At 42.4% G+C, this 72089-nt stretch overlaps 1 long non-coding RNA gene across 1 annotated transcript; it reads left to right on the top strand.

The window, feature by feature from the left end:
- The first annotated feature begins 34337 nt into the window (after positions 1 to 34337).
- Positions 34338 to 61275, top strand: LOC137568854 (uncharacterized). Its single transcript, XR_011030987.1, has 2 exons — positions 34338 to 34384; positions 61001 to 61275. It is a non-coding gene; the product is annotated as an uncharacterized lncRNA (long non-coding RNA).
- Positions 61276 to 72089: the final 10814 nt, after the last annotated feature.

Here is a 72089-nt window from a genome sequence, read left to right as displayed (position 1 = left end):
CCAGAGTATTCCCTCTACTAAGGAGAGTATCACTTTAGGAGTGCTTTAATGTCTTCACTATGTGGTGATGTTTTTGTCACTAGTTTAACATTTCCTACTGTTTGCCTAACAATACCTATTTCACTGTCTGATGTGAAAACCTAACCCCACCCCTCTATGAGATCTCCTTTCCTGATGCCTAACCGTAATATCCCCATTAAACCAATAGCTAACCCAAACCAATACCGCTAAATAATAAAGACTCCTCCTCCTTCCGTATTCTAAACATAAGTATCAATGCCTATTGCCTTTGCGACAGTATATCTATGCACCACAGTTCCCATTCATTTATCTAAGTCTTCGTGACAATGATCACCGGCATCAATCCGATGCCTGCAGTCATTTTAACAAACGAAAGCCCAGTTCACATTAGCGTTTCGAGCCAATTGGATCCAGTAAAAGTTGAACTCGATGGACGTGTGTCTTTTTTCAACCAAAATAACTATGTAACTATGTAACAAAAATGACAATTAAAAAAATACATAAATAGTTACCTTAGAGACTGAACTTTTTTAACCACTTAAGCTCACAGGGTTGTTTATTTTTTGCATCTGAGCAACTTTCACCTCCCATTCATTTGTCAATAACTTTATCACTACTCATCACAATGCATTGATCTATATCTTGTTTTTTTCCACCACCAATTAGGCTTTCTTTGGATGATACATTTTGCTAAGAATTAATTTATTCTAAATCCATTTTAATAGGAATATTAAGAAAGAAATGGAAAAAAATCATTATTTCTCAGTTTTTGGCCATTATAGTTTGAAATTAATACATGCTACGGTAATTAAAACCCATGTATTTTATTTGCCTATTTGTCCCGCTTATTACACCATTTAAATGATGTCCCTATCACAATGTATGGCGCTGATATTTTATTTGGAAATAAAGGTGCATTTTTTCAATTTGCGTCCATCACTATTTACAAGCCCATAATTTAAATAATTATATTAGTATACTCCTTTGACATGCATATTAAAAAAGTTCAGACCCTTAGGTAACTATTTATGTTTTGCTTTGTTTTTTTTGTGGGTAATTTTTGGTGTGGGAGGTAAAAGGCAATTTTTTAATGTAAAATCATGTATTTATTTAATGAAAAATGGATGTGGGTGTAGTTTTACTATTTGGTCACAAGATGGCCACAGTCAAAAAGTCCTGGAAGCGTACAATCACGGTTCCAGGATGCATTAGGAGGATGGGAAACGCAGAAAACTTGCAGCCTCTGATAAGAGGCTGTCGGTTTTTCTGCGGGGGGCTTGGATCAATGAATGGATATCTAATCCCATTCATTGATCGCTGGGCTAGCGGCCGGCGGTGGGAGCGCATGCGGAAGCACGCGTGGGAGCGCGCACGGCCCGTGGGAGTGCGTGCAGCCTAACTGGACGAGAATGTTCATCCAGATAGGCCTAAGTGGTTAATATCTATGTCAAGAGGGTATACTACTGTTATTTTTGAAAATATGAGCTTGCAAATAGTGATGGACACAAAACTGAAAAAATGCACCTTTATTTCCAAATAAAGTATTGACTCCAAACATTATGATGGGGACATAATTTAAACGGTGTAATAACTGGGACAAATGGTCAAATAAAATACATGATTTTTAATTATGGTAGCATGTATTATTTTAAAACTATAATGGCCAAAAACGGAAAAATATTTTTTTCCCCATTTTATTCCCATTAAAATGCATTTAGAATAAAATGTACCACCCAAAGAAAGCCTTATTGGTGGTGAAAAAAACAAGATATAGATCATTTCACTGAGATAAGTAGTGATTAGGTTATTGGCAAATGAATGGAAGGAGCACTAAAAGGTGACAATTGCTCTAGTCCATAAGGGGAAAAACCCCTCAGTGTTTAAGGAGGAACTGTTACCAAAATAACAATGAATAAAATTGCTTAATTTTTTACAATATTAATTTATAAATAATTTTGTCAGTGTTTGCCCATCATAAAACCTGTCCTCTACCTGATTTTCTTTCCGACATTTATTACAGGCAGCAACATCTTTAGCATTGGCAACTGATCTCTGCAGAATGTTGGTTTACTGAGAGTTCGAAACCAAAACCAAAATAAAGTTGGTCTCCCAAAATGCTTGGGGCAGAAGAAGGGGGGGGGGGGGGGGGGGTCGGGTGTCAGCAAAGAAAACAGCATAGGTAAAGCCTCAGTGTGAGGGCAGGGCTACATACCAATATACAGCAATATATGCCTATTATGCCTATAAGAAGTGTTTCTGATGCTGAAACCAGGATATTTAATGTAAAAGTGAGTATCCTCTATAATAATGAGCCTGTGTCACTGCGTCCAGCAGTTATGCAGCATCCCTGTGTCCCTGTTATTTCGCTTGTGCGCAGTAACGGACAGCTGGAGGGACCAGAGAGCGAGGTGGATGGGTGGGCGAGCAGTTGTGTGCGCGCATGCGCAGTGACTGGTGGCGGTAAGAAAAGACCTAGATCCCGTTCTTAAAGAGAATCCGTACTCTAATATTCTTACAATAAAAAGCATACCATTCTATTCATTATTTTCTCCTGTGCCCCTCTGTGCTGTTTCTGCCACTCTCTGCTGCATTCCTGGCTTGTAATTAACAGTTTTAGGCAGTGTTTACAAACAAACTAACCAGCTTCTAATAGGCTCAGCTAAGCATAGTGTATGAGTCATTCAGAGTATGCAGGGGGCCTGCAGAGGGTGTGTATCGCTTCTACCAATCACAAGCAGCCCTGCACATTCCACACAATCAAGCCTTAGCCCGACAAACAGGACAGAGGAAAGATACATTGATTTATTACAGAGACAGTGCAGTTAGGAAAGACTGCAGTAAGCCAGAGCCAGGGCCGGGCCGAGGCATAGGCTGGAGAGGCTCCAGCCTCAGGGCGCAGTGTAGGAGGGGGCGCAGAATTCATTCAGCTGTCATTCCTATTTGTGTTTGAAGCAGAAAGAAATAAGAAAAGGGGATACATGGCAGTGACTGCAAGCCAGATAACTAGATATTTAGGTGTTGGGGAGGTTGTGGGCCCTGTGGCGCCTCTTAGTCTAATAGCAATCAGTGTGTGACGGCTGGGGTGGGAGGGATGGAGGGGCGCACTTTGGTGTCTCAGCCTTGGGTGCTGGAGGACCTTGTCCCGGCTCTGGCCAGAGCAGATTAGAACAGGCATAGGAACTTATAGGATAGAAGAACTAAGGCTGAAAAATTTGTTACAAAGTCTCTTTAAACGGGCTTGGGTCTACTAGTTCTGAATCATTTACTGCATGCTACTTTATGTCATAATAGTTCCGCTTTAAACCCAACTAATACATAACAGTAGTTGTCTTTGTTAAGACAATTGGTGCCCAGCCCACTGCCTCTCCTCTGATGAAATTTCTTGAAATCATGAATTGGTTTCAACTTTGGTTGTGATAGGTAGGAAGCAAAGATTGGTTCGTTGATGGTGTAGTGAACAATGTTTCTTCTGATCAGAATTATCTGATCGCTCGTACGATTTTTCACTAGAAATTGGATCTTTAGTGGCCACCTTAGCCATAAATCACACAATTTATATATTTGGTGCTGTCAGCTCTGTAGTTAGAGAAACAGAAAAACATACTTGCCTGTTCAAATTCTGATAGTCAGATCTTGCCTGTACAAATAGGAAATAATTTTGTTGTTAAATTTGCACTCTTCCTCAAACTTTTTTTTTAGCTTTAAATAGCGTGAGAAGTCAGAACCCTGAAGGGACTCAAATCTATTAAGCTAACTTATTTTATGTGTTGATCCATTCAATCATCACTGGCAAGTTTACCATGGACCAATGTGTGCGAATATGGTCATTTTTAATTCCGTCATAATTTTCACAAAACGCCACATTTTCACATTGATAAGAATACCCCCCCCCCCCCAAAAAAAAAAGAAAAGAAATAAAAATGCATCAAGTAGGTAAGTAAATACATGAAAATGTATGGGTACATGCAAGCAAAAACACACTTTCATCAAATAAGATAATACATTTTCTCACAGAGAGGTATACATACAAAATGTAGGGACAGTCATGCGAAAACACATTTTCCCCAAATACACTGAAGTCAATGGCCATGAGAAAACACATGTCTTAACGTTCTCATTTTTGCAAAAATTGGTATTTTGCGCAAATCCATTACAATTCCATGAAAATATGGAGTTAGGCAAAAATGGCTAGACTTGTGAAACGCGTTGCAAAATTGGAGTTACGAATAAAGACATTTTTGCTGATAACTAACCATTGTTAGTCTACTTGGGGAGGTAAGTCCACCACTACCTCATTTTTAAATGTTTTTTAAATCTTGTATCCTATTTTGGCACCTACTTTGAAATATCTATCATCAACAGTTACTGGCTTTGATTGGATAACTTTCTTTCTCTTCATGGGTCAGCAGACATACTGTATTTGCTTGTTGGAAGAAATTTCTGTTCACTGCTAGTCTGCACTACGACATGTTCCAGTGGCACAGCTTTGACCGTCTTCACTTAGGGGTGTACTCACTTTTGTAGCCAATGGTTTAGACATTAATGGCTTTGTGTTGAGTTATTTTTAAGGGACAGCAAATTTATCATTATGCAAGCTGTGCACTGACATTTTTACTTCAAAGAAAAGATTTTACAACTCCATGAAAAGATATAAAGTATTTACAAAAATGTGTGAGGTGCGCTCACTCTTGTGTGAGATACTGTAAAATACTTTGGAAACTATTTGCACAGTGACTGGCTACACAGATTGCATGGCTCTGGGTTGCAGGCTACAAACCAGCAACATAAACAAACATTTCTGTCCCACAGCTGCACCGCATGAGGAGCTTTGAACTAGGTTGCATGATAAGAACTAATACCAAATTTAATGCAAGTAGGTCATTCAGGAGTTATTGTGTCTGGAACCGTTCTCTATCTGCTATTGCCACTAACTACATCTACAAGACTGTCAGGTCTTTAAAAACTTTCAGATTCCCATTACGGCATCAACAGCAATTTCAAATCAAGTCCTCCACAAAACCTCTTAGCAAGAACGCTCACCTACTTGTATCACTGATAAATTAATTTTCTTTAGCCACCTCACTTAGACTACTTAGTCTGGCTCCACTATGGCTGGGAGCCCTAATTAGATGCTACACTAGCAAATGCGGTATCAGTAATGATGTCAGATGGACGAAGGTCACATGACAATAGGCTGTTTGAAGGGAAACACTGCAATGCTTGTGCTATGGCTGCTTTATAGCTGCTTTGAAAAATGTCTGTTTGGGAGCCAAGTGTTACTAAAGCATAGCCTGTTACATCAGATTTTTAGCACTTCTTAAATTTGTATTATGTTTGTGCTGGGCTTAAGTTCGGAAACCAGAAGTGTGATTATCATCCAAAGCTGCACTGCAATATTTGGTTACTGAATGAAGAAACAATCCAGCCTAATTGGTTATTTTATTTTGATACAATGGCAAAGTAATAGTTGCTGACAAATTTAGCATCAGAAATCATGCGATCTGCAGCAGTTTAGTTAGAAAAAGCCTTTTTTTTTCAATCCTGAAATATAGATTCAATAATGTCACAGCTACAGATTTGTGTATTTCTTAACAAAACAAAAAAAAGAACCAACCACACAAAACACATTCCTACATATTTCACATCTCCTTCACCATCAAAATATGACAAATAGGGGGAAAGAGGCGCCCTGGGTTGTATAAAAGCATCTAAAAACAGTTTAAAATGAAAAGGATAACGAGGTGTCCTACTTCAATGACGAAATCTTTGTAACATACGAAAGATTTTTATTTAGCACAGAGGCTCCCTATGCCGACTGGTATTTATCTTTTGGCACTGTCGTTGGCCTGAGGAAGCGGGCTTAGACCCGCGAAACGCGTTGCCTGTGCTAAATAAAAATCTTTTGTATGTTACAAAGATTTCGTCATTGAGGTAAGACACCTCGTTATCCTTTTCATTTTAAACTGTTTTTAAATGCTTTTATACAACCCAGGGCGCCTCTTTCTCCCTATTTGTGCTTAGTACACCCCCCAACATAACCTGTTAGAGGGGTGGTGACAGTATACCCGTGGTTGCCACCACGGTGGACACTTGTCTCCGGTTCTCCAAGAGAGCGACCACCTCCGGGTCCCCCCCGAGACCGCCCCGAGTGGAGTCGGGTTTATGGTCTCCACCTGCTTCCTGCGGTTGGTTGCCCCTTGCAACCCTCCTTTGTGAGTAGCATTCTTATTCTCACCAATTTTCTCCATCCTTACATTGACGTATTGCACTACTGGGCTCCCGCCTTTTTGTCTTTTGTGCCTTTTTCTACAGGGTGCCCCGACACCCCCAGCACAATATCAAAATAGGACGTTGTTTATGAACAATTTTTTTGTAAGTAATTGGGGGGGGGGGGGGGGGGAGGGGGCGCTTTGTCTGTGTGTATAGGAGGTCTGGTCAGGGTTGTTTCCTTTCCAGTAAAGCCTCAAGTAAAAATTAAATATATGTAATTTTGATAATACCGACTGGTTTCTTTCCTGTATTTTAGTGGCTGCCAATCCTGACATGGCTGATCCTGTGATCCTGAACGGCCTTTGCCCTACTGGCTACCACTCAAGGTGACCATACATGATTCAACCAAATCAATCAATTTTACCATTTTTATTCTATTCAACTTATTGATTGTATGGAAGAAAAATATATACTGGTTTATAGAACTGAATGTTTTATTTATTCCTTATTCCTGGAAAAATAAAGTAAAAAATAGTTAAGCCATGGCGCTTGTTCATTTAGCTATTGGCGATATCTGGAGTTTGGCTGTATAATAGCCTAGCACCAAGAACTGATGTCCGGCCCTCGGTTAAATATTAGCCAAGCCTGGGGCACCCTCACTGAATACTGAGCTGATATTTGGAGCTCAGCTATATGATAACTTAACCCCAACACCCCTGCCACATTCAGTATAGCAGGCACCCAGCTCCCAAATTAACTTTGCACAAGGTGCCCTGTTTAACTGGACTTGAAATAGTGGAGGGAGGACAGTGAGGCTGCTTAGATGCAACTTACTGACAACTTTACTGTTACATACTATGTAGTAATTGTTTTGGGATTCAGATCTGAAGGTGGCTGACTCACCCTGAAAGCTGAAGGTAGTACAAAATGAGTACAAACATCTGCTGGCCAGTTCCCCTCCACCCATATTGCAGCACCCTTCTCCTTGGGGGCCCTGGGGCTAAGTGACCCATTCCAGGGGTGAAATGAAGAGTTAAATACAGATCAGTAGCAGGAAGCATTATACATTACCTGCTCCTGGTGGCAGGACAGGTCCTCCTTATTTCTCTTCAGTTGAGTGTAGCTGCACACTTTGTAGCCAATCACCATGTGGCTCACTGGAGCCACATGGTGATTGGCTGCCAGGCATGTGGCTCACAGGAGCTGCATGGGGATTAGCTGCCAGGCATTTGGACACACTGAACTGAAGAGGAGTGAGGATAACCTATCCCGCAGCCAGAAACAGGTAATGTAAGTTAATGTGCATATAACATTCTGCATTTAACAGTTTTTTTGCTCTCAGGAGAAGGCCCCTTAGGCGCCCCCTCCCCCCCAAACATCTGCATTTCTAATTAGTTTGCGACTGTATTTGGGACAACACGCACAGGAATTTCTGAGCTATACAGATCAGGTTTCAGCAGCAGGCACCGTGACCTCACACCACTTTAGCCTATTCCTCTGCTGCCGGCAATAGCAAGATTAAGAGACAGGAGACCTAGGTATAGTATATAACTTATGCTACTTGTATGCATATAAATAAAAGGATTATAAGGCAGGGTCATATAGATGTACATTTAGTAAGCACATAATACAGTGGTTTTCAAAGTGTTTATGTTTACAATTCAACACCACTTTAAATAAATAAGTCAAGTCATCAGTTATCACATTTTATTTTAACCAGCCGGGCGGTATGGACGAGCTCAGCTCGTCCAGGACCGCCGGAGGCTGCCGCTCAGGCCCTGCTGGGTCGATTTGCATGAAATAAAAAGCAGCACACGCAGCCGGCACTTTGTCAGCCGCGTGTGCTACCTGATTGCCGCCGCAGCGTGCAACGGCGAAAGAGGGTCCCCCCAGCCGCCCGAGCCCAGCGTAGCCGGAACAAACAGTTCCGGACAGCGCTAACGGCTGGATCGGAGGCGGCTGACGTCCATGACGCCACTCCGCTTGTCGCCATGGCGACGAGGTAAGCAAAACAAGGAAGGCTGCTCATTGCAGCCTTCCTTGTTACTTCTGGTCGCCGGAGGCGATCAGAAGAACGCATCCGGAGCGCCCTCTAGTGGGCTTTCATGCAGCCAACTTTCAGTTGGCTGCATGAAATAGTTTTTTTTTAATTAAAAAAAAAACCCTCCCGCAGCCGCCCTGGCGATCTTAATAGAATGCCAGGGGTTAATGGCATTGTGATAGTATTTCATTTAAAAAAAAAAAAAAAGAAAATTAAAAAATATCTAAACATTGACATATTTATGGGCTTCATTACATCTAGGGAATTAGCTTTCTCAGGAGGATGTAAACAATAGCAGTCTACATGTTTCTGCCATGCCAGGTTTGCTCTATAGACATCAATCAATATTACCTCTGTCAACAGCCTATTAAAAAATGAGTGGCTTTATAATAATAGATACAATATTCTAGGCCTAAACTGGCAAAAAGTATAGTACTTGTAGTACTGTTGTGCAGTAGAGGTCACAGATGTTGTGATATGGGAGCATTCGTGTTAGCAGCAGTAATAAGTACCTTAAAACGCACACACACACTGCTATATAACAAAATAGTAATACTTTGTAACTATCATATACACTTACTTAATGATTATCCGTGTTTTTGCTGTCTTTAATAGTAGAAAGCTTGGTGTGATTAGAATTTTTTAATTTGACATTTTCCCCAATAATTGCCATGTAATAATGTTTTTACTATTCTAATTAAATCTGTTGCACCAGAGATGTTGACGTTACATAGCTGTTCTAGTTTATCCACAGTGTCATGGTGGGAAGTGCTTCATCATATTGGTTGATTTAAATTCAATTAATGTAGCTTGTCACACAGCTTTTAAATGACTAGAATCTTAATTTTGTTTACACTTCATAATTTGGGATTAAGCAGTTTTCCGGTTTTGTGGACTGTTTAATAAGATTTTTCTTACAGCACAACTAGACCAAAAACGTTTTCAATTATTAAATAAATAAGGAAAGTGTTAGAAACACTGGCAGTTTTGCATTGTGCATTGTTCTCTGTAGTCCTATTTGTGATAGGAATAAAGGAAAGACACGAACATCATAGGTAGGGTTTGTTGGGTAATGCATGGGGATTTATTTTCAATGATTTTATTTTTATCTCTATATCATGATCATGTTAAGACCAATATACAGCACCACTGAGATACGATGGTCTGTTTCTAGGCAAATAAAACAGTATTTTCCTGCATCATAAAATGGTCTCTGCCGTGATAATATGAGCTGGTGTAAATGGATCAACATTACTTCCCCATTACTTGCCAAATTAAACGGGACAGGGATGAAGAGGAGTGACATGGACCTGAGTGTGTGTGTGTGTGGGGGGGGGGGTCTTGCCCTTTCTTAAATGGAAATGCCTGGCAAGGTAATACAGAGTTGGGTAGGGGGTGTCATCATGTGCTGCATTCCTGGAAGGGCATGGAAGGAATACATGCTAGAACAGGACATTATATACATATGGCTAATTTTAAAAATTGATGAGAAGTTTTGAGAGGGTTGTTTTTTTTACTATAAAAATATTTAGCTTTTCAGTGGGGATGTATTTATGACTACCAGTACCATCGGGGGCTATAGGTTTAGGGAAATTCCCCTTTACTTATTTACCAGGATGGGGATGGGCCATCTGCTTTCTCCTTTACCAGTGCAGTCAGGTACCAGTAATATAGATCAAAGTTATTTCCACCAAGTCAAGGAAGAGTCAAATGTCCTTCAACATAGAATACTGATGCTTTGGGAAGGGGGGAGAGGGGGTTCTGATTTTTGTATCCTCCTTTGCAAAGCTCCTCCTCTCCAAGTACTGATAATCATGCAGGCTGTGGGAATCAGCAGGGGGGAAATTTGCAGTTGAGAAGAAAGCTTCAGATTAGAAATATGATGAATAATCAAACTAAAGATTATCCAGGGAGAGCTGATTGTAATATTTTCTCTTCTTTCTTTCTTTTCTTTTTTTGTTTTTTTTACTGAAGAGCTGCTTTAGGAAACCAGTATTGTGCTATACTAAAATATTTTTTGCAGGATTTGACTAAAAACCTAAGTGGTTCTGCTCCTCCCAACACTTAATCTCCAGATATCATCCATCCTGGAACCTTCACTCCTCCCAAGAGACCCTCTTGTTATTCAGCTTGGTCACCTTATCTCACTCTCGCATCCTGGACTTCTCATGGAACCTGTTCATTCAGCTATTGGCGATATCTGGAGTTTGGCTGTATAATAGCCTAGCATCAAGAACTGATGTCCGGCCCTCGGTTAAATAATAGCCAAGCCTGGGGAACCCTCACTGAATACTGAGCTGATATTTGGAGCTCATCTATATGATAACTTAACCTCAACACCCCTTCCATCCATCCCAGAATCTTCACTTCTCCAAAGAGCCCCTCTTGTTGTCAAACTTTAGTCACCCCATCTCACTCTCGCATCGAAGACTTCTCATGAGTGTCACCTCTCCTTTGGAACTCTCTACCACACCCACGCCATCATGCTCCAACCCTGGAAATTTTCAAACATACCCTCAAGACACACCTTTTCAGACAAGCTTATAATTAAAAGATCACTGACTCATATTAACCCCTTTGTCTACTCCATCAGTGTCTACCCCACTACCCTCTAGATTTTAAGCTCGCAAGGACAGGGACCCCCCCTCTGTTTATGTCCAGTTTATCAAATGAATATCTATCAGTATTGGTGATGTTATTAAAATGACACATCAGTTGTACAATATTTATCAATACTTGTGTCACTGGTTGTCCTGATAGTTCAGTATGTTGGACTGCTCATGTATCCATGTTCCCCATTGTTATATGTTTTGCACATTGTACAGCACTTTATACAATTCTGCATATATGTTGAGGCTCTATAATTAAAATTATAATAACAAAGAGCTGATGGCTGTATGCATGAAATCAATAAAACCCTTCTACATTTTTGTATAAATGTTTAGCTTCAGACATGTAAATTGATGTATGGTTTTCTGTGTTATTCTGTTACCAAAGCTCACTCCATCCACAAGCATACCTGTTGCTCAGTGTCATCATCTTGAAGAGTAGCTTAGTGAGGTCAACAAGGTCAGAAACAGAAGAAAGGAATTTGGTTTTATGGAAGACCTTTCACACCAAGGGTATCAGACATTATTTAGTTAATAAATCCAGTGTGTAACTGGTATGCGGGTTATCTTCTAACCATCCACCCTTGCCTTCTTCACATAGTCCAGTCAACACATGGCACTTCTGATGGACTGATCTAGCATGGCTGAAATTCTCTCCGAAAAAAGAGGAAAGGGTATTCTAACTAAAACTACACATATATAAAACTAAAAATAAGGAAATAGCACAATGATTTGTAAAACTTCTATAAGGTAAGGTATCAAAATAAACGGTGTAGTTTCTCTTCACATTTTCACTTCACATTTCAAAAATACAAAAGTAAAAATAATAAATAAGATCCACAGGTCTGATGTGGATCCTGAATAGCCTGTCTTTGGCAGATTCAGAAAAACCAAGATATAGAGTACCAAAGAGCTGCCTGAGATTTTCCTAATTACAAAAGCTTGAGAATGAGGTAGTGCGCTCACGATCACACTATAAAGTATTGGAGTATACAACTTCCCAATTACAAATATTACATATAAAAGAGTCATATCAGCAGAGGTTAGTGTTAGGAGTAGGTAGGGGGTGTTAGTAAGGAGTAGTGGAGGGTAAGTATAAGAGATAGGTTAGGGAAGGTATTAATAGAATATCGGTTATATTACTGTTATTATTACTGATATTCCTATTGGTAATGTAGAATAGTAGAATATAGGTAATATTACCAATATTCTACTATCTGTAATACCCTGCACCAAAATTTCCCAATGGCTTTTTTGTATATATGCCTCCAGGAGGCCCCCAACTAGTTGCAACAATCTCTGTCTCTAATCATCATTTAAAGCACATTAGACACATGAATTGCAATAGAACATTTAAGCCATGGGACACTTACTGCCAGATCACCACTAGAACAGACTGAGGGCTATACCTGATCTGGGAGCGGAGCTCAATCTGGTTTATAAGCCTGTCCTGGAATTAGCAATGTAGCGTGCATTTGAATTCTGAACTGGTTATGGCTAGGCTGGCTTCTATTCTAGGGGGTGATTAGGCATCCCCTGCTATTTTCCGGAATGTTTATCCGAAATGCCGTTTCTACTATTAAGGATGCTAGTGGTAGTGGCATTCCTCAGGAATGCCCTCCCACAACACATCTGTCACTCGCCAACCTTTGTTGCCTTTAAACGCTCTCTAAAAACACACTTGTTCCGACAAGCATATGCGCTACCTTAGGCCACTTCCCTTTGTCCTAAGACCAAATTGCACTCCTACTAGGTGTCCTAAAACACACAGCCTCTATATATTTGCTGCATACTACCCCTCCTCTTGTTTCCCCCCATTCCGTTTAGATTGTAAGCCCGCAAGGGCAGGATTCTCTCCCCCTTTTGTGTTTTGGTAACCATTATACATTTTATTCATCATGTTAATTTTATCACTGTCATTACCAATTCTATAATTTGCTTTTGTATCATTCTTTGTATTTTGTCACTAATTATGTATCTTGTATTTTGGTGTATAGCATTGGCTGTATTATGTACCCCATGTTTGTTTCCTACTTTGTACAGCGCCACGGAATATGTTGGCGCTTTATAAATCAATAATAATAATAATAGTGGTAGGACCATGGGTAATACACAGGAAGCTTGTTAGTGACCATGGGGCTGTTTCCCAAAGTTTTTCTGTTAACTCACCTTACTTATTAACTCCCAATGTATCTCTCCTTAAACAACTTAACTCGTAATTTATCTCTCCTTATCTAACTTAACTCATAATTTATCTCTCCTTATCTAACTTAACTCATGATTTATCTCTCCTTAAGTAAGTTAACTCATGATTTATCTCATCTGATCTTTTTTTTCTCATGAATTATTTCTCTTTATTTCTTTATCTCAAGCATTAGCTATCCTTGCAGTTATAGGCTTCAGCCTATGAGAGCCATTTGCTCTTCTGTGTCCCAGGGGGACAGCCATGTTACACGGCGTGACACCATCGGCAATAGGTTAATATTTTCTAATCAGTATGATTTGCGCTTTAAGTAATTCCAGTGTATACAATTGTCAATTTCTGTCGTTTTCCCCCTGATCTGTAGATAGAGGCCCCAAAAACCAATAAATACACTTTAGAAAAATGAATGATAACATGTAATGCCTTACATTTTGATAATACATCACCAATGCACAGCATATATTTTAAACCAGAATGTGTTTACAAACCTGTGTGTTTTTATTTAAGACAGCTAATAAACAATGACGCCTCATGTGTTTGGCAGTGTGCATAGCTAGCTGCTTAATTAAGATGTGTGTAAATCGTTGTTCAGGAATCTCAGTGAACCAACTTGTGCCACCTGCAGAGACTTTAATAAGTGTAATTGGTTCTTAATAAGACGTTGGTGTTTGACTGCTGCATGACAAGTGCGGTTTGCCTAAATGCTAGACAGTAAACTTTCACTTATTTTAACACTTATTTTGTTATAAAATCACAGCAAAATGCTTAGAATTATAACAGTAAATTTTATGAGCTTTTATTTCAATGACTCTACACTCTTTATATAAAAAATAAATAAATAGCAGCATTAACCCCAGAATCACTCAGCACACCCTGGCCCATATGCAATTAAAGGGGAACTGAAGTAAGATGTATATGGAGGCTGCCATATTTATTTCCTTTTAATCAATACCAGTTGCCTGGCAGCCTCCATATACCGCTCTTTTCAGTTCCCCTTTAACTTTTTCTCCTGACTTATCTCTTAGGTGATCATTTTTCATCTTCTCTTTAACTGGTTCCGGACCGACGCAGTACAAATCTATGTCCAGCAGATGGTGCTGCGGCCCTGACTGGACATAGATTCAACATCGCAATGAATCACGCGTCCCCGCTGTTACCGCCATTACTGCCGATCTTGCAGCTCTGCACTTCCCGCAATTCACCTGCTCTGCCTTCTATAAGACGAGATGGCAGAGCTCTGTAAACAGGTCAGGAGCCTCTTTCATTGGCTCCTGACCGTGTGATCACGGAGAGCCAATCACATTGGCTCCCATTGATAGACATTGTCAGGAGTCAATGAAAGCGGCTGTTGGCACTTTGCCATTATAAAGATGGCAGTGAGAGAGCCTATGATGATGGGGCAGCGTCGTGACCGGCGAGAGCGATGGGTATGTGCGGCAATTTGTCAGGAGGGGGCGTTTTACCGTACCAGCAGTCACTGGTCCTTAAGGAGGTAGAGACTGCTGGTATGAAAGAAGCTAAAATAACTTTTCAGCATTTTATAACTGAAAAAGTGCCAAAAAAATAGATAATAATAATAATTGCAGTATTTTTATAACGCCTTTCTCCTGTCGGACTCAAAGCGCTTGCGATGCAGCCACTAGAGCGCACTCAGTAGGCAGTAGCAGTGCTAAGGAGCCTTGCCCAAGAAACTCCTTACTGAAATAGGTGCTCGTTTACTGAACAGGCAGAGCCAAGATTTGAACCCAGGTCGCCTGTGTCAGAGCCAGAGCCCTTAACCTTTACACTATCCAGCCAGAAGTACTGTCAAAATTGTAATATTTTCGTGCTTGTTGTTGCCTTACAAGATATTTTATTGACAAGTTGTGAAAATATCACCTAGGAGAAAACTTCACAGTTGTGCGTTGCAGTAAGGTGTAAAGTCCGCTTTGTAACGAGGCTTTCCAAACTGCAAGGCATCACCTATGCGATATTCACAGTCCGGCCAGCTTATTGCCTTATAATGGCATGCAGCTTCTAAAAGCATTGCATGCAGTGCATTACCACAAAATGTGCACATTAACTGTGACAGTAAAGCAGGGGTGCCCACACTTTTTCGGCTCGCGAGCTACTTTAAAATTTGCCGAGGCCAGGAGATCTACCAACGTCCCAAATGCTAAGCACGCGTTAGCCAGGTATATGTGCCTGCAGCATAGGTTACGTGCCCTCAGTATAGGTTAGCCTGGTATATGGGCCCTCAGTGAAGGTTAGCCTGGTATATGGGCCCTCAGTGTAGGTTAGCCAGGTATATGGGCCCTCAGTATAGGTTAGCCAGGTATATGGGCCCCCAGTGTAGGTTAGCCAGGTATATGGGCCCCCAGTGTAGGTTAGCCAGGTATATGGGCCCCCAGTGTAGGTTAGCCTGGTATATGGGCCCTCCGTGTAGATTAGCCAGGCATATGGGCCCCCAGTGTAGGTTAGCCTGGTATATGGGCCCTCAGTGTAGGTTAGCCAGGTATATGGGCCCTCAGTGTAGGTTAGCCAGGTATATGGGCCCCCAGTGTAAGTTAGCCAGGTATATGGGCCCTCAGTGTAGGTTAGCCAGGTACATGGGCCCTCAGTGTAAGTTAGCCAGGTATTGGTGCCCCCAGTGTAGCTTAGCCAGGTATATGGGCCCCCAGTGTAGGTTAGCCAGGTATTGGTGCCCCCAGTGTAGCTTAGCCAGGTATTGGTGCCCTCAGTGTAGCTTAGCCAGGTATTGGTGCCCCCAGTGTAGCTTAGCCAGGTATTGGTGCCCCCAGTGTAGCTTAGCCAGGTATTGGTGCCCCCAGTGTAGCTTAGTCAGGTATTGGTGCCCTCAGTGTAGCTTAGCCAGGTATTGGTGCCCTCAGTGTAGCTTAGCCAGGTATAGGTGCCCTCAGTGTAGCTTAGCCAGGTATTGGTGCCCCCAGTGTAGCTTAGCCAGGTATATGGGCCCCCAGTGTAGGTTAGCCAGGTATTGGTGCCCCCAGTGTAGCTTAACCAGGTATTGGTGCCCCCAGTGTAGCTTAGCCAGGTATTGGTGCCCTCAGTGTAGGTTAGCCTGGTATTGGTGCCCTCAGTGTAGCTTAGCCAGGTATTGGTGCCCCCAGTGTAGCTTAGCCAGGTATTAGTGCCCTCAGTGTAGGTTAGCCTGGTATTGGTGCCCTCAGTGTAGCTTAGCCAGGTATTGGTGCCCCCAGTGTAGCTTAGCCAGGTATTGGTGCCCTCAGTGTAGCTTAGCCAGGTATTGGTGCCCTCAGTGTAGGTTAGCCTGGTATTGGTGCCCTCAGTGTAGTTAGCCAGGTATTGGTGCCCCCAGTGTAGCTTAGCCAGGTATTGGTGCCCTCAGTGTAGGTTAGCCTGGTATTGGTGCCCTCAGTGTAGCTTAGCCAGGTATTGGTGCCCCCAGTGTAGCTTAGACAGGTATAGGTACCTGCAGCGTAGGTTAGCCAGGGTCCTCTGGACTCCTGGAACCTCCGGCAGGCAGGCCGCTGGCCAATATGAATGGCGGGGAGAAGACGGCAAGACGCGGCGAGGAGAGAGGCGGCGCGGCCGCTACGTCATGGCTGGGGCAGCGCCGGGCATGTTACCAGCACGCACGTTGCAGGCTGCCCGGCGCCGCCCCCAGCCATGACGTAGCGGCCGCGCCGCCTCTCTCCTCCCTCTCTGCTCGCCGCGTCTTCTCTCCCCGTCTCCCGTGCATTCTTATTGGCCAGCAGCTAAACATGATGAGCTGCTGGCCGCAAAATTTAATGAGACGCGGCCAAGAGGCCGCGATCTACCGAGGAGGCGGTCGCGATCTACCGGTAGATCGCGATCGACCTATTGGGCAGCCCTGCAGTAAAGCATACTTTTCATTGACTGCATGCTTCCCTGTACATGATGCAACACGTCGTTAACGTGTAATGTGACTTTACTGTTCCATTGTGTTGTGTTGCTGCTGTTACAGGGAATGCAACGCAATGCCCACTGTAAACGTCACCTAAGTTCCAGTAGATACTGATATATGAAGCCTTTTATTTGGATGCCTGAGACACACGAGTTAAATAGGCACCACCATAGGCGGCTGTGTTAATATCAACTATCGGGGCTCTCATGGGTAATTTGAGTGCGGTGAATTAAATAATAGGCTTGGGGCTGTCCCCTAAGCAAATTGCAGATCCCATTTTACTGTCAGAGGAAGGCCCCGTTTACACTTAAAGAGAATCTGTATTGTTAAAATCGCACAAAAGTAAACATACCAGTGCGTTAGGGGACATCTCCTATTCCCCTCTGTCACAATTTCGCCGCTCCCCGCCGCATTAAAAGTGGTTAAAAACAGTTTTAAAAAGTTTGTTTATAAACAAACAAAATGGCCACCAAAACAGGAAGTAGGTTGATGTACAGTATGCCCACACATAGAAAATACATCCATACACAAGCAGGCTGTATACAGCCTTCCTTTTGAATCTCAAGAGATCATTTGTGTGTTTCTTTCCCCCTGCATCTCTCATGCACTGAAGTTTCAGGCTGCTCTTTTCTTCCTGCAAACAGCTTTGCCCTTGTCTGTAATTCCTCACTATGTGAAAGCCCAGCCAGCTCAGAGGACGATTTATCCAGCTTGTAAAAGATAAGAGAGAAGAGAGAAGCTGCTATAATCATTATAACACACAGGCAGTGTGCATAGAGGGGCTTGGAAGGGGGAGTTCATAGCAGAACCACAACACTGAAGAACTTGGCAGCCTTCCAGACACAGGCTGACAAGTCTGACAAGAGAGAGATAAGTTGATTTATTACAGAGACTGTGATAGTACAAAGTGCTGCAGTAAGCCAGAACACATTAGAATAGCTTTTGGAACTTGTAGGATGATAAAAAACAGGATGCAATTTTTGTTACGGAGTCTCTTTAATCAGTTGGTATGCGTTAGTGTGTGTTAGAATGCGTTAGTACGCGTTGGTACGCATTTTTTCCATAGCAGTGCATTGGGAAGAAGATTTCAGTTAAAACGCATTAAGTGTGAAAGGTGCCATAGGAAAACTTGTGCATTACTTTGAAAATCAGTTTTCTTTCAGTTATAACTGAGAGCCACTGATTAAAGTGGATCCGAGATGAACTTTTACTCATTGCACAATTGTGTTCCTTTCCTATTGTTTATAGGGCATTCCTCAAGCCAAATACTTTTTTTGTTTTTGTTTCAATACTCTAATTCCCTATAAACTAAACAAGCCATGCCCATGGGTTTTCAGAGAGCCAAGGCACTTTCAGACAGTAGCAAGGGCTCATGGGAGTTCAGTCTGGGCAGGAGGAGGTGGAGGTGTTACTAGCCAGAGATTTCAGAGGCAGAGGGGAGGAGGGAGGAGGAGGGGGGATTCGTTTTTTTTGCTCAAGATGCAGATAAGCCTGCCTCTGTGTAATGTTTACAAACAACATGGCTGCTGTCATTGTATCACAGGAAAAAATAATCTTTAATTTTCTATTAAAGCTGTTTGCAGCTAGATTTGCTGTGTAAACTATCTAAACTTTATATAAGATATATACACGTTACTTGTTATAGTTAGTTTTTCATCTCGGATCCGCTTTAAGTGTAAAAGGGGCCTTAGGGTCTGGCATTGGGATTTAGGGTTAGGCATCAACAGGGGAGTCTAAGGGCCTGTTTCCACTACACGCAGATTGGATGCAGAATGGATGCAGAAAAACTAACTCCAATGAATGCCTATGGGAAAATCTGCATCAGAAAAATTGCGTTTAGTGGAAACAGGTCCATAAACATTCATTGGAGTCAGTTTTTCTGCATCCAATTTGCGTGTAGTACAAACGGGCCCTTAGGGTAAGGCATCGGTGGGGGGATCTTAGAGTTAGGCATCGGCAGGGGGTATTAAGGTTAGGCATTCATAGGGGTTCTTTGGGCTAGGAATCAGCCGGGGGGGGGGGGGGGGATCTCAGGGTTAGGCATCACCAGGGGGTTTCAGGGTTAGGCATCAGCTAGGGGGGTTTGGTTACAGTTAGGCATTGAGAGGGAGGCTTGTGTGAGAGTAAGGTTATGTTAGGCCAGGAATGGGCAAACTTTGCGCAGTCTGAGCTGCATTCTGCGGACCGCAGGCTACATTCTTTACGCTCCTCTCCTCCCCCCTCCCTGCAGAGTCATGGGTGGGCGATAACTGGGTATAACTTAAAGCACTCCTGATCACCGATTCCAGCGTTGTGTTTCCATGCCAACAGGGTGTCACATGACACACCGTCAGGACGTGCCAGCGTATTACACACTGGCAGCCAGCATGTAATATGCTGGTATGTCCGGATGGCTTGTCATGTGACACGCTGTTGCCATGGAGATGTAAAGTTGTAATCGGCGATCAGGTGAGTTATAAGTTACCCCCAAGTTACCGACTGCTCGTGATTCTGCAGGCGGGGGGGGGGAAGCAAACCAGCCGCCTGTCAGCGGGCCGGAAATGCAGCACATGTGGGCCAGATGCAGCCCAGCGGGCTGTAGTTTGCCCAGCTCTGCGTTAGGCCATAGTAAATTATCAGTTAATTAAGATTTTAAGATCGGTAAATTAAAATTACTGGTATTTTACTGTCAGAATAGAGTGGTAATTTTACCGATATTCCACTAGCAGCTTTCTCTAGCACCAAATTACTGCGGTACCCTTTTTAAATGTTGTTAGCTCAATTTCCTTGGAGGCAGCTACAAGATGATTTAGCAGATCCCAGATCTGCAACCCAGGTAAAATTCCCCCCTTCTAAGTGAATACCCTCTCTCCAGCTGGGAGATACAGACCACGAACACTCAAGTTGGTGGAACAGCATCTGAAATCTTTATTTACAGGTCAATCTTATATACCCACTGATGTTGGGGAAAAAACAGATTAGACCGGAGTGCCCATAGAAAGTATTTGAGACAATAGCATAGACATAGTACAGACAGCAAAGACAATAGGATTTGTTATTCTGTAAACACTGGCAGAGGTAGAATTTGTTACATGTGTTAATTTTCAATAGACCAGGTTCTTAACAACAATGCATAAATAGGTCTGAGTCTTCAGATCTCTGTCACAGTGGCTTGTATGGTAATATACCAAGTGGGTATTCAAATACAGGTTTGTCTCCTGTATGGCACAAGAATGTGTTTCTGGCCAGACAGAGGACAAAATGAAAATTTGATGTGCTGTATATCTTTTAATATCAGGGTGGTTCAAGCAGCACATTAATAAAACCTTTCAAATGTACACCTGTTTTAGCCTGTATCTCCAACTAGTGGAAGTGCAGTTATGACCTGACACACCTGACATGACCTCTGTAGCACTGCAGAAGCCGGGGAATGAACACATGGGGAAAAAAGAAGGCGGTGGGGAGAAGGCCAGATTAGGACACACCACGTTTTCTCACTCTGCTACCTGCACAAAAACATGGTATAAGGGCTTGATATAACATTATGTATTTGAGAAGCCATAAAATGCTTACTTTCTAAATATGTCATTTACATTGACTTTCACAATCATTACGTTCATCACAGGAAAAAAAAGATACTTGGCCAATGATGCTCATGTACACTTTTACTTTAGTCTATAAATATGATTAAAGTAGAATATCGGTTATACAGCCGCGATGGGGATCAACTCATGCTGCATACAATGGACTGTGTATTAAATGTTAACATACAGTAAGTGAAATTATATAACCTTTTTGGGACCAAAGTAGGTTGAATCTACATCCAGCAGGTGGTGCTGCCACCCTGACTGGACGTTGATTCAACGTCCGCGCTAATGAACCATGCCGACGTGATCGTGCGCACCGGAGAGGGGAGAATAAGCTGTCATATGACAGCTGACATCTCCCCTCAGTGATCACCAGCCATCGCGTATGGCTGCTGATCACGTGATCACTACGAACGCTGGCGGATCGTAGTGATCAATTTGACAGCTGCGGCGGTAGGGGGAAAGAAGAGGATCCACTCACCTCCTTGCCATTTCCGCGACGATCAGCACTCCCCACTGCTCTTGCCGGGATCTCTGCTTCTTCTGACGTCAGCGCCGGGTCCCGTCTTGATGACGTCATCAAGCTGCGACCCTGAACTGTGCAGCAGGAGGAGCTGAGATGCCTGCCGGAGCAGAGGGGTCCGCTGCGGCTCATCGCTGGAGCCTGTAAAGTGAGTGATGGGGTCTGCATGAAGGGGGGGCACCTGGCCACCATGGGAGGTCACTGCCCAGCAAGACCCTGCAGGGATCCGGCTGCCCTAACCCCCAAATGTGCCCCCCCCCCCCACTTTCAGTAAAAACACCTGGTCCTTAAGGGGGGTTAGACAGCCAGTCCCGAAAGGGTTAACCTTGGGGGAGCTGTGGAATCCAGCCTGCATACAGGCTAAGAAGTTGGCCTTACACCACTGTGAGTACTGCTGATGATTTGTTCTATTTGGTTGAGACTGGTGGTATGTTGAGTTCCGGATAACAGAGACTCTACTACATTATACTTTTACAAGTCTAATTTTTTGGGGTTGATTCAATAAGACTTTAAAACATGGAAGAAAATAAATGACAAAATATTCAAAAATTATTTTTCCTTGCAAACACCCTCTCTTAGGTCTGGTTCACACTGCAAGAGCTTTTCTAAGCACTTTCTGATTTTAAAAGCTCTTGCTAATGTAATCCTATGTGTGTGTTCACATTGGAGCGATGTGATTTTATAAAAATCCCCCATAACTTTGCATTAGCAAGAGCTCTTCAAATCACTAGCACTAAATATGTTCTTGCAGTGTGAACCAACTCTAACTGCTGCAAAATGCCAATCTATCTAGTTAGACTGTGAGGCAGCACAAGGCTGTGGGTGGGGACATGTTCTAGGGGAAACGCAAAAATGATGGCAAAGGCCAAATAGGGAGGCATATTTCATCTCACATAAGATTCCATGCCCCAGCTCAATGCCACTTTCTGATAGGAGGCTGCAGGGCCCAGTGCATTATGGTGTTGCTTGCCAGTTTAGTCATCGTGAATCCAAACTTTACACATTTGTGGAGTAGTCTTTGTGGTTGCGCGGTCCATGGGAGCTATTAGTACTGCCTATTTAGGAGCATTAGGCATTGGGTGGTGCAGCCCAAGGCTATGTGAGGAAGAGAGATTAGTTAAATAAAAAAAATGTGGAAATGGGTTTCAAATTGGCTGAGCTCTATAATGGCAAGTAAATGTTTTCAACTTCACTGGATAAGAATTTCTAAATTCTCCGTATTTATAAAAATGTTGATCAAACTAAAATCTTGTCATTTTTGTCAATATATTCTTCACCATCCTTTCTTATATAAAGTTTTTTTTCATGAAAAAAGAAATATCTACCACTTATTTCTCCATCCTGGATATGCTGAACAGCTGCCTAGCAAGTCGAGGTTTTTTTGTTTTTTTTGTTTTGTATTTTAGCTCTGGGAAAATGTGTAAATAAACTCTATTACCAAGTGGGGAAGGTTGACCATATGTAAATTTTTCAGGCTGATTTAAACACTTAGAATCTGCTGGTCATCTATAACCCCAACAAACCTAATTCACCTTCTATCAATTTTGTACAGTTAAACAAAGAAACACACTTTCAGTCAATAAACTGTGCAAAATTGATCGAAAGTGAATTGGATAATTAAGAACGTTTCTGTAAGATAAGGCAAGGAGGAGTGCGGGAATTGATGGCAAGTAGTATCAGGTAGTAGTTGAATGTAGAAAGAGGTATTTTCTAGACCAACTCCTCATCCCCAACAAGACTCCCCAGTGCCGAAAGCCATGTGGGATAGTTGAATCAGCACAAAAGGAGCTACATGCGTACTTGCTTTCTACCTGGGAACAACCAGCCACAATAGCTAAGCAAGCACTGGTTTCCATCTAAAAGTTGAAAGGGGTACCCTTTTTCCTTTACAGTTAAAAAAAGAAACAAACCTGACCCAGTACGGCTGCTTTAACATATAAGGAGCACTGCTGGACCATGCAGCAACAACGAACACTTGCTTCCTGCTGCCCTAAAGTTAATCTTGCATTCGAATCATCCCTGCCAGTAGGAGAAACACTGTTGTGAATTATTTTAATCTCATGCTCTAATATTGCATAAGATACATTTTTGCATATGGGAAATATGAAGAGATAAAACCTCTCTTAGGCCCGGTTCACATTAGCGGTGGCCGTCCGGAATCGCCGTGCCGGAGCCGGACCGCTTGCAGAACGGACGGAACGGACGCACGGCAATAGCAATGAAAGCCTATGCGTCCGTTCACATGCGTCCGTTCTGCCGGACCGGAGCCGGACCGGATCCGGACCGGATCCGGACTCCGGCGTCCGTTCCAACATGCGCTATTTTTTGGTCCGGCTCCTCCGGCAGCCGTATCCGGGGCGGAGCCGGACTGCACCATCCGGCCAATGGAAACCAATGAGAACCGGAGAGCGCACAACACACTGGCTACAAAAACCGGACGTTCTACCCCACTTCCTATGCATTTTGGATGGGGACCACATGGGCCCAGCGTTCAGGTGGGGCAGCAGCGATTTCATGCTGGAGCTCTAGGCAGCAACATGTCTGATATAAGTCTGATAACGAGGAGGCGAACAACAGAGAATTCCCAGGTATACGAGTAAAAAATGCCTGGATCCATGGTCCCAACTGCAGTCTCTGTATCCACGGATGGTCTCCACACGTCCACCTGACTCCAACAATGACCCCAGACCCTTCTGCTGACCTCCCAGACCCCAGGTAATAACAGGTTGTTATCTCCTTAAGAAACCGGATCCGGACCGCAACCGTGTTCACACCGCACGGAAACCGGATGCAAACGGACCGGATCCGGACCGGATCCGGATAGGAACCGTACGGATCAGGTCAGGTCCGGATACGGTGCGGTCCGGACATCCGGTGCGGTTTTGACAAAACCGCAAGTGTGAACCGGGCCTTAATGTTTTTTTATGTATATTAAAGGGTCACTATGGCAAAAAATTGTAAAATTTAAAATATGTGTAAACATATACAAATAAGAAGATCCTTTTTTTTTCAGAGTAAAATGAGCCATAAATTACTTGTCTCCTATGTTGCTGTCACTTACAGTAGGTAGTAGAAATCTGACAGAAGTCACAGGTTTGGACTAGTCCATCTCTTCATGGGGTATTCTCAGGGATTTATTTATTTTCAAAAGCACTCAGTGAATGGCAGTTGCTCCGTCCAACTGCCAAAAAACTGTGTAGCGTGTAGGGAAGCTGGCCAGCATCATTGTTTGAATCCTTTTTAGGGCCTGTACACACTGCTGCGCTTGCGTTGCGTTTTTAAAAACGCATGCGTTTTTAAAAACGCAAGGTCTTTTGAAAAAGAATGAAAATCGTGATGACTTGTACACACTGGTGCGATGCGTTTTTAAAAAAACGCAAACGCAGTGCCTGCTGCGCTTTTTTAAGCGCAGCGCATGAAAAACGCATTAAAAACGCATGCGCTTGCGTTTTTGCCTGCGTTTTTCAGAAGTCAGTATCCCAGAAGACTCTGCAATCTCCTGATTCCTGTTGAAATGTAAACTAGAAAAAAAACAAAGGATTCTTTAGCCAATCAGCAATTACAAGAAAAACGCAAACGCACAAAAAACGCAGGCAAAAGCGCATGCGTTTTTAAAACTACAGGCACTTTAAAAACGCATGCGCTTGCGTTTTTGCCTGCGTTTTTCAGTGTGTACAGGCCCTTAGGGAATATCTTTATAAAGAATAAAAGCCTTGCTGAGAATCCCCTATGAAGAGATGCACTAGTCCAAAACCTGTCGCTTCTGACAGATTTCTACTACCCTCTGTGAGTGAGAGCAACATAGGAGAAAAGTAATTTATGGCTCATTTTACTCTCGAAAAAAATGTACTTCTTATTTGTCTATGTTTGCACATATTTTAAATTTTACAATTTTTCGCATTAGTGCCCCTTTAACGTTAGTTAATCATAAGATAAGCGTGCAACTAAAGCACTAAGGGGAAAGAAATTAGACCAGCAATGGCTTTTATTCTATCTACCGTAATTTAACCACTTAAGGACCGCCCCCAGCCGATGGGCGGCGGCAAAGTCCGGGCCCAAACGACCGCAATACGCCCATCGGCGGGGGCGGCTGCGGGAGTGGTTATGCGGCGATCGCGTCATTCGTGACGCGATCAGCCGCCGGGGACTGGCTCCGCCCACCGCTCGTAGTAACCCGCCGGCCGTTCGGAAGCGCCGGCGGGTTACTAGCACCCGGATCGCCGCACTTACATTGTATAATAGGCTTTGTAATGTATACAAAGCCTATTATACTGGCTGCCTCCTGCCCTGGTGGTCCCAGTGTCCGAGGGACCACCAGGGCAGGCTGCAGCCACCCTAGTCTGCACCCAAGCACACTGATTTCCCTCCCCCTGCCCCCTGATCGCCCACAGCACCCCTCAGACCCCCCCCTGCCCACCCCCCAGACCACTGTTTGCACCCAGTCACCCCCCTAATCACCCATCAATCACTCCCTGTCACTATCTGTCAACGCTATTTTTTTTTTATCCCCCCCCCTGCCCACTGCCCCCTCCTGATCACCCCCCACCCCTCAGATTCTCCCCAGACCCCCCCCAGACCCCTCCCCCGTGTACTGTATGCATCTATCCCCCCTGATCACCTGTCAATCACCTGTCAATCACCCGCCAATCACCCGTCAATCACCAGTCAATCACCCCCTGTCTCTGCTACCCATCAATCAGCCCCTAACCTGCCCCTTGCGGGCAATCTGATCACCCACCCACACCAATAGATCGCCCGCAGATCCGACATCAGATCCCCTCCCAAATCCATTGTTTACATCTATTCTCTCCTCTAAACACCCACTAATTACCCATCAATCACCTATCAATCACCCCCTATCACCACCTGTCACTGTTACCCATCAGATTAGACCCTAATCTACCCCTTGCGGGCACCCAATCACCCGCCCACACTTCGCCAGTGCAATATTTACATCTGTTATTCCCTGTAATAACCCACTGATCACCTGTCAATCACCTATCAATCACCCCCTGTCACTGCCACCCATCAATCACCCCCTGTCACTGCCACCCATCAATCAGCCCCTAACCTGCCCCTTGCGGGCAATCTGATCACCCACCCACACCAATAGATCGCCCGCAGATCCGACATCAGATCACCTCCCAAGTGCAGTGTTTACATCTCTTCTCTCCTCTAAACACCCACTAATTACCCATCAATCACCCCCTATCACCACCTGTCACGGTTACCCATCAGATTAGACCCTAATCTGCCCCTTGCGGGCACCCAATCACCCGCCCACACCTCAGAACGTCCTCAGACCCCAGCCCTGATCACCTCGCTAGTGCATTGCTTGCATCTATTTCCCCCCTCTAATCACACCTTGAGACACCCATCAATCACCTCCTGTCACCCCCTAGCACACCTACCCATCAGATCAGGCCCTAATTTGCCCCGTGTGGGCTCCTGATCACTCGGCCAAACCCTCAGGTCCCCCTCAGACCCCCTTCCGATCACCTCCCCAGTGCATTGATTGCATCTATTTTCCCCTCTAACCGCCCCCTGAGACACCCATCAATCACCTCCTGTCACCCCCTAGCACTCCTATCCATCAGATCAGGCCCAAAACATCCTGTCATCTAAGAGGCCACCCTGCTTATGACCGGTTCCACAAAATTTGCCCCCTCATAGACCACCTGTCATCAAAATTTGCAGATGCTTATACCCCTGATCAGTCATTTTGAGAAATTTGGTTTCCAGACTACTCACAGTTTTGGGCCCGTAAAATGCCAGGGCAGTATAGGAACCCCACAAGTGACCCCATTTTAGAAAGAAGACACCCCAAGGTATTCTGTTAGGTGTATGATGAGTTCATAGAAGATTTTATTTTTTGTCACAAGTTAGCGGAAATTGATATGTATTGTTTTTTTTTTCACAAAGTGTCATTTTCCGCTAACTTGTGACAAAAAAAAAAATCTTCTATGAACTCACCATACTCCTAACAGAATACCTTGGGGTGTCCTCTTTCTAAAATGGGGTCACTTGTGGGGTTCCTATACTGCCCTGGCATTTAAGGGGCCCTAAACCGTGAGCAGTAGTCTAGAATCCAAAGGCCTCAAAATGACCTGTGAATAGGACGTTAGGCCCCTTAGCGCACCTAGGTTGCAAAAAAGTGTCACACATGTGGTATCGCCGTACTCAGAAGAAGTAGTATATTGTGTTTTGGGGTGTATTTTTACACATACCCATGCTGGGTGGGAGAAATCTCTCTGTAAAAGGACAATTGTGTGTAAAAAAAAATCAAACAATTGTCATTTACAGAGATATTTCTCCCACCCAGCATGGGTATGTGTAAAAATACACCCCAAAACACATTATACTACTTCTCCTGAGTACGGCTGTGCCACATGTGTGGCACTTTTTTGCACCCTAAGTGCGCTAAGAGGCCCAAAGTCCAATGAGTACCTTTAGGATTTCACAGGTCATTTTGCGACATTTGGTTTCAAGACTACTCCTCACGGTTTAGGGCCCCTAAAATGCCAGGGCAGTATAGGAACCCCACAAATGACCCCATTTTAGAAAGAAGACACCCCAAGGTATTCCGTTAGGAGTATGGTGAGTTCATAGAAGATTTTATTTTTTGTCATAAGTTAGCGGAAAATGACACTTTGTGAAAAAAAACAATTAAAATCAATTTCCGCTAACTTGTGACAAAAAAAAAAAAATCTTCTATGAACTCACCATCCTCCTAACGGAATACCTTGGGGTGTCTTCTTTCTAAAATGGGGTAATTTGTGGGGTTCCTATACTGTCCTGGCATTTTAGGGGCCCTAAACCGCGAGGAGTAGTCTTGAAACGAAATTTCTCAAAATGACCTGTGAAATTCTAAAGGTACTCATTGAACTTTGGGCCCCTTAGCGCAGTTAGGGTGCAAAAAAGTGCCACACATGTGGTATCGCCGTACTCAGGAGAAGTAGTATAATGTGTTTTGGGGTGTATTTTTCCACATACCCATGCTGAGTGGCAGAAATATCTCTATAAATAGACAATTGTGTGTAAAAAAAATAAAACAATTGTCATTTATGGAGATATTTCTCCCACCCAGCATGGGTATGTGTAAAAATACACCCCAAAACACATTATACTACTTCTCCTGAGTACGGCAATACCACATGTGTGGCACTTTTTTGCAGCCTAACTGCGCTAAGGGGCCAAAAGTCCAATGAGCATCTTTAGGCTTTACAGGGGTGCTTACAATTAGGCACCCCCCAAAATGCCAGGACAGTGAACACACCCCACAAATGACCCCATTTTGGAAAGTAGACACTTCAAGGTATTCAGAGAGGAGCATAGTGAGTCCGTGGCAGATTTCATTTTTTTTTGTTGCAAGTTAGAAGAAATGGAAACTTTTTTTTTTCTTTTTTTGTCAGAAAGTGTCATTTTCCGCTAACTTGTGACAAAAAATAAAATCTTCTATGAACTCACCATGCCTCTCACTGAATACTTTGGGATGTCTTCTTTCCAAAATGGGGTCATTTGGGGGGTATTTGTACTATCCTGGAATTTTAGCCCCTCATGAAACCTGACAGGTGCGCAGAAAAGTCAGAGATGCTTGAAAATGGGAAAATTCACTTTTGGCACCATAGTTTGTAAACGCTATAACTTTTACCCAAACCAATAAATATACGCTGAATGGGTTTTTTTTTATCAAAAACATGTTTGTCCACATTTTTCGCGCTGCATGTATACAGAAATTTTACTTTATTTGAAAAATGTCAGCACAGAAAGTTAAAAAAATCATTTTTTTGCCAAAATTCATGTCTTTTTTGATGAATATAATAAAAAGTAAAAATCGCAGGAGCAATCAAATAGCATCAAAAGAAAGCTTTATTAGTGACAAGAAAAGGAGGTAAAATTCATTTAGGTGGTAGGTTGTATGACCGAGCAATAAACCGTGAAAGCTGCAGTGGTCTGAATGGAAAAAAAGTGCCTGGTCCTTAAGGGGTAGAAAGACTGTGGTCCTGAAGTGGTTAAACCATCAAAATCTACCAACCATTTGAATGGTAAGGATTTAAATAAATATTGTATTAAATAATATAAAAAAGGCTTCAATTAGAAAATGAGTTTACCTTTCTATTCATCTAATACTTTGTATATTTTATGTAGTGAGTAACTATCTATTATGTGTTTTTTCTGATAACAATCACACTCGGAGATCATGTTTCAAAGAATATAAGTAAACAGCGTAAAACCAACTTGTCTGCAATTTTCGGAATGTCTGTAACCAGGCAGCCGCCTTAATTAGATCCCTCACAATAGAAGTTGCCAGTTGCTCCAGCAGAACCTTGGTGGAGCACGTGTGTGGTCTTTAGGTGACTGCACTGAGACCACCAACCACATTTCAATCTGGTCCCTAAGGCGTAATCATGCCCTTGCTGGCCACACAGGTGAGAACTAATATTTTCTCACTTGCATACAAAGGGTAATGTAGCAGGATGCTTGTCAGTCATAGGATATTGATAAAATGTTGCTTTATTGTATGAATTGGTGGGTTTACTCAGCAAGTCCTGGAACGCCTCCACTTTCTGTTTTTAACATTTACTGTTGCTACCGCCCAGGCACAGCAGATGAAGGGATAAGTGATGTTTATTACACAGTAACCCGACAAAGGCACCGGTATGCCTCATGCCGCTAGGGCATAAACATGAATTGTCAGGCAACATAATGAACTGAGCGGCTCTGAGTGTGGTTCCCCTTTGCACCCAGGGAGCTGGAATCAGCTGTGCGTACTTGGATCCCTACCCACAAAGGGGGCTAAAATGCTACTCAGATAAGATAGTAAAGTCAATTATTTCAGGGGACGTCCTGCGAGAAAAACAGCAGCAAAGCTAACAATCTTCATTTTATTTTCAAGTGTGCTTTGGCAGTGAAATTTCAGCTGCCTTTAGTCAATACGCAAAACATGTGCGGGCCAGATGCTTGTCCGTGCTGTGGCATTGCAGGACCTGAGTTAACTTAACAATAATCTGAGGACAGCGGGTGTGAACTTGAGCTGGGCCAACACCTCATCAGAACGCATGGCTAATTGATTTCAAAATTAGACTTGGTATTTCTAAACAATAATCTTAAAAGGCAGCAATAAAATACATCAGAATCCTTTGAGCTAGGCAAGCTTTCATCCAAATAGCTTATTACAAAGAACTGGCACACCTGAACTTTGGCACACACAAATAAATCCCAAAAACAGCAAATGGAAACCACATTTGGCACTTTTAAGTTTGTCAAGAGAAGTTTGTAGTTATAAAGAAACAAGAGTTAAAGTTTCTTTTTTTTCCTGTAAGCAGCAGGAAATAATTCATTGAATCTGTTTTATTGTGACACCTGTGACTTGTACAATAAAACTAGGCACAGAGCTCCTGATGGACTGCTTTCAGTGTTGCGTTACTGGAACAGAAGCCCGCCATGCAATGGAGATCCACCATGCTCTCGTCTGTGACATCCCTTTGAACTGTGAACTGCTGATCTGTGGCATTAAGGACCAAAGAGATTTAGATTAGACATTGGCGTTGGTTTGAATGAATTAGAGGAAACCATTTAAGAAATGTGTGGAATCCAGTGGAGAAGACATGAAGGTGCCACATGAATAGGAGCTGACAGTTGAAAGCATGTCCCATGCACATGGAATATTGTGTGTGCCCTAAAAATGAGCAGACATAGAAATTCATCATGGTGATTTCACAGGTCTGACACATGGAATGGCCCTGGTGATGGTAGGAGAAAATGGCAATATTAATCTAACTTCCAATTAGCATGTGATGCCGTAGAGTATGTGTGTATTGCATCACCGGGGTTACCTAACAAGATTGTCAGTGTTGCTGACAGACTGCAGACCATAATGCTTCTCACACGTATTTATTAGGAGTCATGTCATGTTTACTAAAATCCACTCCATACCCTCACCTTATCAGTCAGTAGAACATAAAGTGCATGTACATGCTACATTTCCAGTAAGTAAGAGTATCATTAATGTATGTGTGTGTGTGTGTGTGTGTATATATATATATATATATATATATATATATATATTTATATATATATATATATATATATATATATATATATATATATATATATATATATATATATACAGGTAGTCCCCGGTTAACGAATGAGATAGGGACTGTAGGTTCGATCTTAACCTGAATCTGTTCTTAAGTCAGAACACTGTGCCATCTCTGTCCCTGTACCTCCTCTGTGCCTCCAGTGCCCCCTCTGTGTCACCTCTGCCCTCTGTACCTGCTTATACAAGTTTAAAAGCCATTTTTTCTTCGATTTTTTTGAAAATCGATTTTCTCAAAAACTACAAGTCCAATTTGAAAAAAAAATGTGGGGCTTGTTCCCATGGAAACACAGAATCCATGGTGTTCGTAAGTCGGGCGTTCGTAAGTAGGGGACTACCTGTGTGTGTGTGTATATATATATATATATAAACATTTGCAATTTTGTGAATTAGAGTTGTGAAACATATAGAAACAAAATGTGGATGGCAAGTACTCTGCTCTATTTAATTTTCCATCTGCATTACCCCACTCACCCTTTGAATAATTTACTGTAATGGAATAATACTGTGTGTGTGTCAAACTTTTATTACTTCCAGGTTTATTTACAGCACTTCAAATCCATAAAAGCCATCTAAAGCCTGGTACCCGCTTTCAATTATGATTGGACAATTACTGAATAATTTTACTATCGCCATGTAGTATGTGGGTTTACCTACACAATCTGCTCATGGTAATAAATGTTTACCATCATACTACATGGAGGTAGTAAAATGAATCAGTGATTGGCCAATCATACTTGAAAGCATGTACCAGGCTTTAAGACACCCTCTGTGCAAGCCATGTAAAAAATGGGAAAAAAATGATAGCTGATTCATGACCCTCTCAGAGTCCAGATTGGGAGAGGTAAAGCGTGGCATCTTGGACACACCTCCCCGTTTCAGGTGGTGTGCACTTCGTTCTAACCAAGGACTAGAAGAGGATTGACTGCAGCAGCATACTGTAGGTCACATGAATATTAAAATAACAGAATTTAGTGGTTTATTCAATACTTTGGATGTACAACAGAATCATGACAGCAAAAAAGCACTTTTCGGGCTGATGTAATTAACCACCTCACTACTGAGGGGCTTTTCCCCTTATGGACTGGAGCAATTTTAACCTTTCAGCCCTCCTTCCATTCATTCCACAATTACTTTACCACTACTTATCACAACGGAATGATCTATATCTTGTTTTTTTTCACCACCAATTAGGCGTTCTTTGGGTGGAACATTTTGCTAAGAATTAAGTTATTTTAAATTCACTTTAACGGCAATAATAAGAAAAAATATATAGTTTTAATATAAAATGTGCTACTGTGAATAAAACCCACTCATTTTATTTGCCCATTTGTCCTGGTTATTACAATATTTAAAATATGTCCCTAGTACAAAGTATGGGGACAATATTTTATTTGGAAATAAAGGTGTATTTTTTTTCAATTTCGAGTCCGTTACTAATTACAAGCCCTTACCTGCATAAATGATAGTAAGATACCCCCATGACATACATATTTAAAAAAAAAAGTTAAGTCCCTTAGGTAAGTATTGATGTATTTTATTTACAGTATTTATTTACAAATGTTTTATCTTGGTAACTATGGGATAGTGGGGGAGGTAAGGGGTTAATTTTAATGGGGAATTTATGCATTGGTATTTAATGTAATGTATTAAGGTGTCATTTTCCTATTTGGCCACTAGATGTACCCCCAAGTTTCATTGATCACAGGCACTTTGTTTGGTATTCACTGATCAATGTACTACTACACTGCTGCAGGGGGGGTGGGGGGTGGGAGTGGGTGTCGCAGGCACGCACATTCACGCACGCTGTACATTACATGCAAAAATCAAATATCTATGCCCTGGAACAAGAACAGTCTTCCCGTGGGGCATAGATGTACTGATGGTTAAGTTAACCATAATGGTTAAGATGATGAAATAATTGGAATATATATTTAAAGCATTTTACAAACCTGACTGATGCAAGAGATAAAGTTATACTGTAGCGCAAAAATATTTCCACAGGGTTCACTCCTGCTAAATAAGCATACCTTTCTTGATTATTATCATTGTTAATTTATAAAGCACCAACATATTCTGTGGTCTGTTGAGGAACCCAGTAGACCAAGACAAAAAGTTAAAACTGAGACTTTGGCTTTTTAAGTACATTGGCCGAGTTTCACAAAGCTGCAGTAAGATTGCTGTGCGCAGGCAGGGCACGACAACTTTACTGTAACTACCAATGACAGTGTAGCACATGTTACTTAATTAGAGTGATCCGCGTTATCCGTGTAATGAAAGCAGGGATGGTCGTAGGCAGCCAACTTCGCTACGCTGGAACTACGCGTATTTTTACGCAAATACGCTTCGCTATCTACGGTTCCGCAATCAGCCACTTCGCTACGTTAGCATACCGTAGACTACGCATTAAAATACGCAAGCTTCACGTATCGCGTAGCGTAGTTGATGCGACCGCTTATGCCCTTATGCGGAAAAATTTCCGCAATAATCTGCTAACTATGCGCATACACAAACTAATTTAAGCATACATTCCAACATCCAATGCGAAATTGTATGCGTACAAAGGGCAATAAAATTTCTGCGCATGCGCAATGACCCATATCAATACAGTTACTGCACGCATAGTTGACTTCGCAATACATACGTCAACTACGCGTAGTGGGCGAAGCTACGCATTGCGGGACTACGACTACGCGGAAATGCGTAAGTGTAGTTCTTAAACTTCGCCTACGAACTACGACGCGTAGTTGCGTACTACGATGCGTAGATTCGCGCTGGCGTAGTTTAGGAGCAACCCTGAATGAAAGCATTGCTAGGGTAATGTGCTGTGCAACACAAATTAGCAATGTTTTCATTACTGTTGTCAAGCTAATTAGACAATGTACACTACACTGTCACCGGTAGTAATGGTAAAATTTCCAAGCACTGCCTGTGCACAGCAATCTACCTGTAGCTTCATGAATCAGGGCCATAGGGTCTTATGTGTAAATGGGGAAACAGAAAATTTCCCAAGGAAGTGTGGATACTATTTCTAAATTTATGAAAGTGGCAATATACTTCCCAGAGGTGACATACTCATCTTGTTCAAATGTCCAGATGTCACCTGCCTGAAGATTAAGACAGAGAGCTTTGCAGGTCCTGAGTTGATGTCAGATACCCTATCCTAGAGAGCAAGAGCATCGGGGGAATCCTGTGTTCAGAACAGGTACCGCCAGTCTTGGTAAGTGGAGCTCTAACCTGTTGAAGACTAAATTGTTTCAAGTTTCTGCATCTCTTTACCCTTTCTACAGATAATTGTTAAGGCCTGAACGCTTTCTACTCTTGGCTGCTGATACTTGTTCATGTATAATCCTAATGGTTACTGTAACTCTATTGGTACTTGGGGATAATCTACTGTGCTGAGGAGAATGGGAATTGTGGAGATTTTAAAGGGACTCGAGCACCTCTCATGGGTATGCCTAGAGACTCCGACCAGTACTGCAAAGTACTTAAAGATGCATATCTTTCTGTAGCGTGTGCTCTCCTCTTTCATTTCATTGTTCTACACCAAATAGTTTTCATTCGATTTCAATTTAAAAATCGCTGCTGCCATCTTGGCTATGTTATAACTTCCGGGTCACCCCTGTCTTCTCTGTTAGAGAAGTGCATCACTGAATAAAGCTGGAAGAGGAAGTGACACGCATGGCCATTCCAAGAGGCTCCTCCAGAGGGGTCATAGCATAACTTTGTTGGAAGGCATACCCATGAGAGGTGCTCGGAGTCCCTTTAAGCTTGCTAATAGGACTACTGTTGCTCACCCAGTATCATGTAATCCAAGAATGGGGAACTTACACTCTGAATTTTACTAGAGTGGACATTCTTTGTCCGTTCTCCACTCATTGCTAACCGGACAGTGAACAGCTCCTATGTTATACACAAGAGCCATTCACACTTGTCATGCTGCGCCACTGGATCCGTTTCAGTAAGCATACCGCACTTCTGTACAGTCCGCGATAATCCCGGACAGGCGGATGCTTCTGCATCTGCCCTGGGCTACCAAATCACTGCTGCTCTGTTCCTGTATGCAGGGATCCCCATTGGGCTGCAAAAGACCAGTGGGAATCTCCATTGGGCTGCAAAAGACCAGTGGAAATCTTCATTGGGCTGCAAAAGACCAATGGGAATCCTCAGCAACAGTGAGAATTCTCACTGGTTTATGGTGAACCAATGAAAAATCTCCCTGTTGCTAGGGAGAATTTGCCTAATGCAGCCTATGGAGAGCCCATGTTTCTGCTGGCAACCAGGCTGATTTCAGAGCAGGACCAAGGGGCAGGGATCAGCAGCAGGACAGGTGAGCTTTATACGGCGGGCGGAGCGGGTGCAAAATGGATGGAGTGTTTACTGTGTCCATTTTGCATCCACTGTAGTGGGAACACAGAATGACTGAGACTTTTAGGACTTGTAATGAATTCACTGTGGTTTTTTGCCTGTGTACAAGAAATGTCATCTGTACTCTTCAGCTATGTTTGCCATGTGCCCTTTATCTCTCTGACCCTGAATTATCACATCGTGTTATTTACTGTGCCTGAGAAGAACCCCTGCACTGCATTAAATAAAATATTCCATTGCTGGCGCCTGGCGTCATCAAATTTGTTTTTAAGTGAAGAGAAATGTCAAAACTAAAAATATACTGTATATGTTTATAGTTTTACCTGTTGTCTTAACTAGCTTGCATTTTAGGTTTAAAATTGTTCTGCTCTATTGTAAAAATAAGATAGCTCCATAAAAATAAAAAAATAAAAAAATGACAATTTTCTTTCCCACAGTGTGACAACTTAGCTTTCAGAATGTTAGAGACTTTTTTTATTACAATAGTAAAACAACACTTTCTTTTCCTCACAAAATCTTACCAGGTTGAGGCACAGATACTGTAAATTCTGACTGTAAGTATTCATTTTACTGCAAAACACAGAATGATTAAATATGCAAAGAATACATTGTTTATTCACTCTAATTTTGATAAAAAATAGCTCAGTGCATTCAAAAATAAACTCTTTTCAGAGAATACATTTTCAAGAACTATATATTTCAAATAAAATAATGAGCAACATAATGTACTGGAGACACTGTAGTTTACAGTAATACTATGATTTACATATTGATTCAGTGATTTGTTTTAAGTGAGTTGTTTTATGAGATTTCCACAATGCCTCCAAAAATAGCAGCATCACATTCTTGGACACTGTAAGGAAATCTTCTTGATTTTTGGCTGGTTAAATGAATAAGCATGGGATGGAGTTGAAATGCTTTTTCCCAGCCCACAATATCTTAATAGAACTGAGAATACTGAGAGAGTCATTGACCTAATGGATAACCAACCATATTGAGTTCAGTTCCCTTACCATGAGACTATATTATAGGCTAAACTAGGAAAACTTTACAGAGGGGCAACTGATTTGTGTACTGTTGGTTAGTATCTATTAAACTGTACATTTACATACTGTATTGAAAAAAAATATAACATTTCATAAGGGAAAATTTTAATTAACAATTATTATTTATTATTTAATCAACAATTATTGCTAATGCACAAAATTATGCTTTAGTTAAAAATACCTAGAGCATCACATAAAATTAAATTAATGAAAATAGAAACTGAAATGTTTTGTTTCATATTTCAAGGCAATCAAATGTTTTTGAAGAGATATTGTGTAAGTGCATCAGAGCTCAAGCAAATAGTAAGACATACCTGTGTCTTCCTCCAGCCACATACACTCTGATTGCTCCCACACCGCCGTCCTCAGTCTTCTGCAGTCCCGGTATCGGGTCCCCGCACATCCGTCAGTCGAAGCCAGTCTGACCATGGGCGTCCGCAGAAAAATTTCCAGGGGGGGCAAAAAGGCAGGGAAGAAGTGGCGCAGCGTGTGTAGCTCGCCGTGCTGAAGATTTTGGAGAAGTTGTGCGGCACGCAAAAAATATGAGGGTTAAGTGGCGCATGGCGCGCCGCGCTGATAAATTGGTGTAGCCATGGACCAGAATGTGGGTGTGGGGACGGGTGGAGACAAATTTACATGAACTTAGCAATGTGGTACATTAGATTAGGACAGTGGTGGCGAACCTTTTGGAGGCCGAGTGCCCAAACTGCAACCCAAAATTCACTTATCTATCGCAAAGTGGCAACAGCAATTTAAACTAAATACAAACGTTTTAACTCATACATGAACATTATGGAAAATCATTCATTTTCTGTTTTAAAAAGCTAAAAAAGTAGGTTTAATGCTATTTTCTCATATGGTGATGATTCAGCTTTTCCCATAGTCTCGCTGTTAGCAATCATGTGACCCCCAACAAGACAAATTCAGCAATCATGAGGCCCCCATCAAGACAAATTCAGCAATTATGAGGCCCCCAACAAGACTAATTCAGCAATCATGAGGCCCCCAACAAGACAAATTCAGAAATCATAAGGCCCCCAACAAGACAAATTCAGCAATCTTGAGGCCCCCAACAAATCATGAGGCCCCAACAAGACAAATTCAGCAATCATGAGGCCCCCAACAAGACAAATTCAGCAGTCATGAGGCACATACAGTAAATAGAAAGCATTTCACATAAATAGGCAAAATGCCCCCTTAATATGGTAGACACCTCTCACCTGGCTTCTTAATTCTCCTCAACTCCCTACTGCACTCCCTTGGTCCTCCCCTTCACTTCCCTATCCCGCCCTAAGGGTGCTTTCACAGTGGGAAGTTACAGGCTCATGTTACAGCAGCCTGTAACTTGCAGCCCAACTCACAGCACTGAAAAATCCATGTGCTGTTCACAGTGCACATGTTGCGTTAGAGTATACTGCACGAGTCCGCTATTGTTCCTAGCCACATGGTTAATTAATATTCACTGCACAGTAGTGTTGTCCGGATCATGAACGATTCGGATCTTTGATCTGGATCTTTTTTGTGAGTCAAATCATCTGAGATTCGGTTCACAGTGGATGTCTGGAAGAAACAGGAACTGCAGCTTCTCTCACTCTGCTGCAAATGATTCAAAGATTTGGTTCAAAGATCCGGATCTTTTCAATGAACCGATTTGAATCATTGAAAAGATCCGGACTTCCCAGTATAGAACTAAAACGGCTCACCTCTGTTCATCTGACAGCCTCACCTGGACGATCGCCCCCACCCCCAGAACCCCCCCCCCCCCACTGACAGCACGATCGCCCGCGTACCCCCCCCCCCCCCGCTAAGTGACAGACAATATGCCCCGTTAGACCAGAGACTGGTGGGAGTGTCTGAGGGCTGGAACTTGGGAGGGCTAAAGAATCATCAATCAGGAAGCAGAGTAAGGGAGGATATTACAACACAATTGGCTTCATACAAGACAGTCAAACATGGAACCTGCCATGCGCTGTCAGGAGCATCAATCTCTGCAAATACTATATAAAAATTCTGTGAAATCCAAACGTGGACAGTAAAATTCATATGTAATGTAAGTACAGCCAATATTTAGCTACTGATATATGTGTTTTTTTCTCTGAGACCCTATACCTAACAGCTCCAGAGAAACTCCAGTGAAAATAACGTAATAAAAAAGTGCTTCATTTTTACAATAATTATGTATAAATGATTTAGTCAGTGTTTGCCCATTGTAAAATATTTTAAATCCCTGATTTATATTCTGACATTTATTACATTGTGACATTTTTACTGCTGGCAAGTGATGTATCTGCTGCTTGCTGTTTTGGCAGTTGGAAACAGCTGTAAACAGCTATTTCCCACAATGCAACAGGGTTCACAGACAGGAAATTGCCAGAAGTACCTCAGCACTCAGAGCTTCTTGTGGGAGGGGTTTCACCACAATATCAGTCATACAGCGCCCCCTGATGGTCTGTTTGTGAAAAGGAATAGATTTCTCATGTAAAAGGGGGTATCAGCTACTGATTGGGATAAAGTTCAATTCTTGATCGGAGTTTCTCTTTAAGTGTTTAGCAGAGGCTTTTATCCCTCCTTTCATGGCCTGCCAGACTGCAGAAATTTCAGGCAGCTAAGTACTGATGTAAATATTGTAGTGCCGACATTAGCAGAAGCTTTCATCAGCAGGGGAGGGGGGGGACACGTACTACATGGTGCTTCAAAGACTTCAGAGAAGTCACAGATGCTAACTTGCTATCTTCAGCTAGAAGGGGAGGGGGGAACATGGCAGCTCCTGTAGTTATTAGAAACCAAGGAAAAAAAGTACATTACCTTCCTAATGTTCCAAGCGGCGGAAGTGTTCTGATGTAGAAGCGGAAATGACGCCCCACTAGGATTATCGGTAGCGTGAATGCACTGTGAGTGCGCTTCAAGTGACAGAAGGGTGATTACACAGCGGCGGAAATGACGTCGGTTGCTTATGCACGATATCGAGACGGGATCGCAGCAGGAAGTTCCAAGTTGGGACCACTATTTAAACAGCCATTTCAAACCATTCGGTAAGCTAGCCCCTGATGACGCCATAGCGAAACCAGTCGGGCCTGGGCCTACGAATGGTTGATGTAGGAACGGCACCTTATGATTATTAATGCGCTTGTACATTGTGGGTCCCTGTTGAAAGGGCCCGGTTGTGAGTATTTTACTGGATTTTTTTAAGCAAATAAAGGTTGTGTTTTTAACAGAGTACACTTAGATCTCCCTTTTTTTGATTATGGTCTTATACTGAGGAAATATTGTGACGGATGAAGAAGGTTGGATTCTTCTGATATTCATTGGAGAAGCAATGATCTTATAATGGTTACTGCAAACGCTTAGACCTCATAATCTGGATCTTTCATCCACTTGGTAAGCTTGCACTTTAAAGGGTGTTGGTGGTGGATTTGAAATTGTGATGCCAGTCAGCGCTGAAGTTTCTTGAGAAGTTTATGTTGGGGAAGTCCATCTGAGGGCTTTAAACTTCTTGGCTGCTTTGTGGACTATCACAGATCCTTTAGCGCGGATATATACAGTACATGTATATTTTATGAAGTGTACTGGGACTTGAGCCTTGTACACACTTACAATGACATTAATGATTATGCACAGTATCATAGTGGTTAGCTATTTTGCCTTGCAGTGATAGGATCACAGTTTGAATTTGAGTCAGGACACTATTTTTCATGGGTTTCCTCTAGGCAATCCCACATCCCAAAAACACAAAAAAGATAATTGGATTCCCCCAAAATTGTAACATTTACAAAGCCGGCAGGGCACCAAATTATGCATCTTGCTTTATTTTAGTATCCAAGAATACACAAGAGCATTACATAGGTATGAAAACAGCTGTAAGGCCATGTTTCAGTATTTTTTGTTTCGTGCCCATGTCATACCTTTCTGGGCCCATGTATAGTGAAATGAAGCAATCACTCATGTACCTTTGAAGATGCCTTTGACACTATTCAGTCTTTGGAGTTTTGCAACCAGGCATTGTTGTGTCTCTCAATAAAGTTCCCCTCTGCAGTGTGGTATTTAAATTGTTAAGCGTGTCCCACTATTTCTCACTGTTTCCCAGTGGCGTAACTCAGGAGCTTGGGGCCCCAGTGCAAGTTTCAGGAGCTTGGGGCCCCAGTGCAAGCTTTATGTTTAGGGTCATTGTCCTGCTGGAAGGTGAACCTCCGCCCCAGTCTCAAGTCTTTTGCAGTCTCCAAGAGGTTTTCTTCCAAGTTTGCCCTGTATTTGGCTCCATCCATCTTCCCATGAACTCTGACCAGTTTCCCTGTCCCTGCTGAAGAGTAGCACCCCCCGAGCATGATGCTGCCACCACCATATTTGACAATGGGGATGGTGTGTTCAGAGTAATGTGCAGTGCTAGTTTTCTGTCCCACATAGCGTTTTGCATTTTGGCCAAAAAGTTCCATTTTGGTCTCATCTGACCAGAGCACCTTCTTCCACATGGTTGCTGTGTCCCCCACATGGCTTGTGGCACACTGCAAACGGGACTTCTTATGCTTTCTGTTAACAATGGCTTTCTTCTTGCCACTCTTCCATAAAGGCCAACTTTATACAGTGCATGACTAATAGTTGTCCTATGGACAGAGTCTCCCACCTAAGCTGTAGATCTCTGCAGCTCATCCAGAGTCACCATGGGCCTCTTGACTGCATTTCTGATCAGCCCTCTCCTTGTTTGGCCTGTGAGTTTAGGTAGATGGCCTTGTCTTGGTAGGTTTACAGTTGTGCCATACTCCTTCCATTTCTGAATGATCGCTTGAACAGTGCTCTGTGGGATGTTCAAGGCTTTGGAAAACTTTTTGTAGCTTAAGCCTGCTTTAAATTTCTCAATAACTTGATCCCTGACCTGTCTTGTGTGTTCTTTGGACTTCACGGTGTTGTTGCTCCCAATATTCTCTTAGACAACCTCTGAGGCCCTCACAGAGCAGCTGTATTTGTACTGACATTAGATTACACACAGGTGCACTCTATTTAGTCATTAGCACTCATCAGGCAATGTCTACAGGCAACTGACTGCACTCAGATCAAAGGGGGCCGAATAATTACGCACACCCTACTTTGCAGTTATTTATTTGTAAAAAATGTTTGGAATCATGTATGATTTTCGTTCCACTTCTCACGTGTACACCACTTTGTATTGGTCTTTTATGTGGAATTCCAATAAAATTGATTCATGTTTGTGGCAGTAATGTGACAAAATGTGGAAAACTTCAATTATACTTTTGCAACCCACTGTATATATATATATATATATATATATATATATATATATATATATATATATATATATATATACACACAATATATATATATATATATATATATATATATATATATATATATATATATATATATATATATATATATATATATATACATCCACTTGATGACTGAGGTTTTTTTCCCCTTGTGGACCAGAGTAATTTTTTTCTGTCAGCGCTCCTCCCTTTCTTTCGCCAATAAGTTAATTACTACTATACTAGATGTAGATATTATACAATATATTTTCTCTAAGATTTTCTCACAATTGCATCAAATCAAAAATAGCATTTTAATGCGAAAATGACTTTGGTAAAAATTAGTAAGCAACGCGTCTCTGATAACTATTTATACTCTGTTCAGCTCTGCTGAAGATGTTGTCACTGTACTAAATAAATACTAAATAATAATAATAACCATAGGCATATGCAACCTGTTAAAAGTTTCTCAGAAAACATACATCATGTGCCGACATAGAAATAAATAAAACAAATAAACTAGCTCAATGCTGCATTTTATTTCCAAGTTGCTATGAAAGAAATGTTATGTAACACGGTCACATGACAGTTTGCCATATGCTGGAGCATTGGAACATGTGATTTAACAGCAGCATCCATCACACAACAAATGACAGTGTCATCAGCTAATAAGATGACGTTGCCAAAGGGCCTCAGCCAATCACAGGCTGTTATTAAACAGATAATGTCAAACTAAATGCACCTGCCTGATGACATGGTGTGGAACAAAATGGCAGATTAATGAAATCTTGCAGGTATCTGCTGAGTGTCAAACGATACCATTTAGTAACAGAGCTAAGCCTCAGCCTCATCCATTTGTCAGTCATAGTAACTAAGCCTTGTAATTTTTGTGTGTACTTGATGTGAGCAATTTGGAAAGTCTGTTGGCAAGGAAAATCAGGTTAAAATGACAGAGTGAGAAATTAAGCAGAGGACTGATGTAATTAGCTACAACAATCAGTGCCCTAATTTCTGATTTATTGTTTCCTGTTTTCCTGCTGTATTCATACTTGCGCATAATGTACGTGCTTCATATAGGTCAACCAATTGTCTTATCTGTTCTGGCAAACCATGGGGTCAGAGTTAAAAATATTTATTTCAACATGCAGGATGCTTCCCACTGCAATTAGGAAATAAGTATAACTAATGGGTCACTGGCTTTATTTCCCCCTTTATATATTTATCAAGCTGAAAGTGCTTTCCAGAATAATAAATCGCTATTCTGTGTATTTTCAAGAATGTTAAAATGCATTAGAAAAACAGAGCAGCAAAGGCTACTGGATCGGGTTTGATCTGGAGCACATTCATATTCAAAGTGCGTCTAATAATGAATAAATGACTTATGTAGACATTGTGGAGAATCGCAGGGCTGTGCAACTGATATATGGGCTATGATTAACTAAAATACTGCAGGGATGAGAATAGAGACTGTCCACAACATGCAAATAATTCTGACCTCCAGGGACATGTATTAAAACTTGTATGTAGTTTGGAACAGGAATTTAAAATCTAAAGAAGGCTTATTAGTCGAAACCCAATGCTGGGAACACAAAATGCAATTTCCCGTCCGAGCAACAGGTGATCGGACAGGAAGCTGTAGCGTGTGAACATGTCCAAACTACTCCCAATCGATAAAGGAATTCATTTTTTGTTGATAACTTTGCAAAATGTATCCCTTTCTCGATCGGAAACAGATCCTACATGTAGGAAATAAATGCTTGATTCCTGTCGATCCGACGTGAAATTACATAGAGTGTTCCCAGCATGACTCTTTTTCTTTTAAGTTAGCCTATAAATGGTTTCATCATAATTCAAAACTTCCTGCTTGGAATTCAGCCAGTAAAGTGCACTGCATGCTGATTTTGATTGGCCTCATTTCAAGCTTCAAACTATCTGAATGATATGTGCATGTATAAAAACACAGAGTAGGTTACACTAGCTACAACCTCCTGGGCTTACCGGTGGTGCTAGGCAAACCATCCACAAGGCAGGACATATGAATTCAGCAATAAAGCCTGCAGCACACCATGGCGTAATGTATCCAGGAACTTTTATTTGGCACAAACGACAAGTAGAATAGGCAGCTGATGCAATTCAGTCTCGCTTTTCCTTAGTCATGTGTCCTAAATAAAAGTTCCTGGATACACTACGCCATGGTGTGCTGCAGGCTTTCTTGCTGAATTCAATTTTGCATGCATGTCACAATTATTTGCATCATTATTATTTGGACTGCTGCTACCACTGTCACAAATGATCTGTAAACATTAAACATTAATTCTAAACATTAAAGTGAATCCAAGATGAACTTTTACTCATTGCATACTTGCAGGGGCGTAACTAGAAATCACTGGGCCCCCCTGCGAATATTTGGATGGGCCCCCCCCACCCCCATAGGTGCCAAATAATCGTAATGGGGCAGCGTTTCACTGTAAATTAATTGTAAAGTGGGCAGCATTTTACCAGACAATCGTAATGTGGGCCAGAAAATCGTAATGTGGGCAGAGTTCACCAGAAAATCGTAATGTGGGCCTTTAGAAAATCATAATGTGGGCAGAGTTCACCAGAAAATCGTAATGTGGGCACCAGTCACCAGAAAATTGTAACGTGGACAGCATTCACCAGACAATCGTAATGTGGGCAGCGTTCACCAGAAAATCATAATGTGGGCAGAGTTCACCAGAAAATCGTAAAATGGGCACCAGTCACCAGAAAATCGTAACGTGAGCAGCAGTCACCAGAAAATTGTAACGTGGACAGCATTCACCAGACAATTGTAATGTGGGCAGCGTTCACCAGAATATCGTAATGTGGGACAGAAAATCGTAATGTGGGCAGAGTTCACCAGAAAATCGCAATGTGGGCAGCAGTCACCAGAAAATCGCCATGTGGGCAGCAGTCACCAGAAAATCGCCATGTAGGCAGCAGTCACCAGAAAATCGCCATGTGGGCAGCAGTCACCAGAAAATCGCCATGTGGGCAGCAGTCACCAGAAAATCGCAATGTGGGCATCAGTCACCAGAAAATCCTAATGTGGGCAGCAGTCACCAGAATATCGTAATGTGGGCAGCAGTCACCAGAAAATCGCCATGTGGGCAGCAGTCACCAGAAAATCGCAATGTGGGCATCAATCACCAGAAAATCCTAATGTGGGCAGCAGTCACCAGAATATCGTAATGTGGGCAGCAGTCACCAGAAAATCCTAATGTGGGCAGCAGTCAGTCACCAGAATATCATAATGTGGGCAGCACACAGCAGAAAATCCTAATGTGGGCAGCAGTCACCAGAAAATCCTTATGTGGGCAGCAGTCACCAGAAAATCGCAATGTGGGCAGCAGTCACCAGAAAATCGCAATGTGGGCAACAGTCACCAGAAAATCGCAATGTGGGCAGCAGTCACCAGAAAATCCTAATGTGGGCAGCATACACCAGAAAATCGTAATGTGGGCAGCAGACACCTGAAAATCGTAATGTGGGCAGCAGACACCTGAAAATCGTAATGTGGGCAGCAGACACCTGAAAATCGTAATGTGGGCAGCAGACACCTGAAAATCGTAATGTGGGCAGCAGACACCTGAAAATCGTAATGTGGGCAGCAGACACCTGAAAATCATAATGTGGGCAGCAGACACCTGAAAATCGTAATGTGGGCAGCAGGCACCTGAAAATCGTAATGTGGGCAGCAGACACCTGAAAATCGCAATGTGGGCAGCAGACACCTGAAAATCGTAATGTGGGCAGCAGACACCTGAAAATCGTAATGTGGGCAGCAGACACCAGAAAATCACAATGTGGGCAGCAGTGACCAGAAAATCGTAATGTGGGCAGCAGTGACCAGAAAATCGTAATGTGGGCAGCAGACACCAGAAAATCCTAATGTGGGCAGCAGTCACCAGAAAATCGCAATGTGGGCAGCAGTGACCAGAAAATCGTAATGTGGGCAGAAGACACCTGAAAATCACAATGTGGGCAGCAGACACCTGAAAATCGTAATGTGGGCAGCAGACACCTGAAAATCGTAATGTGGGCAGCAGACACCTGAAAATCGTAATGTGGGCAGCAGACACCTGAAAATCGCAATGTGGGCAGCAGTGACCAGAAAATCGTAATGTGGGCAGCAGACATCTGAAAATCGCAATGTGGGCAGCAGACACCAGAAAATCGTAATGTGGGCAGCAGACACCAGAAAATCGCAATGTGGGCAGCAGACACCTGAAAATCGCAATGTGGGCAGCAGACACCTGAAAATCGCAATGTGGGCAGCAGACACCTGAAAATCGTAATGTGGGCAGCAGACACCTGAAAATCGTAATGTGGGCAGCAGACACCTGAAAATCGTAATGTGGGCAGCAGGCACCAGAAAATCGCAATGTGGGCAGCAGACACCTGAAAATCGCAATGTGGGCAGCAGACACCTGAAAATCGTAATGTGGGCAGCAGACACCAGAAAATCGCAATGTGGGCAGCAGACACCAGAAAATCATAATATGGGCAGCTGACACCTGAAAATCGTAATGTGGGCAGCAGACACCTGAAAATCGTAATGTGGGCAGCAGGCACCAGAAAATCGCAATGTGGGCAGCAGACACCTGAAAATCGCAATGTGGGCAGCAGGCACCTGAAAATCGTAATGTGGGCAACAGTCACCAGAAAATCACAATGTGGGCAGCAGACACCTGAAAATCGTAATGTGGGCAGCAGGCACCAGAAAATCGCAATGTGGGCAGCAGACACCTGAAAATCGCAATGTGGGCAGCAGACACCAGAAAATCATAATATGGGCAGCTGACACCAGGGTCGGACTGGGACACTAAGGGCCCACCAAGGAAGTTTCAGCCTGGGCCCCCCCCCCCCCCCCCCGATCCCCTCCTCCTCGCCCCCCCCCCCCCCCCTATTTTGGGCTCACATACACATGTACTCTAGAAATTTTGCATGAGTTTATGGTAGGGAAAAGATTGTGAGCTTCTGAGGTCAGTCTCCGAAAGGGATATGTCCACATGCGGCGCGCGCAGCGCGCCGCAGCGTAAGTAAATGGGTGTCACCGCGCACTGGAACATCGGCGTGGTCACGATGAGTCATGGGCAGACTTAAAAAAAAAAACACAACATAAGTAGCGGTGTTATTCACAGAGATTAGGTCCGACCAGATACATTTTAGATTAAATATTCAAGTAGTTACATGCCTCATGATAATTCATCAAGTAGTCAAATCGCAGCAGATTTTCTGACAAAATGCAATCAGGTTGGCGGCAGATACCCCCACAACATGCAATCAGGTTGGCGGCAGATACCCCCACAAAATGCAATCAGGTTGGCGGCAGATACCCCCCCCAAAATGCAATCAGATTGGCGGCAGATACCCCCCCAAAATGCAATCAGGTTGGTGGCAGATACCCCCCCCCCCCAAAAGTGGGCAGCAGTGACCAGAAAATCGTAATGTGGGCAGCAGACACCTGAAAATCGCAATGTGGGCAGCAGTGACCAGAAAATCGTAATGTGGGCAGCAGGCACCAGAAAATCGCAATGTGGGCAGCAGTGATCAGAAAATCGTAATGTGGGCAGCAGACACCTGAAAATCACAATGTGTGCAGCAGACACCTGAAAATCACAATGTGGGCAGCAGACACCAGAAAATCGCAATGTGGGCAGCAGTTACCAGAAAATCGCAATGTGGGCAGCAGGCACCAGAAAATCGCAATGTGGGCAGCAGTGATCAGAAAATCGTAATGTGGGCAGCAGGCACCAGAAAATCGCAATGTGGGCAGCAGTGATCAGAAAATCGTAATGTGGGCAGCAGTGATCAGAAAATCGTAATGTGGGCAGCAGTGATCAGAAAATCGTAATGTGGGCAGCAGTGATCAGAAAATCGTAATGTGGGCAGCAGTGATCAGAAAATCGCAATGTGGGCAGCAGTGATCAGAAAATCGCAATGTGGGCAGCAGTGACCAGAAAATCGTAATGTGGGCAGCAGTGATCAGAAAATCGTAATGTGGGCAGCAGTGATCAGAAAATCGCAATGTGGGCAGCACGCAGCAGACACCTGAAAATCGCAATGTGGGCAGCACGCAGCAGACACCTGAAAATCGCAATGTGGGCAGCACGCAGCAGACACCTGAAAATCGCAATGTGGGCAGCACGCAGCAGACACCTGAAAATCGCAATGTGGGCAGCACGCAGCAGACACCTGAAAATCGCAATGTGGGCAGCACGCAGCAGACACCTGAAAATCATAATGTGGGCAGCACGCAGCAGACACCTGAAAATCGTAATGTGGGCAGCACGCAGCAGACACCTGAAAATCGCAATGTGGGCAGCACGCAGCAGACACCTGAAAATCGCAATGTGGGCAGCACGCAGCAGACACCTGAAAATCGCAATGTGGGCAGCACGCAGCAGACACCTGAAAATCGCAATGTGGGCAGCACGCAGTAGACACCTGAAAATCGCAATGTGGGCAGCACGCAACAGACACCTGAAAATCGTAATGTGGGCAGCACGCAGCAGACACCTGAAAATCGCAATGTGGGCAGCACGCAGCAGACACCTGAAAATCGCAATGTGGGCAGCACGCAGCAAACACCTGAAAATCGCAATGTGGGCAGCACGCAGCAGACACCTGAAAATCGTAATGTAGGCAGCACGCAGCAGACACCTGAAAATCGTAATGTGGGCAGCACGCAGCAGACACCTGAAAATCGCAATGTGGGCAGCACGCAGCAGACACCTGAAAATCGTCATGTGGGCAGCACGCAGCAGACACCTGAAAATCGCAATGTGGGCAGCACGCAGCAGACACCTGAAAATCGTCATGTGGGCAGCACGCAGCAGACACCTGAAAATCGCAATGTGGGCAGCACGCAGCAGACACCTGAAAATCGCAATGTGGGCAGCAGTGATCAGAAAATCGTAATGTGGGCAGCAGGCACCAGAAACCCCCCTCCCTCACCTAGGGGCCCCCCCTCCAGAATTGTAGCCAGCGGCAGCAGCGGGGATGAATCACTTACCAGCATGACGAGATCCGTAGCTCTGCGTGCCGCTGGCTGCTGGTCTGGTCTCTCTCTGTTTCCTGAACTGACTGTCCAATCACGCTCTCGCAGTACTTCCTGCGAGAGCGTGATTGGACAGTCAGTTCAGGAGCCAGAGAGAGACCAGACCAGCCAGCGGCACGCAGAGCTACGGATCTCCGTGTCATGCCGTTAAGTGATTCTTCCCCGCTGCTGCCGCTGGCTGCAATTCTGGAGAGGGGGGGGGGAGCGCGGAAGGGGGGCCCCTAGGTGAGGGAGGGGGGGGAGGCTTCCGCCCCTCCCCGCCGATCTGTGCACAATGTCCCCCCTTCCTGCGCTTAGCCCCCCTCCTTTTTAGCACTGGGGCCCCCAGGAGGCGGTACGGCCGGGGCCCACCGATGGGACCATCGGTGGTTCGGTGGGCCTGTCCGAGGCTGGCTGACACCTGAAAATCGTAATGTGGGCAGCAGACACCTGAAAATCCCCCTGCAGAATTTCAGAGCGCCCCCCCCCCCCCCCGGGGCCTGCTCGTGGCCGGTTTTGGGGGGCTGGAGGGGTGGCAGCATGAGGGGAAAGCCTTGCCCACAGTCGACGGGGAGAGGGGAAGTTCCCCCCTCTCCCTCACCTCGGGGCTCTCCCCTCTGCGCCCCCCTCCAGCTAGTTACCGTCTGTGGGCAGCGGGCCGGGCAGCAGCGGCGGCGGGATACATACCTTCTTCCTTGCGTTCCATCGCCGCCTTCTTGCTCTAGCGGCTGACGTCACTTCCGCTTCCGGAAGTGACGTCAGCCGCTAGCGCGAGAAGGCGGCGATGGAACGCAAGGAAGAAGGTATGTATCTGCCGCTGCTGCCCGCTGCCCATAGACGGTAACTAGCTGGAGGGGGCGCAGAGGGGAGAGCCCCGAGGTGAGTGAGAGGGGGGAACTTCCCCTCTCCCCGCCGACTGTGGGCAAGGCTTTCCCCTCATGCTGCCACCCCTCCAGCCCCCAAAAAACGGCCCCGAGCGGGCCCCCCCGCGGGCGCAGGCGCTGCAGGGCCTATTGCTACGCCCCTGCATACTTGTGTTCCTTTCCTATTGTTTATAGGGCATTCCTCAAGCTAAATACTTTTTTGTTTTTGTTTTAATACTCTAATTCCCTATAAACTAAACAAGCCTCGCCCACAGCTTAAAGGAGCTCAGTCTGGGCAGGAGGAGGAGAAAGTGTTATTAGCCAGAGATTTCAGAGGCAGAGGGGAGGAGGTAAGAGGAGGGGGATTAGGTTTTTTTCACAGGCTGAGTGCTGATGGTGCAGATAAGCCTGCCTCTGTGTAATGTTTACAAACAACATGGCTGCTGTCATTGTATCACAGGAAGAAATAATGATATTCTATTGAAGCTGTTTGCAGCTAGATTTGCTGTGTAAACAATCTAAACTTTAGATAAGATATATAGACAAGTTACTTGTTATAGTTAGTTTTTCATCAAACTGAGAACACAAACCTAAATGAGAAAACTCTGCAAATCAGCAGATAGCTGTCACATCTGCGCCTGTGTGACAAGACATTATGTCACTTGCTCTTACCTGCAAAATCAGAGGCAATAGAAACATATAATACTTCTTCTGTCTATACTTTTCCTAACTCCTGCCTAACAATAAGCTGGATAAATATAGCTGCAAAAGTCTCAGCTCAATTCAGCGATGGCTTCTATCAGGTACTTTAACACTATACGCATTGCAGTGCGCATCCTAAAAAATAGAATTGCCATGCAACGATGTTGAAAAGTTGCTTGCACGTTGCCAGTGCAATACAAGGCATAAAGGGAAGCATACAGCCCATAGACTTATACTTACACTGCAACAATTGATGTCATTATATTGCACCATACATAGGGCTTGCTTCACTAAACTGTGATAACTCAAATGTCACACCTTTTCAAAGATATCACACCTTATCAAAGTTAACAAGGCGGGTGAGACACGGAAGTAACAGAGCTACACACGTGGAGTATCCGAGCGGAGTCCGGAACTGTGTGGGAAGTGGAGGTGCACGCCATTCCAACCGCAGTAGAGGGACTACAGGTGCCAGCCGGGGCCCAACAAAACGGGGGAGAGCCCGTATCTAAATTACTCTGTGCTGATGTCAAAAGAGAGAAATCCGTGAGTGTACTTTTATGCTTTTTATAATAAATGTCGCTGGTTTTATGCTATGTGAGGCGTTTGTTTTGAGGTAAATCTCATGGGAAGTTGGAAACCATACTGCAAGGATAAGGAGTATCTGGTACCCAGTGGCAGCTATCATCAGTTCGGTGTGGTGGGTGACGGCCCATAGTGTCCCAAGGCGCTGATAGACCTAACTGGAGGTTTTAATATTTGGTAAGTGTCTGTTCACCTGGGTGCTGGTGAAGGTGATAGGAAGAATATAAGCTGTGATCAACGAGATTCCTTGGCAGACGTGGATTTATTATACTGGACTTTTTACATGATTTTATTGCTTTAGTAGTCAAAAGTAATAGTTGTATGAAGCGCCACCTTCTGGTATTGAACAAGATAAGGTTATCACCAGTTCAGATGCGGCTGCCCCTGCAGGAGAAAAAGTAAGTCCTGTGATTTAACCCTTTGAATGCTGTTTTACTAAAAAAAAAAAATTGTTACTATATTATATGCTGTAAATAATATTTTAGAGCAAAGAAGAAATGCTGGGTTTCATTCCACTTTAATGAAATTTTCAGAGTGAATTGTCCAGATTCCCAAAAGTGATACATTCAATGTGATCATCCACATTGCCCAAAGTTTTCATTGTGCCTCAGCAGCATATTCTGTTTTTATATCAGTAATTGTTGCTGTTTACACATTATTGTGTCCACAGCCCTCCAGTCTGTCATTTTGGCAGAACCATAAAATTAGAGTTCCATCTTCAATCCCTGCAATGTAGATACTGGCCTCAATTCACTAAGCTTATCTCCTGTCTTTAATAACGTTTCTAGAGTGATCACCATGGTGATAAGGCATGCAGTATTCAGGAAACATTTCACCTCAGGCAAACCTAAAGTTAACTCTTCTGTCTTTAAGTTAACTCTCCAATCCTTAAAATAACTCCAGAGTTAGACAGGCTGTTAATTAACTGTGTGTGAAAATAACTACAGAGGAGGTAAATTAACTACAGAGGAGGTAAATTAACTACAGAGGAGGTAACTTAAGGAATGGAGAGATAAAATAACTCTCACTGTGTGGAGGTAAGTTTTCTCTTGCCTTATTATCTCCAGCATGATCTTAGTGAATTGAGGCCACTGTATCAAGGAGTGAGGTTCCAGTAGAGAGAGCACCACCACATAAATACAGAACACTGGTAATTCTTTCATAAAAGCATCTCCAAAAGTGAAAATGACCTGAACTGAACTTTGCAAGTGAGCATGTTAAATAAATCAGTTTCCTAAGAATGATATTACAGCTTATTCCTTTATCCTACCCATACAGACATAAAGACATTTATTATCTTTTTTCTCCCCACTTGAAAAACAAATGACAGTTAAGTGTAATTTAAATTTGCGTTGTCTTTAAAATGTGAAAGTAATATGACTGTCATTATTAGTTTTATTGTTAAATCAGACACAAGTTGCTGTAGTCCAGCTGTGACCTGAGGGCAAGAAGTCTCTGTTTGCTGTCACCTTCTGACAGTTTTGACTGTTAATTACCTCAATCAAATACAGCACAAGCACCTCTGTGTCTGCCAGCTGGCAGCTAAAGCTCAAAGCCTGGCAGCTCCTGGAGATTTAAAACCTGCAACAAAGAATTTTGCTGTAAACAGTTTATTGTATCATACACAAGCACAACAGCAGACCCACACCACTAATCAATGGCAGAGGATGAAGAATCTTACCGAGCATGCTATCTATCCCTGCAGGCTACCTTAAGTGGACTACTGGGACTGGGTAAATATATATATATATATATATATATATATACAGACAGTCCCCTACTTACAAATGACTCGAGGTACAATGTTTGAGAGATACAAAGTTTTCTTCATGAACAAAATATACAATACTGTTTTTTATTACATATTTTTGTAATTAAAATGTACCTGAGATAACTAGAAAAAAATCTCATACATACCTGGGGCTCCTTCCAGCCCCCTCTGGCCTGATCGCTCCCTCTGCTTCCTGGATCTTTCCTAAGGGCTCCCAGTATCTATGGCCAGTTGGTCAGCCTGAGCCAGTAGGCGCATGTACAGTGAATCTATGCGCTCCCGCGGCCAGGAGAATTCTGCGCCTGTACAGTACTACTGAGCAGGCACAGAGAGCTCCCGGCGGCAGAAGCACAGCGTGGCGGGCCGCACATGCGCAGAAAGCCCCGACTGCCAAAGATACCTTAAGGCCTTACAGTATATTCAGGAGGCGTAGGACGACGCCGAGGGAGCAATCAGGACGGAGGGGGCTGGACGAAGCCCCAAGTATGTATGAATTATTTTTTTTTCACGTTATCTCAGGTTCTCTTTAAATGTTACAGTATTGTGTAAACTGTTATAAGTAGTTAAACACTTTAAAAACACATTAAAATTTACCAAAAAACATAGTTTATACTATACTTCCAAATCCAGAGTATCCACATTTCTCCATGGTTAACACAAGCGTCAACTTACAAACAAATTTACTTGCAAATAATCTCCCGGAACGGAATCTGTTTTTAAGTAGGGTGCTGACTGTGTATAAATATATATATTTATATACTCCGTATTTTTCGCCGTATAAGACGCTCCGGCATATAAGACGCACCCAGATTTAGAGGGCAAAGATCAGGAAAAAAAGAAAAAACTAAACCTAGGTGTGTCTATGATGCAGGGGTGTCTTACGGACTTTTTACCCCCCCTTTCCAGTTACATTACATACTATTACACCACAAAAGGAGACAGTGTTATGATTGGTTGTTCCCATGTTGCCTGCCTATGTTCCTCTATGTGGTCAATGTAGTGATTGGCTGTTCCTGTGTCCCCTGTGCTGTGTCCCCCTGTGCCTGCTGTTTCCCATGTGCTGTGTCTCCCTGTGCCTGCTGTGTCCCCCTGTTAGGCCTGCCATGTCCCCCTGTTGTGCCTGTGGCCCCCTGTGTCAGTGTCCCCCTACTGTGCTCCAATCCTGCTTCGCGATCCTCTTCTTCCATCTACCGCCGAACATCGCTATCAGCACACCACGTGCGCCGGGGTCCCGTCGAACAACGCTGGCCGGTCCTAATAAGCCACGCAGGGATACGCTATCAGCACACCACGTGCGCCGGGGTCACGCATACGCATGCGTGACCCGGCGCACGCTGATAGCGTATCCCTGCATGGCTAATTAGGACCGGCCAGCGTTGTTCGGCGGCATGCATGACCCCAGCACATGTGGTGTGCTGATAGCGTATCCCTGCGGCTAATTAGGACTGGCCAGCGATGTTCGGCGGGGGCAGCAGCGGGCAGCGGTAGATGGAAGAGGAGGATCGGGAAGCAGGATTGGAGCCAGGAGTGCGGCGACAGGAGCATGTAATGTATATAATGCTTCCCTGCGCACCTCTGCATCCCGAAATCTATACCTTCGCCACTTAAGACGTACCCACTTTTCCCCCAACATTTTGGGGAAGAAAAAGTGCGTCTTATATGGCGAAAAATACGGTGTGTGTATATATATATATATATATATATATATATATATATATATATATATATATATATATTTCTTTTATTTTCCAGAGATGTACAAATGATTTTGAAAACTGTTCAGAAGTTCATGCTTGAAAAAAAGGTTCTTGCTAATTGTGTGTTTCCTGTATTGTTCTTCTATGAGGCCTGGAACTTACTAGAAAGCGCAAAGCGCTATCGCAATCGCTAGCGATTTGTGATAGCATTTGCAAGCGATTTTGGGAGCGATTTCCCTGCTCCTTTACAATTCATTAGAATGGAAACACTCCCAAAATGCTGCATATCCTGCGATTGCAATTTGCTTAATCGCAATCGCTCTAGTGGAATCTGTCCCATCCATTTACATTGTCAGAGCACTTAGGGAAATCGTTAGCAATTAAAAGCGCTCCCTAAACGCTCAACAAAAAATTCTAGTGGGTACCAGGCCTGATAGACATGTTGAATAAATAGTTGTTTTCATTCATTTTTTTCCCCCCAGTCAACTAGTTTATTGCAACTTTTAGTGGAATTCTGTATGTCGATACTCACTCATCTTGTTCAAAGACATTTTTGTTGGTTCATTTTCTCATGAAAATATGTTGTATTTAAAGAGACACTGAAGCGAAAAAAAATTATGATATTATGATTTGTATGTGTAGTACAGATAAGAAATAAAACATTAAGATCAGATTCATCAGTTTTTTCCAGTACAGGTAGAGTTAAGAAACTCCAGTTGTTATCTCTATACAAAAAAGCCATTAACCTACCCAGCGTTCAATTTCCCCAGGATTTCTGTGAAAACAGTGATAAAATTTATTTTTAAAACTTTTTTTTTCCTGTAACTTGCCAAAATGTGTCAAACAAGGGTCTAGTATACAGTGCAGGAGAGTATTGATGTGTATGCATGTTTATACTGTTCACAGCAAGTTTTTTTTGAACGGACATTTCTGTCCATACCGCTAGGGAGGTTAAGCTTTACGACTTTCAAAGTCGTGGAGAGGGCTGTTTTCTGACATTTATTATCTCAACTGTTATTGAACTATTTACTTTTTCTCTGCCAGAGGAGAGGTCATTAGTTCACAGACTGCTCTGAAAGAATCATTTTGAATGCTGAATGTTGTGTAATCTGCACATATTATACAATGATGCAATGTTAGAAAAAACACTATATACCTAAAAATAAAAATATGAGAATATTTTCTTTGCTGCTAATCTTCTTGTAATTATTCATAGTACACAACCAATTCATTATATCATATATTTTTTTTCGCTTCAGTGTCTCTTTAATTGGGAAAAAAATTACAAATGAATATATCAATTGCAGCACATAGCCATATCACAGCCTGCCCCTCACAAAAGCTCTTATTACTACCATAGTCATGGATTTAAAGTGAACCCAAGGTGAAATTGAACTGATGATATAAATAATTGTATCTAGCCTCCCACACATCCCACAGTTGATTTAAAAAAAAAAACTTTAAAAGTGGTTTTAATGTTTTATTGAGGAATACATTTTTTCAAGTGTACCAGCTAAAATATATAAATCATTGACCATCTTATCTATCACCTGCAGTCAGAAGCTGTTCTCTTCCAGGAAATGGTTTTATGGCTTTAATACCTTATAAGTGAGGGTTTTGCTATGGTCTTCACTGAAAAGAAATTGTCTCTCGCATACCTAAATGTTAAGTCTTTCAGGCAGAAAAAGAAGCAAAAGGAACATAGCATAGTTATGTGTATGCTTGGCAATGTGCATACATATGTCTATCTCATCATGTCACATGTCATATTGGGTCCCTACCGTTATCTTAGGCCATTTTTTGGAGGGAAACAGTTGTATTTTCAGTATATTTTTGGAATATATGAAGAAAACCAATTTAAACACATGGAGCACATACAGACCCCAAGCTGATAGTGCCCTGGCCAAATCTAGAACTCTAGAACTACAAAGTAAGAGTACAATACTGTATAATGTATCATATAAAATGCAGTAGCTATACAGCCACACACTACCTGAAGCATTTACCATCATTACTAAGGGTGAGCAAGAAATTATCCTAATGAGCTCATTAGCATCACCAAAAGAGTAGAAGTTGGGGCTAGAACATTTTTGAATTGATAACCCAGCTACTAGTTAAATAGGTCAGTTGCTAATGCAGGCTGTCCATTCTTCTAGTGCTGAACAAATGTCATATTTACAGTACATTAAATGCTGCAGAAGTTGCACTTTTCCTGCACAATTAGTATTTTGCAGTGGCAATAAGACTTGTAATGCTATGAAATAGACATCTTTGAATGGCTAATTTAAATGTAAAATGTTCAATTTTTTACATATTTACTGTACATATTTCTGTTGGGCAACAGAACAAAATATTTCCAGAATTGTTACTGAAATGTACACGCTATGGCAGTCACCAGTCAGTGTAAACCACATTATTTTGTCAAATAGAACTACATAAACACATGGTTCAGCAACATTGTGAGTTATTGGAATAACAGCTTTGAAATATTGATGTCTTTAAAACAGAAGGAAGCCAAGGTCATGCAATGTGTACTTATTTAACATGTACTTCCTATGGGTTTGAATTAAATGACTAGTATCAGTCTGTAAGATACTACATGCCAGAAACAAAGACAAACTGGGATGTGTGTATTATGGAAATTTGCATAAAATGGCACTATGTTGCTTCAGATATACACACACACGTATATATATATATATATATATATATATATATATATATATATATATATACATATATATATATATATATATATATATATATATATATATATATATTTATATATATATATATATACATATATATATATATATATATATATATATATATATATATATATATATATATATATATGTATATATATATATATATATATATATATATATATATATATATATATATATATATATATATATATATATATACATACAGTGGCTTGCAAAAGTTTTCCACATTTTGTCACATTACTGCCACAAACATGAATCAATTTGATTGGAATTCCTCATGAAAGACCAATACAAAGTGGTGTACACGTGAGAAGTGGAACGAAAATCATACATGATTCCAAACATTTTTTACAAATAAATAACTGCAAAGTGAGGTGTGCATAATTATTTAGCCCCCTGAGTCAATACTTTGTACAACCACCTTTTGCTGCAATTACAGCTGCCAGTCTTTTAGGGTATGTCTCTACCAGCTTTGCACATCTAGAGACTGAAATCCTTGCCCATTCTTCTTTGCAAAACAGCTCCAGCTCAGTCAGATTAGATGGACAGCGTTTGTGAACAGCAGTTTTCAGATCTTGCCACAGATTCTTGATTAGATTTAGATCTGGACTTTGACTGGGCCTAATTCTAACACATGGATATGTTTTGTTTTAAACCATTCCATTGTTGCCCTGGCTTTATGTTTAGGGCCGTTGTCCTGCTGGAAGGTGAACCTCCGCCCCAGTCTCAAGTCTTTTGCAGACTCCAAGAGGTTTTCTTCCAAGATTGCCCTGTATTTGGCTCCATCCATCTCTTCCCATCAACTCTGACCAGCTTCCTTGTCCCTGCTGAAGAGAAACACCCCCAGAGCATGATGCTGCCACCACCATATTTGACAGTGGGGATGGTGTGTTCATAGTGATGTGCAGTGTTAGTTTTCCGCCACACATAGCGTTTTGCATTTTGGCCAAAAAGTTCCATTTTGGTCTCACCTGACCAGAGCACCTTCTTCCACATGTTTACTGTGTCCCCCACATGGCTTGTGGCAAACTGCAAACAGGACTTCTTATGCTTTTCTGTTAACAATGGCTTTCTTCTTGCCACTCTTCCATAAAGGCCAATTTTGTGCAGTGCACGACTAATAGTTGTCCTATGGACAGATTCCCCCACCTGAGCTGTAGATCACTGCAGCTCGTCCAGAGGCACCGTGGGCCTCTTGACTGCATTTCTGATCAGCGCTCTCCTTGTTCGGCCTGTGAGTTTAGGTGGATGGCCTTGTCTTGGTAGGTTTACAGTTGTGCCATACTCCTTCCATTTCTGAATGATCACTTGAACAGTGCTCCTTGGGATGTTCAAGGCTTTGGAAATCTTTTTGTAGCCTAAGCCTGCTTTAAATTTCTCAATAACTTGATCCCTGACCTGTCTTGGACCTGTCTTGTGTGTTCTTTGGACTTCACGGTGTTGTTGCTCCCAATATTCTCTTAGACAACCTCTGAGGGAGTCACAGAGCAGCTGTATTTGTACTGACATTAGATTACACACAGGTGCACTTTATTTAGTCATTAGCACTCATCAGGCAATGTCTATGGGCAACTGACTGCACTCAGACCAAAGTGGGATGAATAATTATGCACACCCCACTTTGCAGTTATTTATTTGTAAAAAATGTTTGGAATCATGTATGATTTTCGTTCCACTTCTCATGTGTACACCACTTTGTATTGGTCTTTCATGTGGAATTCCAATCAAATTTATTCATGTTTGTGGCAGCAATATGACAAAATGTGGAAAACTTCAAGGGGGCCAAATACTTTTGCAAGCCACTGTATATACATATATATATATATATATATATATATATATATATATATATATATATATATATATATATATATATATAGTTTCAACATCGTGGCAGTTTTAGCCACACGGCACCAATGCAGCATGGCATGTTGAGTTCACTTCAAAACATGGCACTGGAGTTACCCAGTGGCATCTATGGAATTTTTTTTTTTACCTGGTTTAAGATTTTAATGGTGTGCCATTAGCTAAAATGGAGTTGGCTTAAAGAGACTCTGTAACAATTTTTTCAGCCTTAGTTCTTCTATCCTATAAGTTCCTATGCCTGTTCTAATCTGCTCTGGCTTACTGCAGTCTTTCCTAACTGCACTGTCTCTGTAATAAATCAATGTATCTTTCCTCTGTCCTGTTTGTCGGGCTAAGGATTGATTGTGTGGAATGTGCAGGGCTGCTTGTGATTGGTAGAAGCGATACACACCCTCTGCAGGCCCCCTGCATACTGTGAATGACTCACACACTATGCTTAGCTGAGCCTATTAGAAGCTGGTTAGTTTGTTTGTAAACACTGCCTAAAACTGTTAATTACAAGCCAGGATTGCAGCAGAGAGTGGCAGAAACAGCACAGAGGGGCACAGGAGAAAATAATGAATAGAATGGTATGCTTTTTATTGTAAGAATATTAGAGTACAGATTCTCTTTAAGACTGGAGAGGAGTGGTAAACAAAACTGATCCATAATCCGTGAATTGATTTTTTTTTTTTTAAGTCTTTCCTATTAGGTGTTCAAACTATACATTCCACATTTTTGTCATATCAAAATAGTGTGAGGCTGCTGAAAGGCCAGTAAATGTGCAAATAAGTGCAGTGAGAATTCCTTTGAATGAACCAAAGTTGTGGATGCATGCACATGACTGCATTGGCGCGCGCGATCTCCTGCAAATCCCAGCCCCGGGACTTGACGCCAATTGGCGTTAGGTGGTCCTGTGGCTGCCGCCTTGGTCACGCCCATGGGGTTAGGCAGATTTTAAGTAGTTAAGCCTGGACTGCACAAACTACTCTATCTTTGAATACATCCTCTAACAATTGCTTGTTTGGCAGTTGGCAACAGCCATCTCCCAGGTTCACAGGGCAGGACAGGAAACTGTGATGGCCAAAGCCATCCTGCTGTAGGAGGGGTTTCACCTCAACAGCCACAAAGACATTGCTGATGATCTATTCGAGAAAAGTAAAGATTTCTCATGGGAAATAGGGTATTGACTACGTATTGTGATGAAGTTCAATCCCGGGTTAAAGTTCCTCTTTAAAAAGATCAGACACAAGGCAGCGATGTAGAGGTGTGGAGGATGGTTGATGATCGTTTCGCCCGGAGGGCTTTCTCAAGATATACGGTCTTGAGAAAGCCCTCCAGGCGAAGCGATTGTCGACCATCCTCTGCACCTCTATATCGCTGCCTTGTGTCTGATAAGTATTGTGTACCTTTTAATCACTGTTTGATTGCTATAAGCATTTTTTAAATGAAGAATCATTAAAAGTGTTGGAGTTGTAATGACGAGTGCTCCTGGATTCTCTACTCATGCAATAGTACAGATTTGGCTAGGTCTATTTCTAACATTGAATCCCAAGAAACCAGAAAGCACACTTATCCAGCATCAGCCAATACCCGCCGGTGCCAGAGACTGTTCTGTATATATTTTTTCCCGGTTGAACTTGATGGACAGATTTTTTTTTCAACCAAAATAACTATGTAACTCTGGAAGGAATGGCCCACCATGTAACAGAATTCCCCTCCCCCCATAAAAAAATAATAATAATAAAAATTGGTATTTGGTTCTACCAGCGGCAAATATAAATTCCCAAAATTCAGTTCAAATTTATCTTTGATGCTCATAGCAAAACTAGCTCTGAATAGTATTTAGCAGATCTCCATAAATACAGAAAATCTTTGAAATCTTTCGACTTTTATTTATTTTCTACAGGTTGATAAAGTAATTTCCATGCCTGTGAAGTAAAGGGTTGCACTGACTTGGCATGAAGGTTGTTTTGGCAGAACATGTGAAGATGACATTCCAATTTCCTGTCTGGTTATAAGAAGCCTACAAGCAATGGCAATAAAACCCGGAGAGTAAAAGTGGGATGACCCAGCACTGTCAGGTTTGATTTGTTTCCTGAAGAAATGAGATTAGATGGGATAACTTTCGCTTATCCAATACTTTGCTGCCTAATTTATATAGTGTGTCTTTAAAGCAACAAAGGTGTTTTTTTTTTCTCTTTTATATAGTTTATTTAATCTAAGACAAAAACTTTCCCTAGAAACTCCCAGTGACTGCCAAGTGAACACAAGGGATGCAGACCCCCATCAGTGATCCTTGCACATTGCTCAGTTATTGCAGGTCAGCTGAGCTCCTATGCTTTGGCTGTTCTGAGGCTTTGTGAAATGGAAATCCTACAGCTCCACTTAAATTCCCACTAATGGTGTCATCTTTGTCCATTACTTAGGGGCTGATTTATGATCTATCTTAAAAATAGACAAGATGTTTTGTAACAGTTCATGAATCTGGGGAGATCTGTTCCCTATCAATCTGGTTTAAATACAATTGTTACTTTCTACTCCAGTGACGCTGTCCTCCTCCCCCTCATAAATGCAGGTGCAGCTGTTGTAATGAGTCCATAGAAAACCCCAGCAAATTCCAGGCAGGTGCTTCACTTGTTTCCTGTCTCACTGCTCATTTAGTCATTTTAATATGTCTAAAAGGCTTATAATATGCTCAAATGTATCTCCGTAACTGAACTTGAGTACACATGTGTTCATTTTCCTTGACTATAAACTCATCTGTGCTCTGGCAATGGCTCTTAGTTCACATAAAATAAGAAATGATTATATATTCTTCTTTTCTGCACTATGGCTAGGTAGATATGGCTGTCTTCAGTGACTTTAGGTCTGGTGATTAATCCATCTATTACAACACCTGCCACTCCTAAGAACCTGCCTAATTTAAAGTGGAATTACTTAGAAATATATATTTTTTGCTGCCGTGCCATTTGATTCTTATCAAACAGGCTTTTGCTAGAATTTTAGATTGTAAACTATTAACCTGCTGGGCGGTCTGGACGAGCTCAGCTCGTCCAGTACCGCCGGAGCCTGCCGCTCAGGCCCTGCTGGGCCGATTTGGCTCAAATAAAAAGCAGCACACGCAGCCGGCACTTTGCCAGCCGCGTGTGCTGCCTGATCGCCGCCGCTCTGCGGCGATCCGCCGCGAGCAGCGGCGAAAGAGGGCCCCCCTAGCCGCCTGAGCCCAGCGTAGCCGGAACAAAAAGTTCCGGCCAGCGCTAAGGGCTGGATCGGAGGCGGCTGACGTCAGGACGTCGGCTGACGTCGATGACGTCACTCCGCTCGTCGCTATGGCGACGATGTAAGCAAAACAAGGAAGGCCGCTCATTGCGGCCTTCCTTGTTTATTCTGGGCGCCGGAGGCGATCGGAAGATCGCCTCCGGAGCGCCCTCTAGTGGGCTTTCATGCAGCCAACTTTCAGTTGGCTGCATGAAATAGTTTTTTTTTTATTAAAAAAAAACCCTCCCGCAGCCTGCCTGGCGATCTTAATAGAACGCCAGGCAGGTTAAGGTGAGGGCTCATTAATTCACTAAGCAGTTTAAACTAGTCTACAGGTGGTTTTTAGTCTACTGATGGTTTGGTGTAATGTTTTAGACCTGTTTATAGACCTGGTCCAACTTTCAGTAATTACACAAGTCACAAAGGCAAACAAGGAGTAACCACACCCACTTTTTCTGACAGAGATTAGACCAGCTGATTTCTGTGTCTGTGGGTAAAGTAATTCTGTGAGGTATTGTAGATATGAGGATGGAACCTTTTGAATGAATTATGCAGGAGTTTAATTGTATGCAGAGGAGAGCTCGTCAAAGGAGAAGGATGTCAGTCATAGCTACTTGTTTGTGAATTGCATCTTTTGATCATTTCCCCTGCTTCACCCACCTAATTGCCAAATGGTTTAGACCAGGTCTAAAAACAGGTCTAAAACATTTGGTAATAGTGAATTCCCCTTTGATACAACTGACAAAACCATCAGTAGACTAAAAACCATCAGTGGACTAGTCTAAACTGCTTACTGAATTGAGGCCAATGTGTGTTGCATCTGCTGTACTGATTCTAACAAACTGTTTCTTTCTTTCTTTCTTTTTTTCTTTCTTTCTTTCTTTCTTTCTTTCTTTCTTTCTTTCTTTCTTTCTTTCTTTCTTTCTTTCTTTCTTTCTTTCTTTCTTTCTTTCTTTCTTTCTTCTTCATTAAGGCCCACACCCACTACGCAATTTTTCAGACAATTTTTCCAACGCCCGGTGATTTTTTTTTAACGATGAGTCATTGTTTCTGTGATCTCGCTACATGGGTACAGGTGTGCGATGACGCAAATGACATTTAGCAACGTGCAGCAACATTGACTGTCTCTGCGGATCTTTAAGATCCCCAATGACTCCACGTAAAGTACCGTGATCGCTTGACTTCCCATTCGCGCCTAACGTTTGCCATCGTGTGTACCAGCCAGCTGGAAAATGGATTTGTGAGCGGCAGTTTTTAATGGCTCTCCAGGATCTCAGCGTTACCTACAAGTGCTCCGGTTGAGCCAGGGCTGTGGACTCGGTACAAAAATCCACCGACTCCGACTCCTCAGTTTAGGATTCCACTGACTCCGACTCCTCGACTCCGACTCCTCTAATTTGCATATTACAATCTTGTTGACTGAAAGTATGTTACATGAAATTCGTCTCTTAAAGGGGCACTATGGCTAAATTCTTCTTATATTCTCATTTAATATAAAATATGTGCAATTGTAGCAATGTGTAAGACTTGTATTGTGGCTGAATAAAACTCTGCTTCAATATTGCTTTACCCTAAATCAGTGCTGGAGTCCCGTCGCCAGAGAAAGCTAAGCGACGCTGAACCAGCACATTCTATTCTGCAGGAGGAGGCTGCCTTATCAGTCGTTTCATCTGAATTTGTAATCCCCCCTTTGATGTATCGGGAGAGGTTTCACCCAACGTCTAACTGCACATTAGTGCTGTTACAGCTCCTCTGATCTGCCGTACGTCTCAGGACAATGACTTACGGCTCTGATGAAAAAAATGCTCCCCGCTGAGGCCCCCCTTCAGAGACACAAGCAGGACACTGGCTACACAGCACTTGCGTGTGCTGAATCAAGACGCTGGAATCCTGTGCATAAGAGAAGCTGGTCTCCATGGCAACTGCCAACAAGTGATGACCCTGCCTGTGCCAGCTTCTCTGAAGGGGGGCCTCAGCGGGGAGCATTTTTTTCATCAGAGCCGTAAGTCATTGTCCTGAGACGTACGGCAGATCAGAGGAGCTGTAACAGCACTAATGTGCAGTTAGACGTTGGGTGAAACCTCTCCCATACATCAAAGGGGGAGATTACAACTTCAGATGAAACGACTGATAAGGCAGCCTCCTCCTGCAGAATGGAATGTGCTGGTTCAGCGTCGCTTAGCTTTCTCTGGCAACGGGACTCCAGCACTGATTTAGGGTAAAGCAATATTGAAGCAGAGTTTTATTCAGCCACAATACAAGTCTTACACATTGCTACAATTGCACATATTTTATATTAAATGAGAATATAAGAAGAATTTAGCCATAGTGCCCCTTTAACTGCCAATGCTTAGGAATTTTAAAAGACAACTGAAGTGAGAAGGATATGGAGACTGCCATATTTATTCCCTTTAGTCATAGAACATCTATCAGGCCCTAGGCAATGTGGGTACATGTAAGATGAAAAAAATGCTCCCCGCTGAGGCCCCCCTTCAGAGACACAAGCAGGACACTGGCTACACAGCACTTGCGTGTGCTGAATCAAGACGCTGGAATCCTGTGCATAAGAGAAGCTGGTCTCCATGGCAACTGCCAACAAGTGATGACCCTGCCTGTGCCAGCTTCTCTGAAGGGGGGCCTCAGCGGGGAGCATTTTTTTCATCAGAGCCGTAAGTCATTGTCCTGAGACGTACGGCAGATCAGAGGAGCTGTAACAGCACTAATGTGCAGTTAGACGTTGGGTGAAACCTCTCCCATACATCAAAGGGGGAGATTACAACTTCAGATGAAACGACTGATAAGGCAGCCTCCTCCTGCAGAATGGAATGTGCTGGTTCAGCGTCGCTTAGCTTTCTCTGGCAACGGGACTCCAGCACTGATTTAGGGTAAAGCAATATTGAAGCAGAGTTTTATTCAGCCACAATACAAGTCTTACACATTGCTACAATTGCACATATTTTATATTAAATGAGAATATAAGAAGAATTTAGCCATAGTGCCCCTTTAACTGCCAATGCTTAGGAATTTTAAAAGACAACTGAAGTGAGAAGGATATGGAGACTGCCATATTTATTCCCTTTAGTCATAGAACATCTATCAGGCCCTAGGCAATGTGGGTACATGTAAGAATGAGGTGCAGGTACTCTGCAGGGGAATAAGGAGATTCTTCTTTTATTACACATTCTTCATGCACAATCTGAACCAGGTTTATGGGTGATAAACAACACCTCTGTGTTCAATGTGCACAACATTCTCAGTGGATTCCCTGCAGCTCTGTGGAAAGTGCATATGTAGAGTATAGTACTACTGTGTAACAAAGTAAACCTGAGACAGATGAAATTAAAGTTTTATACATACCTGGGGCTTCCTCCAGCCCCCTTCAGGCTAATTAGTCCCTCGCTGTCCTCCTCCGCCACCTGGATTTCTGCTATCAGTCCAGGTACTTGAGCCAATCTGGCGTAGTGCGCATGCACACACTCCGCTGCCGGGAGGGTATTACACCTGCGCAGCACTGTTGCGCAGGTGCAGAACGCTCCTGGCTGTGGAAGCGGCATGCGGCCGGACTGCGCTGACTGGCTGAATTACCAGGACTCATAGCAGAAGATCCAGGTGGTGGAGGTGGACAGTGAGGGACTGATTAGCCTGAAGGGGGCTGGAAGAAGCCCCAGGTATGTATAAAACTTTTCTTTTCATCCTTCTCAGGTACCATTTAATTCGTAGTCACCAAACCAAATTTTAACAACATATCAAATTATTTGATTTCATGAGCAAAGAGAGTGCGTACATTTGCATAAATCAGAGTCAACGCAGAATTATTTCCATCTCATTGACCATCTCTATTAGTGACACGGCTACACATCAGGCTTTATACTTACAGCATAGACGTTATTTAGTATATATAAGATTCCTGTGTACACATCATATATACTGTACAGTCACAATCAGATGTGTATATCTGATTTTAAAAATACGGGGACTGCTTTATTGAGCATCACAAGTAACTAATTTTGATTGGTTTATTTCATTTTTGTGGACTAAGCACAGCTATTACTGTATGTATAAATTATTTATAATGACTATTATCTGAGAAATAGAACATTTTATCATATTTTCTATTTTAATTACAGTTTAAATTCATTAGGAGTCAGAGTCGGTGCATTTCTTCCCGACTCCGACTCCAGGCACCCAAAATTGCCCCGACTCCACGACTCTGACTCCACAGCCCTGGGTTGAGCCATATGCCGCATATGGCCGGTTTGGTGTACACTAAAGATTCCTCCAGTGCAGATTCTCACCAGTAACTGAGCGGGTGAGAGCCACATCTTCTGGCGTATCTGTGCAGATGCAGTTAGCATCACGGTGGTGAGATCAAGCTAACATTTTAAACTGTTTTTAATTGGTTAGTTTGATTAGTAATTTTTTAATAAAGTTTGGATTTATACTGCTTCTTATCCTGAGTGGTGAAACCAATCATTTACATATTGGGGAACGCTCATCATCAGGGGGACGTCGCTGGATTCATCTTCTTACATCGGGTGTTGAGTATTTAGCTTTAATCTTCATAGGGGGCTGCTGCCTGCCTGTTCTCTGTCTTTGCTACCATACTCAGGCCCGGATTTACCTCACAGGAGCCTATAGGCACAGATGTCCTGGCACCCTAGACTTTGCCCCGCACGAAACTGCACTGCAGGTCTGCTGGCTGACCCAGCTGTCACTTCTGCCTTACTTTACTCGCCTGTCATAGGTAGCTACCGGTGCCCCTTAGTATTAGGTAGCCGGAAGTACCCTCAATATTAAGTAGCTAAAGGTGCCCCCAAGTATTAGGTAGCTAGAGGTGTCCCTAACTGAAGGGAGATCTGGTCAGTGGAATGCCGAGGGCTGGGTGAGCAGTCTCTCATTTACACTCTCATCAGGACTCTGCATTGGGAAGGAGGGAGGGAGGTGTCCAGGGAGGGAAGTGAGCTGCCTTTCCATCTTCAGGTGCTTTTAGGCACATGCCTACAGTGCCTTATGGTAAATCTAGCCCTGACCATACTGAATAGGAGCCTTCTTACTAGAACACTTTAATGTCCTGCTGGAACCAGTGAGACTGTATGGTGTGAAATTAAACCTTTGAACTTCTAGCCCATGGTTTTTTTTTTGTTACTTTCCTGCCAATGATTCATATTGGTACATAGCAAGGAAATGAACAGCGCTACTTAAAAACAGATGAGTACCTACCTGCAAAAGAGTGCAAGCCCCACTTGTGGGATAAAATACACACCTAGCATACACATGACCTGTCTACCACTGGAGGATGTTGGTTTCCTGTAACAGCTTGCATGCAACTTGTTAAGTACTCGTCCCTCCCACTGCGAAGAAGTCAATCCTCCATGGGAGGGGACCTAACACTAACTAGATCCTACCTATGCATATGCATAGCCTGGGCACGCTACCAAGTAAAATTTAAAATTATGCAAAAAGTGGGATCAGCGTAAATTCGGAGGCGGCCTGGTGATGCGCTGATCCCACTTTTTGCACAATGATTCATATTGGTCCGCAAACTGACCAAAAGGAAACCCATTGGTAAAATGTACCATCATCAAGCCTGATCATCTTAGCTGTGGGATAAGGTGAAGACAGTGGGAAAGCTGCAACCAAGATTAAAAGCACAGCTACAGAAGATAAAAATATGCACATGAAAATGGCAGAAAAAAAAGTGAAATGAATACAGCTAGAAAGACCTAAATATACAGACGAAAAAATGCTTCTTGAGAGTACAAATGGAAGAAATATGGAGTAAAGCGCTCTTTCTTTTCAATTTATTCTGATCGTTTTTTTAAGTTGTTTTCAATATATATATATATATATATATATATATATATATATATATATATATATATATATATATATATATATATATACATACATATATATATATATATATATATATATATATATATATACTGTATGTATGTATGTATATATACATATATACAGTATATATATATATATATTACCGGATCTTCTCAAAAAATTTGCATATTGTGATAAAGTTCATTATTTTCTGTAATGTACTGATGAACAATAGACTTTCAGATATTTTAGATTCATTACACACAACTGAAGTAGTTCAAGCCTTTTATTTGTTTTAATATTGATGATTTTGGCATACAGCTCATGAAAACCCAAATGTCCTATCTCAAAAAATTTGCATATTTCATCCGACCAATAAAAGAAAAGTGTTTCTAAAACAAAATAATAAATAAGTCTTCACAATATCCCACAGATTCTCTATGGGGTTCAGGTCAGGAGAGTTGGCAGGCCAATTGAGCACAGTAATAAAATGGTCAGTAAACCATTTACCAGTGGTTTTGGCACTGTGAGCAGGTGCCAGGTCGTGCTGAAAAATGAAATCTTCATATCCATAAAGCTTTTCAGCAGATGGAAGCATGAACCCACTTTTGAACCAAAAACACGGCAGAAGCGCCTGACCTGGGCTACAGAGAAGCAGCACTGAACTGATGCTTAGTGGTCCAAATTACTTTTTTCGGATGAAAGCAACTTTTACATGTCATTCGGAAATCAAGTTGCCAGAGTCTGGAGGAAGACTGGGGAGAGGGAAATGCCAAAATGCCTAAAGTCCAGTGTCAAGTACCCACAGTCAGTGATGGTCTGGGGTGCCATGTCAGCTGCTGGTGTTGGTCCACTGTGTTTTATCAAGGACAGGGTCAATGCAGCTAGCTATCAGGAGATTTCGGAGCACTTCATGCTTCCATCTGCTGAAAAGCTTTATGGAGATGATTTCATTTTTCAGCACGACCTGGCACCTGCTCACAGTGCCAAAACCACTGGTATAGGGTTTACTGACCATGGTATTACTGTGCATAATTGGCCTGCCAACTCTCCTGACCTGAACCCCATAGAGAATCTGTGGGATATTGTGAAGAGAAAGTTGAGAGACGCAAGACCCAACACTCTGGATGAGCTTAAGGCCGCTATTGAAGCATCTTGGGCCTCCATAACACCTGAGCAGTGCCACAGGCTGATTGCCTCCATGCCACGCCACATTGAAGCAGTCATTTCTGCAAAAGGATTCCCGACCAAGTATTGAGTGCATAACTGAACATAATTATTTGAAGGTTGACTTTTTTGTTTACTATGAAAATACTGTTTATAATTCCGTTTTTTTTTTTGGGATATTGATTTTCTCCTGTCAGCCTCAAAGTGCTTGCAAGGCAGCCACTAGAGCGCACTCAGTAGGCAGTAGTACTGTTAGGCAGTCTTGCCCAAAGAACTTCTTACTGAATAGGTGCTGGCTTACTGAATAGGAAGAGCTGAGATTTTAACCCAGGTCTCCTACATCAGAGGCAGGGCCCTTAACCAGTACACTCTCCAGCCACCTCACATAACCTGCTGCTGCCCCAGACAGATACACATCGCTGACAGCGAGTGTTTTAGAGGAGCCAGACTCCCAAATTCCTATGTAGATTTTTTTGCAGCAACAAACAGATCTTTGCCTCAGAGCAAATATTGCCTTGACAAAGGGGCCCTACGCGGCTCCGAAACGTTGGCCATATTTTTACATGAAACTAATAAAGATTGATTTTGGATGTGCCAGCTTTCCTCCTTGTTGAATACTGCATAGAGGGCGTCATCCCTCTTTTTAGCTGTTGCACTCCCCTTAAAGACTATGGGTTTGATCCATTAGTGAGTGGGGGACAATACTTCCAATGTGACCTCACATAACCTGCCTGCTTTTGAAATCACACTTATCACAAGCCTGCATAATAAAGCTACATGTTATACTTTCCATGGACCTTTTAATCCTTATGCTTACCTTTAGACATACTAGAGAAAAAGACATACACAATTCAGAAAAATACAGTACCCTTATTGAAAAATTGAATTTTCTCTCCACACATTGTACCAGCAACAAAATTTAGGTTTTATAATAAATGGGCTAAATTTAATTTGTGTTTATTTATAGCATTTTTTGTTTTACAATAATAGGTAAAAACTGAGAAACTGTATTTTTAATTGTTTTTCTCCCTTTCCCGTGATAATACATTGGAAATAAAATAATTGCTGTGGGAAAAGCACCCAAGGAAAGTATAGTTTGTCCTGGAAAAAAAATGATGTTTGTTTCACTAAGGTGTCACTAGTGATAAAGTTAACAATAAAAATGGACATAGCTACAAAGTTAAAACTGCTCTAGTCCAGAAGGGAAAAACAGGTCTAGGTGTGAAGCATTTGAAGTAAACCTAAACTTAAATTTAACGGGTTAGATAATGAAATGTAACTTTCTTGGAGTCTCATATTCTTATTTTCAATGTAAGAGGTTAAATTCTAAGTCTGATCTGTGAACAGCAGCCATGTCAGTGTGAAGTAAAAGCTGGTTCACTCAGCCCCAACACAAATGGAAATAATGACCTTTTGAATTTTTTTGCACTATCCTGCTATCATGATTGTTTGTTCAGCCAGGTTCAAATGTTTTGGCTTCTCTTTACATTTCAGGAGAACTACAATTCAACTGCCTCTTAGTAAGATTGGTACTATATAAACCCAAGTTTATTTCATCATGTTACATGACAGTGAGGTATACTTTAGGAATCTTTTTAAAGCAATTCCAAAGTGGTACAAATTGGAGGAGTTGCTATAATTTTGAAAATCCTCCTGTCATTTGAGAATTGAGGCTTATGTGTTTCTTCAAAATAGTTATTAGTCATTAAAGAAAACAGAAAAAGGGAAAGAAGCAAAAGGGAGATAAAAAAAGAAAAACAGACAGAAAAGGGAGAGAATACAGTGATTGAATGGGGTAAATATAATTCCAAACTAAACACTTGTAAAAACAAAAAAGAAATTAAGAGCCCCAGAGTTTAAGTAAACCTTCTTGAGTTGAACAGATGGTCACAAGGGAGAGTGGTTGCCACTAAGGCTACCACTGTATAGTCTGGCGGGGATATCAAACCCGATCCTAATCTGATTAAGAAGTCATTCTCTGTAGATCCGTATTGGGGGATACACCCCTCCCCCAAGGGTGGCCAAACTTGTACTACAGCCTTCACTAGATATTGGGCCTGATTCTATTCACTTTTTCTCCTAAGTTTTCTCCTAGTAGATAATTTTCATCTTCTAATAACTTTTTGGTACTCTGCAATTGAAAAAGTATTTTCTTGCTTGCTGGTAGCTTAAAAGGCATTTTATTGATAGGATGTGAAATATCACCTAGGAGAAAACGTGGGAGAAAAAAGTGAATAGGCCCATTGTGGTATAGCCACCCTATCATTCTTTCCTCGGTCCTTTTCTATATCAACCCTCTCTCCCCTCTCTCACTCAGGGTCTATTTATGTTGTGAATGTCAATTGCCATACTTTTTATATATTTGCTTTGAAGTTTTAGAATAAAGATGTCTATCTATCTATCTATATCTAACTATATATTTATGTACCATTGTTTTTTTTCAGCTTTTATGCTCATCCCCATTTTATTCTGTCTGCTGATTGTTTTATTTAGGTTTTTATTTATAGCTTTATGCATTGCAGAATCCGATTATTATTATTATTATTATTATTATTATGAATTAATAAAGTGATAACATATTCCATGGCGCTGTACAAAGTAAGAATCAAACATCGGGTACATAATAATACAGACGATCGTATGTGCTTTATACAGGGATATACACTGATAGAAATACCTGAATAATTTAAATTGCTAGCACTAAACCATCATACTCTAGCACTGAGAAAAAAACA

This window comes from Hyperolius riggenbachi, chromosome 1 (genome assembly GCF_040937935.1).
Source record: "Hyperolius riggenbachi isolate aHypRig1 chromosome 1, aHypRig1.pri, whole genome shotgun sequence".
Classification (NCBI taxonomy): Eukaryota; Metazoa; Chordata; class Amphibia; order Anura; family Hyperoliidae; genus Hyperolius; species Hyperolius riggenbachi.
This window is presented reverse-complemented; position numbering and strand designations above follow the sequence as displayed.